At 39.9% G+C, this 72,089-nt stretch overlaps 3 protein-coding genes, 2 long non-coding RNA genes and 1 other non-coding gene across 6 annotated transcripts; 2 read left to right on the plus strand and 4 right to left on the minus strand.

Annotated features, from left to right (window-relative positions):
* Nucleotides 1-780: 780 nt before the first annotated feature.
* Nucleotides 781-2,478, minus strand: LOC138891779 (uncharacterized). The gene is made up of 2 exons (XR_011408102.1): nt 2,201-2,478; nt 781-1,072 (listed from the first exon to the last, which is right to left on the minus strand). It is a non-coding gene; the product is annotated as an uncharacterized lncRNA (long non-coding RNA).
* A 4,010-nt stretch (nt 2,479-6,488) lies between these two features.
* LOC138891497 (uncharacterized) lies at nt 6,489-9,185 on the minus strand. Its single transcript, XR_011407761.1, has 2 exons — nt 8,919-9,185; nt 6,489-6,668 (listed from the first exon to the last, which is right to left on the minus strand). It is a non-coding gene; the product is annotated as an uncharacterized lncRNA (long non-coding RNA).
* An 18,284-nt stretch (nt 9,186-27,469) lies between these two features.
* LOC138892173 (uncharacterized) lies at nt 27,470-28,150 on the minus strand. Its single transcript, XM_070175879.1, has 2 exons — nt 27,835-28,150; nt 27,470-27,726 (listed from the first exon to the last, which is right to left on the minus strand). Exons 1-2 carry the CDS (start codon nt 28,148-28,150, stop codon nt 27,470-27,472), a joined length of 573 nt encoding a protein of 190 aa, XP_070031980.1.
* Nucleotides 28,151-28,609: 459 nt separating this feature from the next.
* LOC138892174 (uncharacterized) lies at nt 28,610-29,128 on the minus strand. Its single transcript, XM_070175880.1, has 2 exons — nt 28,988-29,128; nt 28,610-28,900 (listed from the first exon to the last, which is right to left on the minus strand). The coding sequence occupies exons 1-2, from the start codon at nt 29,126-29,128 to the stop codon at nt 28,610-28,612; spliced, it is 432 nt and encodes a 143-aa protein (XP_070031981.1).
* Nucleotides 29,129-39,894: 10,766 nt separating this feature from the next.
* On the plus strand, nt 39,895-41,079 carry LOC138892175 (uncharacterized). Its single transcript, XM_070175881.1, has 2 exons — nt 39,895-40,071; nt 40,435-41,079. The coding sequence occupies exons 1-2, from the start codon at nt 39,895-39,897 to the stop codon at nt 41,077-41,079; spliced, it is 822 nt and encodes a 273-aa protein (XP_070031982.1).
* Nucleotides 41,080-58,944: 17,865 nt separating this feature from the next.
* Nucleotides 58,945-59,051, plus strand: LOC117280389 (small nucleolar RNA R71). The gene has a single exon (XR_004510928.1). It is a non-coding gene; the product is annotated as a small nucleolar RNA R71 (small nucleolar RNA).
* The last annotated feature ends 13,038 nt before the right edge of the window (nt 59,052-72,089 follow it).

The following is a 72,089-nucleotide window of genomic DNA, read 5'->3' on the forward strand; positions in this document are numbered from 1 at the left end:
TCCTCTCTAATTCTAAGTTGATAATAACCAAATTGAAGATTGATCTTTGAAAAGTGGACAGGACCCTGTAACTTATCTAACATGTCATCTATACGAGAAAAAGGATACTTATTGCGTATCGTTACCTTGTTCAACTTTCTGTAACCGATATACATTCTTATAGACCGGTCTTTCTTCTTTACGAAAACTATTGATTCAACCCATGGAGATACACTTGGTCTGACAAAACCCTTATCTAACAAGTCCTGCAATTATCGCTTTAGCTTTCCCGACTCTGCTGGTGCCACACGATATGGGAGTATCAATATGGGATGTGTGTCAGGTATCAAATCAATACCAATGTCTATTTCTTGTACTAGAGGTAGCCCTGGTAAATCTTTAGGAAATACATCAGAAAAGTCTCTCAGTACTTGTAAATTCTTCAAACTAATTGGTTCCTCCCGAATGTCCCTTACCATAGCTAAGAGACCCAAACAACGCTTCTTCAAAAATAGTTGAGCCTTCATAAAATATATAATGTTACTAATCTCTGTAACCTGACCCCATTTTAGGACAAAACTAGGTTCGTTTGGTATCTCAAGTGTAACTATGTTTGCATAAAAATCGACGATAGCATATCAAGAATATAACCAATCCATGCCCATCTTTCACGTTCCAAAATCCCATCAAAGACTGTGATGGCGACTAACCTGCTTGCTAGGCAAGCCAACACTCAACAATGATAACAAAAGCTAATTATTAAGCCATTAACAGAATTTTGTTATAAATAAGAAAGCAAAATTAGTCGCAAATAAACATCTTAAATACGTAAGTCAAGATAGGGTCTAAACGCGACCACAACTATCTCAAAACTCTCAAAACCCGGTGTCACATTATCACGGGCATCTAACAAGGGTAAACTCTCTCAGCTAAACAATATTTGTCTGGAAAGAAAGTAAATGGATTAAAATGGATAAATAAGGAAGGAGGAATCCATATACTGTAGATCAAATCAAATAGAGTAGTTCACCACGAAGTCTGCAAGCAAACTCCTAAACATCTTGATAGGAACCGCTAGTACCTGCCTTTGAATCTGCCCAAAAATATGCAGAAGTGTAGTATAAGTATAAAATCACGGTGCTCAATAAGTATCAAGTCTTTTCTCGAAGAAGTAGTAAAGAGGGATTGACACTGACACCTACTAACTGTCCAATAAACAAGTGAAAAGCATAAATTAAGAAAGAGATAAGATATAGTATCATCAAATAGGTACAAAGTAAAACTGGAATTTAGGCATGCTTTTCAGGCAAAAAGAGATAAACACAATGTCAAATACCTTAACTCTTTTCATAATCATGAAATGAATCAATCAACATTTATATAAAAGCTATTGCATGATTATAGGATCCAAATGCACGCTCATGATCCACTCTCAATACCTCACAACACCAATCCATGTGACTGACACCGGACAAGTGTCCAAACTAAGCACCAATCTGGGTACCTGCGTTCAAAGCAACATGGGTGTTCACCTGACTCTGGAGGGACGAATCCATATTCAAGTGTTGCTGTAACGTGCAACTCGATCCAATCATAATACCGTTAATGATCAGTAATCAATATCCACTCATAGTGTTCTTAGTGCCAAAATCCTCAACATTACTCAATATCCAACTCATGCATATGCATATGAGATGATACGATAAGGATGCGCCATGACATAATAATAAAATGCGGATGAATATTTATATGAATAAGAGATAGTTATGGCTAATTATGTAATTCAACTTTCATAACAGTTCACTATATTTATTTTAATATTCTTAAGTCCGATCATGACATCAAACACAAGCAAAATAAGCTAATAGCCACTAAATTATAAATCAAGTAAGGCTAAAATATGACTACGATCAATTATAGAGATCATCAAGGAAAAAGTCCCTTTACATTAAAATAATCAATTCATAATCCTAAGCATGATTTCTAATCAGTGTTAAGATTCATCACGTGGTCATAACATCAATAAAACATAGATAAAGCAATTCACATAGTCTAACTAAGGCATATTACAAGCATAACTCTACTCGAACATGGTCATAACCTAGCTAACACATATACAATCATCACCTCGCATATACATAGCTCCTAAATCAAAAAATAAGTAGCAAATAGATCACTTATGGGGAAAATTTTCTCTTACAAGGATAGACAATAGACTTACCTTCACCCTTGGAACACCTTCAACCTTCAAAAACTGCTTTGCCATTCAAATCAATATCCAAACGACTCGAATCTAGTCAAATATTACTTAAATGAGTCAATATAAGCTATAGTAATCAATCTCAACCATAAAGCTTCAATCTTTAATAAAATCCTACAAAGTCAATAAAATTCAACCCGGACCCACCTGGCCAAAATCCAACCAGATCTTGACTACCTATAACCTCATGAGTCCAAATATACAATTAGATTTCAAATCCAAGTCTAAATCGGTACTCAAAATAACCTCTCTTAGGTTGTAGACAAAAATCCCAAATTTTCACTTTGAAATTTCTTATTTTAGGTGTAGAAATCCATGGGGGGGATAAAGATATATAATTAAATCTAAGTAGAAATTACTTACCCTCAAAGTTGTAGTAAAATCTCCCCAAACATCGCCTCTTTCCGATCTCCAAAACTCAAAAATGATAAAAATGAGTCAAATCGAAATATAATACCCTGTCAGGCATTCTCGCATCCGCGAACACTTAGCTGTAGGTGCGAGCCCCGCATTAGTGCTACATGATGTGCATCTGCGAGCCTCCAGCGCTAGAACCACCTTCGCACTTCGATCTAATACTCCGCAAATGCGGATTCTTGGGTTCAATCAACACTGTCACATGTGCGACTTCCTCATGCCTAGATAACCTTCACATCTGCGACCCATCTTCCATATATGCGGATTCGTAGGTGCGACCAGAACCTCCACACATGCGACATCTCCGGGTCTGACCAACACCCGCAAGCTCAATATGGATGGTGCACAGGTGCGGTGCATCAGATACCAACAACACCTGCAACCTCAATGTGGTTTAAAATGGTCTGAACTCACTCCAAAACTCACCTTAGCCCCTCGTGCCCCCTTCTAATCATACCAGCAAGTCCAAGAACCCGCCAGAAATAATGGCAACCTCCTCTACCTCACTCCATTTTATTATTATTATTATTATTATAGGAGGGACCCACTAAGATCTGACATATAGCGCCGAATTTTGGCCGGAAGTTTGAACAAAATGGACTTTTCCGGCGACTCAAGCATTTTTCGACGACGACGCTCCGTCAATGAGCTAAGAGCTGTTACCTGATCATTTGGCCCCCCTGCCATCGTGACTCCACTTTTGAATAATGGCCATTGAGGCTTTCTTTTTGCCTCATTTTTCGGCTGGAATTGTTTCTGTTGCCTCTATTATCCTTGAGTTTCTTATTGTCTGCTTATTAATTTTTTATTTTTTAGTGCAGGTTCGCAATGTTTCAATGCTTGGTTATCTTTGTATTAGATATTGATAATTTCCATACGGATGTTACATTTTGAGCCAACTTGACCGTGTTATCCCTATTGCTATTCTCCTTGGTCGGAGACTCCTTTACCCGTACTTTGCTAGTTGTTTGTTTATAAATTTCGGCTGTCTTTGTGAAAACTAAAACTTTGGCACAATCTTGTTGGTTCCCAATATTGTTGGAATGCTACTGATAATGAATGAGATAGTACACTGTCCCTCATAACCGGGCCCGAAATATAAACGAGGCGATGACGAAAGCCAAAAATAAATAAAAAGATGAGGACGCGTCAATCCGCACTTTGGAAGGCAATATGGTTGGCCATCGAAGTTGTAACCAAGTTGGTGTTTGCGTTCTAATATCTATTTGCTATGGCATACACTATCCGAGCATAAAAAAAAATATTTCCAATCTATTTTAAAAAATATTTTGAAAAAAATTCATTTTCAAAAATATGTCACACTTTATTGGGTTTATTTTTTATGTTATATTATTTAACTAACATTTTGTAACGACCCGATCGATAGTTTTGAGTATTATATTCCCGTTCCTCTATTTATTATTATGTGACTTGCCCGAGGCGGTTGGATTGATTTTAGGGAGGTTTCAAAGTGAATTGGGACACTTAGTCCCAAGGTTAGAAGCATAAGTTGAAAGAATTGACCAGAGTTTGGCTTTTGTGTAGACAACTCCGGAATGAAGTTTTGACGTTTTTGATAGTTTCGCGTGGTGATTTTGGACTTAGGCGTATGTTCGAATATTGATTTGGAGGTCCGCAGGTTGGTTCAAGGCTTTTTGGCGAAAGTTGAAAAGTTGAAGGTTTGGAAGATAAATAGGTTTGACCGAGGGTTGACTTTATTGATAGTGGGCTCGGATTGTGATTCTGGGATTTGGTGTAGGTCCGTTGTGTCATTTGGGTCTTGCATGCAAAATTTGAGCTCATTCGGAGTTGGTTTGATATAATTCGGCGTTCGTTTTAGAAGTTGAATGTTCATTGGTTCAATAGGCTTGAATTGGGGTGTGATTCGTAGTTTTGTTGTTATCTGATGTGATTTAAGATCTCGAGTAAGTTCGTATTTGTTTATAAGACTTGATGGTATGTTTGGACAGGGCCCCGGAGGCCCCAGGTATGATTCAGATTGAATTCGGATTCACTTTGGACTTAGGAAGGCTGCTTAAGAAATCTAAGTTCTGGTGTCATCGCACCTGTGGTGGGCTTGGCCGCAGGTGCGGCTGGAGATCGTAGAAGCGAAGGGAAGCTGGCTAGGGGAACCTGGGCACAGGTGCGCACTCGCAGAAGCGGCGGCTGGTCCGCAGATGTGAAATTTGGGCGAGCATTGAGGGACCGGCGCATAAGCGCGTAGGGGTCCGCAGACGCGGAAGCGCAAATGCGACTTTTTTTCCCAGAAGCAAAAATTGATGAGCTTAAGTGGAAGCCGCATCTCTGATGGAATTTTTGCAGATGCGGAGTCGCAAATGCGATAGTAAGCCCGCAGAAGCAAAAATCACTCGGCAGAAAAGGATGGAATCGAGGGTTTTATTTCATTTTCCATATTTTGAATTAAAGAGCTTGGTTTTGGGCCATTTTGGAGAGACTTTTCAAGGATTAGATTGGGGTAAGTATTTTTTTACTCGGATTTATTTATTATTCATGATTCCATCGTTGTTTTATCATTAAATTAATAATTTGAGTTGGAAAAATTTGGAGATTTTTAAAAAACTTTCCTAAACTATAAATGCGGATTTGAAGGTCGATTTGAGGTCGGAATTGGATAATTTTGGTATGGCTAGACTCGTATCGGAACGTGTGTTCGAGTTTTGTATGTTTGGTCGGGTTTCAAGGTACGAGCCCGGGGTAGACTTTTTGAGTTGACTTTTTGATTTTCTTTAAAGATTGCAACTTTATTATTCGGAATTGCTTTCTAGGGCTTGTATTTATGGTTTGATTTGAGTTTTGTAATTATTTTTTCTAGATTCAAGCTGTCCAGAGTTGGATTTTTAGCTTGTTTGAGGTAAGTATCTTGCCTAACATTGTATCAGAGAACTACCCCTTAGGTCTTAGGTTGATTTGTGTTATTAGGATTATGTGAAAGACGTGTACACGAGGTAACGAGTGTGTACACGGGCTTATATGTGGTATTTTTACCGTCTTAGAGGTACCTATTTGTTTATTAGATAATTATCCTATTGGTCTACTAACAGGTAAGATTCGGGTAAGGGTTCTGATTCTTCTAAGGGGAAGGTGTTAGGCACCCCCTAAAATCTACCCGAGGTAGATCCTTAGGACTTAGACTAGGTTCAGAAAATTAAATGTCTATATTCTGCTAAATTAGTTCCTTAAGGTATGTAAGTGTTCTAAATCTAGTTTCAAATCCTACTTGTTTTTGAAAGAGAAGTTATACTTTGAAAAGTGGGCATAAGTTTTATAAAAGTTTTTCAATTTCTAAATAAGGTCTTTTGAAATGTTCATGTCTACAAAGTTGGAAAGATTTGCAAAAAAAGTGTAGCTATGTTTCAAATGTTTTTCTCTTTTGAAATAGCGTCTTGAATATACCTTAATGAATTGATTTCAATTTTGTAGCCATGTTTGGAGAAAACTCATTTGGGTTTGACAATCCCGACCATATTTGATTTTTGCTTATAGAAAGCTAACTTCTAAATCGTTCTTCAATTTCTAGCTTTTAAGAGAAGGGTTGCTTGCTTTTCAAATCTGTTTTAAAACTTCATAAAAGCTTTGTTTGAATGATTAGCATAAATAGGAATGAGATCTTGTGTTAGCAAATTATGTGATCAAAGTATCTATGTTTTATAGCTAATATAGTATAAACAACGATTCCGTTTTAATTACCTATGGGCCTTGGTTTGCCTAGGTTCCTAAAATAGTTAAAACATAATTAAAACATTCAATAACACTGTTAGTGTAATATAATATATATATATATATATATATATATATATATATATATATATATATATATATAAAATAGATAACAAGTTAAGTTTGTCTTATAACGAGGAAAGGAGACTGTACTCAGAGTTTGGGCCTAAAAGGATCGTAGACCCAGCAGACATTCGAACACAGCAGTAGCAGGCTTCAGCAGTACAGACTCTGGGCGGGAACTTGGGCCTGAGTTTTAGAGAACTCAGTAGGCCTAGTTCGATCATATATGCAAATGAAAAGAGAGACATTAGTGATGCTACTTGAGGACCAATAAACAATATCATACAAATGTGATTAAGAGTATAGTAGAGCCAATATGAGGCCCAATAAGATAAGATTGTAACAAACAGACACTATTAGAGTCAAAAAAACTTCTATTTGTATTAATCCTAAGAGGATTAATGCGAGTCAGTGATCAAGAGCTTAGGATAAGACGTTATTTATGGACAAGGTACCCTTGGAATCTCTAGCACTTCAGAGTTCACAAGGTTCTTAAGGACCACGAGCAATGCTTGTGTCAGAAAAGGGCACCTAACTCCAAACTAGGTCCCACCCCAAATACCCTTAATCACTCACACTTACTCTTCCCCAAAGGTCTAGATACAAAAGAGATATTCACTCAATAGCTGAAATGAGAGAAGCGGTAGGCTACAGAGAATAGAAGCAAAATGCAAAGACATGAACACTTTAGGAATTACAACATTGACCTTAAAATCAGAACACAACAGGGAAAGGTCATTACTGCAGGTACTAAAAATGTCCAAGGATATTCAGTATTCATTTAAAACATGTACTAGATCATTAATGGGGATTAATCATCAGATGTAGAACATGAAGAGTTCATGGCAACCATCAGTAAACTAGTCTAAGTCAAAAATCATGAGATAGGTGATCGAAGAGGTAGGGAAAACAGGCATGTTAACTTCATTAGTTCTACTAGCAGGTTTAATCTTTCAAGAATCCTTAACTATGTTTATAGCATTCCAACAGTCACTCACAATTGAGGTTCATTATACTAGATACTTATATTAACAGTCTTGATCAGATTCCATAGAAGTAGCAGCAATCAACAGAGGTATCTACATAGGCAGGAAAGTCAATTTTAAGCTATCTCTAATTTAATAATATGGTTCTTCAACCAATATCCAACCCTGTTTTTATAAGTAAAGATATCAACCAAGTGTAAGACAATGGGTAGGGGTGTTCATTCTAACAGGACAGGTAAGCATCAGGACTTGTTTAGGTCTATAAGTGACAATAGCAGACTTCCATTTCAGATCCCACACTGTTAAGTTGTTAAAGCTGGCATGGTTTAACTTCTGTTCTATAAGGAGATCTCAAGTTAAGAGTGCAATAGCTTAGGCAAGAGTCTTTCCTAAATGAGAGTAAATAGGAAGTTCACGAGCACAACTGGGCCAACAAAAGCATGGAAGTTCAATAGACTTCACTCAACTTATACACAAGGAAGTTTCTACAGGATTTCATAATTACAGGAAATATCAAATGAGCAGACAACATAATGGCTAAACTGATGAATTGATTACAGGGGTTCAAATCATGTAAGCTTTAAAATGTGTACAATAGGCATAGTTTTAGCAACAGATCACTCAGTCCAAGAAGACATGTTAAATGTGCATGACATGAATACTACGAAGGAGATCATTTTTAGACATATTAACAGATGGTATACCATTACTGACCCAAGAACTAACGTAGCACAGTTGTAACCGACCTCAACCCTCGACTGAACATTAAGAAGTGTCTAAGAGCTGAAATTGATCAAGCTAACTAAACATGGTATTATAGTTAACAAGCACACATAAAATCATCGGAGGATCCCTAAACGATGACCAAGGCACAGAAGAATTCATATCATTCACTACTAATAACTATTTATCCAGTTATGTCATGAGGTTCATTAACATAGATTAACAAACCATACTAACACAAATTATCAGGAAATGATTAACCCAAATAATAAGGATTACATATAGGAGCAAAACCTAACAATCAATCACAAACTACTAACATATATCATGAATGAAAGATAATCAACAGAAGAAGACATGGTAAGCACAGAACAACACGGATAATCGAAATAAAGGGAGGGTCAGTGTAAACTGACCTTCTGCTAGGCATCAAACAAAATGAGAGTGATTCAATATCTACTTAAAGATCCAATACTCAAGACCAGTATAACAATTGACCTCAGGACCGGAAACAAAAACAGTAAAGAGTGGGGAAACCTTAAATTTTACTTTTTCTTTTCTTTCTTTTTGTATTCAGATGGTATTCGATTGTCTGTTTGTTAAGGGCATTGAATACCAATTTTATAGTTGCATTCAATGCCTTAGGGTTTCACAGATTCAAAATGATAGTGGAGAGTGACAGAGAGTTGATGATGTGAGCAACATCGAGTGAAATCAGAGAGAATAGAGGTGAGAGCAGTGATAGTTTTTACTTGAGAGGAGAGAAGTCGATCGTTGAAGGCGAAGACCCATCAGGTGAAACTCTAAAATAAAGAGGTCACTGCGTTTGACCTCTGGGTAACAAATTCTCATGATGAAACTCTAAAAGAGCTCCATGCATGCTTCGATTTGATGGAGCATAAGAAGGATTGAACGATTTGAAGTTGCATTCTTTAGCTAGGGTTTTCGATTTTAAGCATTTTGAATCTAAGTGAGGAAATGGGGAAGAACCCAGCGGGATTCGCGGTTGGAGAGGACAAAAGAACTTGATAATTCAGGTATTAATGATTTTTTAAAAAGGCTTAATAAGGAAATATGGGAACCGTTGGATCTTTGGATTTCAACAGTGGAGATGCGATCTGGCAGGCATTAAAATTAAAGAAAAATCGAGATTAAATGTAGGCCGTTGATGAAGTGGATTAACATATTAGATGTTCGTGTGTTTCTTGTGTGAGTATTTGAGAACGGTGACGTGGCACAATTTTCTTGGCTAAGAGAGAGTGGCGCGGATTGCTAGCTTGGTCTGGAGGGGTTGTTTGGACTTGGTCAGATGAGAATTGGGCCTGTGTATTGGGCTGATTTCAGTTTAAAGGATGGCCAATATGTATTTGACTGAATTTTTGCAATTGTAGCCATTTAGTCTTTTAATCTTTTAAAATTAATTTAAGTTAAAATTAACTAATTCTAACTAAATGTGATAGAAAATATAATCATGAAATACACTGCTAATTAGTGCAATTAACTATTTATTTGTTAAACACTTTTTTTTTGAAATTATGAAATTACTTTTTGGATAAATTTAAATAATAAACGAGTTAATTAATTAAAAAATTCAAAGGTTAATTTGTTATATTAATTTTAAAACTCGTGTTTCAAAATATAGTGGTTATTTTAATTATTTCAAAATAGTAAGGTTAATATGTTTTATAAACATTTAGCACCGAATTATTAATTTAACACTATTGATTACCTATTTATGTTATATTTTTATAAAATAAGTATTATTGATTAGAAAATATTTTCAACACATTTATTGCAAATCATTAAATATAAATAATTTAGTTTTAAAAGGGAGGGTCAAAATTGGTCGTCAACAGTAATATCATGTTACACCTTCCATTGTTAAATTGCTCTTACACGCTTTACTTGATGTTGTTATCACATGATCTATCCCTTATTGTCAAACATGCTCTTATATGCCTTAATTGCCTTTGTTATCTCTCTTATTGTCATGTTACCTCCTTTATTGTCGAGTTATTCTTATTTGGAGTTGTTATTACAAGTTGTCAATTCATGAAAATACCTTAATTTTGAGTTATTGAAGTTAAAATTATGAAAGCTATTATCACATTGAGGTTGAAGTTGTTGATTGTTGAGATATCTTTCCTTGTTGAGTAATTCTCACTCATTTTGTTATTATTGAGATTCTTGTTCGCATTGTGATTGAGCCGTGGGATATATGTTGTGGTAACTTCGATAATGTTGATTTTTGGCAAGTTATGGCATATGGGTACTTGTGGTGCGAGTTGTTATTGTGTTGTGATATTGATGCACATTCGGCAGTATAAAGATAAGTGTTAATGTGCATGCAGAGACATAAAGTGGGAATTTAATGTGAGTGTTGCTAGTAAGGAAATTATTTGAAGCCACGCAGCGACATAAAGGGGCTAAAGTGCATGTAGCTATTTCAGGAAAAATATTTTCAAGTAAGGCTCACGTGGCGGTATAAGGAAAGGTTGTGATTATGAATTGTGAAATGAGGTTATGAGGCGAGGTATATGTCACCACCCGAAATCTAACTAGTCGTGATGGCACCTAACCCAACCCGTTAGGTAAGCCAGTTAACAATAAACCAGTTCCAATGATATTTATTAAGAGAATGAATGAAAATACAACTGAACTATTATACAAAGAATTCCCAAGGACTAGTAGTACAAATCATGAGCTTCTAAGATTATATTTTTACAAAACTGAATTGAAATAAGTACAATATCTGTTTGAAATATAATTGAACAGAGTTCGAGTCTAATGCTACCAAGAACAAGTGATAGCCATATCTTGAACGCAGGTACATCTTCAAATCCAGCTCCCGCCGTACGCAGCAACATCATCATCCAATATTTGCACGCAAGGTGCAGAAGTATAGTATGATTACAACTGACCCCATGTACTCAATAAGTAACAAACCTAACCATAGGTTGAAAGTAATGACAAGCTAGAACAAAGATCGGAGTCCCACACCAATAGCCAACAACAGTTCATAACATCATACTGAAAAAGCTAAAAGAAGTAACTTAGAGATATAGCACTTAGCTCGTTCAAAATTCTAGAAAAATAGGCATGCTTTTCAAGTATAACAGTAAAACCCAAATCTTTTACCGAAAGCTCTAAAACATGAGTAAGTTAGTAAAATCGTGATTTTCTTCCCAAAACTTTTCCATAGGTAAATGTTTTATTATCAAATGGCATGAGGAAATTACATCTCTATGCCTACAGGTCAATGTGTATGAGAAGTCATGAATAACATGATATGATACAACATGAGGAAAATGCATCTCTATGCCTGCATGTCAAGTGCGCATGTCGAATACGATACAACGTAGTGAACAACCATATGCATACTCTCATAGTATCAATCCACTCATTCCTTCCAGTCACTTAGTCCTCACAGACACTGAGTCCTCATAGACACTCAATCCTCATAGTCACTCAATCCTCCCAATCACTCGGCACTTGCGCTTGGCTCTCGCACTCGCACTCAATAGGTACGTGCGCTCACTGTGGATGTGGAGACTCCGGAGGGACTCCTTCAAACCAAGCGGTATAATAAGCCAATCATGGCATAAATCATAATAACATGCTACGGCGTGCATCCCGCTCCCATAAATATCACTCACAAATAGGCCCTTGGCCTCACTCAGTCATCAACCTCTCCAGTCTCTCGGGCTCACAATGTCATGAAAATCATCCCAAAAATGATGATATCCTGTATCAATAAATAGCAACAGAGACTGAGATATAATATGCAATTGAATGAGTATGACTGAGTATGTAACTGCAATTTAAGCAAATAACTCCATAGCAGATATGACCTTAGTGAGTCCTAACAGAATTAGCATATAGCCTAAACATAGTTTCTATCATGAATCACAGCTCAATTACTCTAACACGTTGAAATCTCATGGATAAAAACAAGATTAGGTAACTACACAGTACCACCGAAATAACTGAGTCATAATTCATACGGTGCATGCCCACACGTCCGTCACTTAACATGTACGTCACCTGAACACCTAAACACATATCACGTATATTCAGGGGTTCATACCCTCACACCAAGTTTTGAAGTGTTACTTACCTCGAACAAGCCAAATCCAATATCGAACAAGCCAAACGATGCTCCAAAATTCCATCTCGCACGTACCAATCTTCGAATGGCTCAAAACTAGCCCAAAGAAACTCAAATACATTAAATACTGCCAAAGGAAACAAACCCAATCGATAAAGGTCCAATCTTTAATCAAAAGCCCAAAATCAACCCAAAAGTCAACCTAGGCCGGCGCCTCAAAACTCGATGAAACTTATAAAATCCGACAACCCATTCAATTACTAGTCCAACTATACTAGTTTCATCCAAATTCGACTCTGAATTGATATTCAAAACTCAAAAACTCACTCTATGAAACTTTAGGCTAAAAACCCCAATTTCTCTTTAAAATTCATAATCCAATTCCCAAAAACGAAGATAGAATCACGAAATATAATCAAAATCGAGTACAAAAACACTTACCCCAATCCTTGTGATGAAATTTTCCTCCAAAATCGCTTTACCCCGAGCCCCAAATCTCAAAATATGATAAAAGAACCAAAACCCTCGATTTTATAGCTTCTGCCCAGAAATTCCGCATATGTGGTCACACTATGGCATCTACAACCCCCGCTTCTGCGGTAAAATGCTTCGCTTCTGCGAAAGCAGCTTAGCCCAGCACCCCTCACACCTGTTCTAGAAAGACATCGCTTCTGCGAACACCTTCGCGACTCGCTCCAATTTGTCACACCTGCACACTCGCATCTGCACCAAATTCTCTGCTTCTACGATCTTTCTCACCCAACCTCTTCTCGCTTCTGAGATGGACAGCCCGCATCTGCGAAGTCGCTTTTGCGACCAAGACTCCACAAATGCGGCACACCAGTACCAGCAAAATCTTCAGCACTGCAGCAAGATGAAAAATAAATGATCCGAACCACGTCCGAAACTCACCTGAGCCCCTCGGGACCCCGTCCGAATATACCAACAAGTTCCATGACATAACACGGACCTATTCGAGGCCTTATATCACACATAACAACATCGAAACGACGAATCGTACATCAAATCAAACTTAAATGAACTTTCAACTTTCAACTTCCAAAATTCGCGTCGAAACATAATAAATCAACTCGTAATGAACTCAAATTTTGCACACAAGTCCCAAATGAAATAACAAATCTATTCCAATTCCCGGAACCACAATCTGTGTCCGATATCCACAAAGTCAACTTCCGGTCAAACTTATAAACTTTTCAAACCTTCAAATTTCCAACTTTTGCCAATTAGTGCCGAATCCTTCTAGGAACATCCCAATGCATATACGACCATGCGCACGAGTTCAAAATAACCATTCGGACCTAACAGAACCATTAAAACTCCGTTCCGGGTCAAATTCACAAAAGTCAAACTTGGTTAACTCTTCCAACTTAATACTTCAACGATAAAATTCATTCTTCCAAATCGATTTCGAATAACCTGAAACCAAAACCGACGATTTACACAAGTCATAATACATCATATAGAGCTACTAATGCCCTCAAACTATCGAGCGAAGTGTAAAATCTCAAAACGACCGGTCGGGTCATTACATCCTCCCCCACTTAAACATACGTTCATCCTCGAATCACCGTGTAACCTTACCATGCACATACCCAGGGGTGATCCCACGTAACCCTAATCCATATAAGCCTGATGACATAACATAACTGAAGATCTTTAATTCAACCTTACCCCATAACCCTTGGAACCCAATTTCCAACTCGCATCTACACACGGTATAAGTCTGAACAAGCTGTATCAAGTCATATCCATAACCCAAGATGTAATCACATGATAGACCACACAACTCGGACGCTCACAACAATAAATTTTGACCACAGTAGCTACTCAAAACACACCCGGTGTCGGTAATAAACCTCATACCAAACAAAACCTTGTTCTAAAACCTTCGTACAATGCTGAGGACGAAATAAATATGCAGAAACTCATAACCACTAATCAGATCAACAAGTCACGGATCCCCCTCTCTTCTGACAAGAACCAAAGCCAAATCCAAAGCCGACTTCCGATATTATTCCTCCATTTATAATGTAATCAAATCCGATAGTACCCATTCTAGGTCCAATGACCTCATCTCATCAAACACAACCATTCTAGTGACATGCCACACTATTACAACCAAAAGCCACAAAACATGCAATCCGTGCACCAATAAGCAACAATTCAAATGCACCCAAAAATAGAAAATGACTTAAATGAGAGAGTTGTCCCGCAAGCTCAACAAGTACCACCACAACGCAATGATAAGAACCCATCACACACAGTAGAACTAAAACACACGAATCTATCACAAAGGATCATATCCCATCATAACCTAGTTGCAATATGTGACCCATCCAAACACCGATCCATATGAAATATATCGAGCCCCAATGCTCAAAATCAACAACCATAGGCAATTCGACACCAAGTACATAAGTGCATGACCGTAACCATGGAGAAGCAAACAACACAATATACCACAACCTGGAAAGACCATACCTAAGGCGCAATCAACCATTCCACACCCCAATCGCTATCTTGCTCAAATTTTGCTATAAAGCCCAAACAGAACCACACCATGTGTGCATATAACCAACGAATCACAACCCCTCATAGCATGGAAGAGTAACACATAGAACATATCAGATCACAAATAAGCTCAACTCTAATCGAATGGAACATCCCCCAATAATAGCAGTACGGAGTCGACTAATCCGACCCAGTGTAGAATACACATCCTCGTTGGGCCTACGATTGGGCCTCAAATCAACTCTGGTCATCCATAAATAGATAAATAATCATCCAAAAGTCCACAATGACCTAACCATATCATATATTATCATCTAGCTAGCTTTGGCCACATCTTTACAGTCCACAACCATAAAACAATCTACTTTTGAGAACTCCCGATCTTTAAATCCATATAACACACGAATCACCATATCTGATCCCAACTCCACCGCCCGAATGTATAACGCTATTTATAAAGATTGGCCATATGTGGCATGCATAGTATGTTTCTGGCTACGTGCAGGTTGGTTTTAACCTAGTGTACGAAGGATACTTTGGCAAAATTTTCCAAAGTCTCTAAGAGTAAACATTCGAGGACGAATGTTCCCAAGGGGGGAGTGATGTTACACCCTATATTTTCGTACGTAAAAATGCGTCGTAAGCAAACTAATGTAGGACCAAAAATGAGATAATATTTAAAAGTATATAAAGTAAGTTAATCATGTTACCTCTGAGGTTACAAATATTGAAGATCATGAACAACAAGTACAAAGAGGGTTGGACAGTTCAGAAGCTAAAGCAATTGAAGAAAATAATGTTTCGTCGAAAGTCGACAAGTTGGGAATGTTATAACATATACCTTTGGGGTGAGACTAGGGTGCTTAACATGATAAGGAGATTATGTTATGATTTATATTAGTCGTATGACATCCGTGTGTTATGTTTTGAAGTCAAGCGAGTTGTGGAACAAAAGTCGATGAAAGTCATCACAAGTTACATTCATAAGTTTTACTGAAACTTTGGGTCAAATGTAACTGCGATTTTCTCCCAATATACTTAGAGTTATGGGGTGTTCCACCCATAAAATTAAAGATCTATGAGTCTATTTTCCAACGCATTAAACCGTTTGTAAATATGACATTGGAGTAGAAAGATATGGGCATTTGTGCGATACTGCGCAAGCTGCTAGGCGACAAGTAGGTGTGTCACCTACTTGCTTAAATAAGAGCCCAAAAAAGGGGCCATTTCGGGTCGTCCAAAGAGGCCTTTTAAAGGACTATTTTCTTCATATATTAGACTTAAAATAGAGCATAATAACCAGACATAAGCTCTGCAAAAAAAATCCTCCCAAAAATTTCCCACAAACCCTAATTGATTTTCTCTCCCTTTCAAGTTCTAATTGGAGGTAAAACCTAGAGTTTGAAGAACCAAGATAGGAGCTGAGTTATACAACAAATAAGGTGAGTTTACTGCTCTCTTTCATCCAATTTTTCTTCTGTAAATTCATGGTAAGTCGTTCTATACTTGTAAGAACTCACGGGACGGTGATCGGAAGCCGTGAGTTCGAGTTATTCACTTGTAAAGGACTGTTTTGTGGACTGTTTTGTGTTGCTATTGGGCTGCGTGTTTTACTACTATTTTGTAGAGTTTTGGAGGAGGAAGGGGGTTTATAAACACCATATAAATGTAGGGTGGTTGGCTGGTCGTTCGTCATAACATTTTCGGGTCGTTTGACACTACTACGGTGGTCGTTTTGTGTATGAAGAGATTGGGGTGTGTTGGGCTGTTTTGTAGTATTTGATGGTGTATATAGGGCTGGAAAATGATGTATATATGTTGTTATTGTTCTGTTCTTGTATTGTTGGTGTTATCTTGAATTTGGAGGAAGTAAGGATTATAGGGGAGATGCTGCCCGTTTTAATACAAAATAAGTTTGTCGTTCGTTGTGCGATAGTTGTACCTTTCGTAACTTAACGATAGTATTATTATCATTCTTGTAGATTAAGGTGCGAAGAGGTGAGTTCAACTTGGTGATTGGAAAGATTGTGATAAGGTATGTTAAGGCTAAGCCCTTCCTTCATTTTGGCATGATCTCGTAGCTACATGTGTTAATAATGAGACATAAAGAGAAGTTTGTATTCATGAATTTATTCACATTATTCTAGTCTCATAAGTTACAATATTATTCCTTATCGGGACTTCATATTCAGTTTAGTTTTGTCTTTATTCAGTCAAGAGAGCAGAGGGTCTATATATATATATATATATATATATATATATATATATACAGTATTACACTATTTTCACCACCATCGAGCTATAATCAGTGGGCAGGCCCCTATTGGGCAACCTCTGATCAGATGGTAAGTTATATATACTGAGCCTACTGTGGCCGAGCGCCTATGAGCGAGCCCAGGATGGCCGAGATACCGAGCCCAGTATGGCCGAGCGCCTATGAGCGAGCCTACTACGGCTGAGAATTTACACGTACCGAGCCTTATAGGGCCGGACATTTATTTTACTTACTATATTGAAGGAGTTTAGTCACTATCAGCAGGTAAGTATATCTCCAGATCATCTTTGACTCCCAGTTACTTTCAGTTATTATATTATCAGTTCAGTTTCGAATTTCAGTTATGTTATTGCCTTACATACTCGGTACATTATTTCGTACTAACGTCCCTTTTCCGAGGACGCTGCATTTCATGCATGCAGGTTCAGATAGACAGACGAGTAGACCTCCTCAGTAGGTGTTTCCAGAGTTTAGCCTGATCGGTAAGCTCCATATCCTTCGGAGTTATCGGGTCTAGGTTTTTGTATGCATCTTATGTATGTATTTATATATATAATATGGGTAGGTCGGGGCCCTGTTCCGATCACAATATATCTATCAGTAGAGGCTTGTAGACATATCCTGTTGGTTAGTGCAGTATGTTGGGTTTGTAGGCCTGGTATGTATAATTTGGTGGTTTGTCAGCTGTAGTAGCTATGACGGCCTTTTCGGCCTAGCTTTATATTGATGTTTAGTTAGCGCTAGTTTCCATTCAGTTTTATATTTTGCTTCGCAAATTGTCTTGCAAGGTGGCCCCATGGCCAAAGTATGACATTATATGTTTAGAGTCGCTTAGTCGCAATTTGGTACGCCAGGTTAGGTGAGGCACCAGGTGCTTGTCTCGCTCCTAGGTTCGGGGTGTGACAGTTATAGCATTCATCTAGTCATCTGAAACCATCCATGTTGTCTAAGAATTTATGACCTTCCCTTCAAAACTAAACTGTGACCTTGTACAGGTAAATCTCAATCCCACACAACACACCACATCTATCATGCCATCATATGAAAAGTACAAGAATCTTATAATTAACTCTAAGTCACAAGCAACTACATGCTCAATTAGCTAGGAACTTTTCACATGATTCCATCCAGTAGAAAATCACAATACTCAACAGGCTCCTCACACCGGTAGGAAATATCTGTCTCAAACCGTGGTAGAAACCATCGAGAACACTTTGAAATCCATTTGCACAGAGCCAAGCTATCAGAACTGAATCCCTCTAACTCAACCAAGCCAAGCAGGTCGCTAAAGCAAAGAGTATTGCCACAAAACACCTCTAGAGTCTCACCTCATCATAAGAGCCAAAAGAACCGATCATATCCATTACCGTGCTGATCCAACCTACTACCAAGTTGTCCTATTTTCTTTGAGTTCCTTTTGAATTACCCTCAAGTTAACACTTCCCCTTGCAAGAACACCACGATCCTTACCCGAAGATCCCAGCATAAAACCACATAGCCCTAAGGGCCATAAGCCGCTGTATTCCCTCTTGGCACCCTAAAGTACCACAATCGAGACACCCACTCTGAAGAGACCTTATGTGAACCTAAAATTATTTCCTTTACCTTTCTGATACTGAAATGTAGAATCCATAGTGATACAGAAATACCGCGAGTCCCGACACCATCCGACGCAAATCTCAGATTCTATCCATATACAACTCCGAATAAATTCTCAATTGCTATATATAAATCTTGCATCCATTAGAACCTTCTCGAGAGTCATTTACTCTACTCAAGTGTCAATTTCACCACCCAAATGGGTCGAATGACCTGTGCCCCCTTAGCACGACAATACCGATAGAAGCAACCCCGCCTTAACGCAACCGAGCAAATTCCTACTCCATGCGCACTACATCTCCCACGAATAACAACTCAATTATTCCATGATTCCCATATACACATAAAGTGTAACATAACTCGTATCCAAAGATTCCTTTACTCGAGTCATCCTCGATCTCAACCTCTGTAAGTCAAACCGAAACTAGTACAACATATAACCATGCAATCAAATCGTCGATAGCAGACTCCCCCACTTGGCTCAAAGCCATAGGACAAAACACTCGATAAGTCAAAATGCCCATACTCTATTACTGCCATAATCTCGCACCGAAATTCAAATCAATCCTTCATAAGCTCATGTGACACAAACCATCTAATACTTCAAATCATCTTCAAATCTCGCATTTATCCTCGTGACAGTCAGGTCACACATCCAAACTCAAATCGCAACACCTATAACCCACTAGTAGAAAAGAAACCCTCATCACAACATCATAAGGATCACACATCCATAAATTACCCTGCAGGTGATAACCCACCTGCTTAGCCTCAAACTGACATATCTTTGTACCCTTTTACAGCACAACTACTACGCAATCACTTAATCTTCCTAAGTCTGAACTCATCAACAAGACATGAAAATCTACTTCGTTCCATAAATAAACAACATGAAAGATTCCACATTACGATCATAACTCGAGACTATACAACACATTAAGATAGAAATCATGCACCCAATAGTCCTTTTTACATCTCACATAAATTCTTCTCATCACGTTCAAACCATCTGAACACATCCCGCAGTCACATCATACTTTATCACATAGACATCCAATCACTCATCGAGCAACAAATTCCACTCATAGTGACACTACGGGACATATAAGTCCAAAAGCATATACTCACACAACTGAAACTACCGAGCCTAAGCTGCAGTCTAAACCTAACCTCAAGTCCTCCAGACTTGCCAATCACCAAAACACAGAAAATACATCTCGCACCTCATCCATGGGATCCACAAGTCGTCGATGCACAACTGATATCGAGCGCTCACATATGCATACGAGTGAGTGGAAGGAATTCAAAGATATACGCTTCAAGCTGAATCAATGGCACACGATAAGAAAAGAAAGATAGGAAGTTTATCCTAAATGCCCTGTAGCCTCTCAAAGATAAGTATGGACATCATCATACCGATCCTCAAGACTCTACTGGACAATTGCTCATGACTCGTAGAACCTATGAATCTAGAGCTCTAATACCAACTTGTCACGACTCAAAATCCAACTAGCTGTGACGGCACCTAACCCAACCTGCTAGGTAAGCCAGTTAACAATAAACCGGTTCCAATGATATTTATTAAGAGAATGAATGATAATACAACTTAACTATTATACAAAGAATGCCCAAGGACTGGTAGTACAAATCATGAGCTTCTAAGATTAGATTTTTACAAAACTTAATTGAAATAAGTACAACATATATTTGAAATATAATTGAACAGAGTTCTAGTCTAATGCTATCAAGGACAATTGATAGCCATAACTGGAACGTAGGTACATCTTCAAATCCAGCTCCCGCCGTACACAGCAACATCAGAATCCAACATCTGCACGCAAGGTGCAGAATTGTAGTATGAGTACAACCGACCCCATGTACTCAATAAGTAACAAACCTAACCTTAGGTTGAAAGTAGTGACGAGCTTGATCAAAGATCGGAGTCCCACACCAATAGCCAACAACAGTTCATAACATCATATCGAAAATGCTAAAAGAAGTAACTCGGAGATATAGTGCTCAGCTCGTTCAAAATTCCGGAAAAATAGGCATGCTTTTCAAGTATAACAGTAAAACCCAAATCTTTTATCGAAAGCTCTAAAACATGAGTAAGTTTGTAAAACCGTGATTTTCTTTCCAAAACTTTTCCACATGTAAATGTTTTATTATTAAATGGCATGAGTAAAGTACATCTCTATGCCTACATGTCAATGTGTGTGAGAAGTCATGAATGACGTGATATCGTATAACAAGAAGAAAATGCATCTTTATGCCTACATGTCAAGTGCACATGTCGAATGCGATACAACATAGTGAAAAACCATATGCATACTCTCACAGTATTAATCCACTAATTCCTCCTAGTCACTCAGTAATCACAGATACTCAGTCCTCACAATCACTCAATCCTCCCAATTGCTCGGCACTCTCACTAAATAGGTACTTGGGCTCACTATGGGTGTGTAGACTACGGAGGGGCTCCTTCAGCCCAAGCGCTATAATAAGCCAATCATGGCATAAACCATAATAATATGTTACGGCGTACAACCCGCTCCCTTAAATATCACTAACAAACAGGCGGTCGGCCTCACTCAGTCATCAATCTCTCCAGTCTCTCGGGCTCAAAATGTCATGAAAATCAGCCCAAAAATGATGATATGATGTATCAATAAATAGCAACAGAGACTGAGATATGATATGCAAATGAATGAGTATGATTGAGTATGTAACTGCAATTTAAGCAAATAACTCCACAGTAGATATATGACCTCAGTGGGTCCCAACAGAATCAGCATATACCCTAAACATGGTTTCTATCATGAATCACAACTCAATTACTATAATACGTAGAAATCTCATGGATATAAACAAAATTAGGTAATTACACAGTACCACATAAATAATCGAGTCGTAATTCATACGTTGCACGCTCACATGCCCATCACCTAACATATGCGTCACCTCAACACCTAAAGACATATCACGTATATTTAAGGGTTCATACCCTCAGCACCAAGTTTAGAAGTGTCACTTACCTCGAATAAGCCAAATGATGCTCCAAAATTCCATCTCGCGCATACCAACCTTTGAATGGCTCGAAACTCGCCCAAAGAAACTCAAATACATCAAATACTGCCAAAGGAACCAAACCTAATCGATAGAGGTTGAATCTTTAATCAAAAGCCCAAAATCAACCCAAACGTCCAACCCCGGCCTGCACCTTGGAACTCGACAAAACATATAAATACCACAAGCCATTCAATTACGAGTCCAACCATACTAGTTTCAACCAAATCCAACTCCGAATTGATGATCAAAACTCATAAACTTAGCCTATCAAACTTTAGGCTAAAACCCCCAATTTCTCTTTAAAATTCAAAATTCAATTACCAAAAACGAAGATAGAATCATGAAATATAATCAAAATCGAATACAAAAAATTACCCCAATCCTTGTGATGAAATTTGCCTCCAAAATCGCTTCACCCCGAGCCCCAAATTTCAAAATATGATAAAAGAATCAAAACCCTCGATTTTATAGCTTCTGCCCAGAAATTCCGTATATGCGGTCACACTGTCGCATCTGCGACCCCCGCTTCTACGGTAAAATGGTTCCTTCTGTGAAAGCAGCTTAATCCAGGACCCCTTGCACCTGCAGTAGTATGACTCCACTTAAGAAAACTCCTTCGTGCCTGCGCTCCAATTCGTCGCACCTGCGCACTCGGCTCTGTGCCAAATTCTCCGCTTCCGTGAACACCTTTGCACCTGCGCTCCTATTCATCTCACATGCGCACTCACATCTGTACCAAATCCTCTTCTTTTGCGAACACCTTCGCGCCTGCGCTCCAATTTTTCACACCTGCGCACTCGCATCTGTGCCAAATTCTCCGCTTCTGTGATCTTCCTCACCCAACCTCTTCTTGCTTCTGCGATGGAAATCCCGCATCTGTGAAGTTGCTTCTGCGACCAAGGCTTCGCAGATGCGGCACACCAGTACAAGAAAAATCTTCAACAATGCAACAAGATGAAAAAAATGATCTGAACCACGTCTGAAATGCACCCGAGCCCCTCGGGACCCGGTCCGAATATACCAACAAGTTCCATGACATAAAAAGGACCTACTAGAGGCCTCCAATCACTCATAAGAACACTGAAACAAATAATCACACCTCAAATCAAACTTAAATGAACTTTCAACTTTCAACTTTCAAAACTCGCGTCCAAACATAACAAATCAACTCGGAATGAACTCAAAATTTGCACACAAGTCCCAAATGACATAACGAAGCTATTCCAAATGCAGGAACCACAAACCGAATCCGATATCCACAAAGTTAACTTCCGGTCAAACTTAGGAACTTTCCAAACCTTCAAATTTCTAACTTTCGCCAATTAGTGCTGAATACTTCTAGGAACATCCAAATGCAAATACGGGAATACACCCGTGTCCAAAATCACCACCCGGACCTAACGGAACCATCATAACTCCGTTCCGGGTCAAATTCACAAAAGTTAAACTTGATCAACTCTTCCAACTTAAAGCTTGAACGGTAAAATTCATTCTTCCAAATCGATTCCGAATTACCTGAAAACCAAAACCGATGATTCACACAAGTCATAATACATCATCTGGAGCTACTCATGCCCTCAAACTACTGAGCAAAGTGCAAAAGCTTAAAACGACCGGTCGGGTCGTTACAATATCTCGATTGTGATTCTTGTTGTACATTCTATGTTAAAAAGATTTATTGTTTGAATCGTTCTTGTTGTTTCCTTCTTTTTATTACTTGTATTAGTCCGTATTTGACTATTTATTTTTCTCATCATGTGTTCTCTTCTAGTTGCTTTTGCCACCTTAATTTCCGTTCTTAGCTTACCTTATCGTATTGCTTTATTATCATTATTTCCCCCCTTTCATTATTAGACTATTCGATACCTTGTTCAGTTTTTCTTATCCTAGTAGGTGTCTTGACCTGGCCTCGTCACTACTATATCGAGGTTAGGCTTGATACCTATTGGGTACCGTTATGGTATACTCATACTAGCTTCTGCATATTTTTGTGCAGATCCAGATACATATGCTCGTGCCGGACACTAGTGATTATTCAGCTATCTCTAGAGACTTCAAGGTATACCTGCTTAGCGTCCGCAGGCCTCGGAGTCACCTTCCGTCATCATCTCATTAATTAATATCCTTTTATCAGACAGTGTTATATTAGAGCTTTTAGAGCATTCTATAGAGCTTATGACTCAGTTCCACCGACTTTGGGGGTTATGTTGTTGATGTTCTATTTTGGAGTTATAATGACCTTTATCGGTTTATTTTATTATCTCGGTTTTATTATTTCTGTTAAGCTATAAACGAATGTCAGGCTTACCTAGTCTTAGAGACTAGGTGCCATCACAACATCCTAAGATGGAAAATTGGGGTCGTAACACATTGTCTTCTCTTGTTTTGCGAGGTATTCTTCTGGAATCATTTCAAAAGGACAACACTTAAAGACGAAATACAAATCCCCTCATCAAATCCCTCAACTCCGTACTTCCCGTTCTTGGATGTACAAAACATACAAATATAGTAAAATAGTAGCTAGAATATTTTATATAATTACTTATTTTCTTGTTTGATATATTCTTTAGTTGCACAATTTTATTTAGAATATTATTGTCACGACCCCAAAATTCCACCTTAGGAATCGTGATGGTACGTAGTCTCTAAGACTAGGTAAGCCTAACACATGATGAGAATTTAAACTGATAAATGATATAATAAAACCAAAATAGAACAACAGTCATACAATCCCAAAACCGGCGATACAGATTCATAAGCTTTAGTGAAATATACTAAGAATCACTAATATAATATTTTTCAGAAATAAAAGAAACAATAGCATAAGATCACTAGAAGGTGACTTCGAGGCCTGCAAGCATCAAGCAGGTATACCTTGAAGTCTCTGCAATGTCTGAATCAACTCACTAGCGTCCGACACAGGCAGAAGTACTTGGATCTGTATAAAAATGTACAAAAGCATAACATGAGTACACCACAAAGGTACCCAGTAAGCATCAAGCCTAACCTCGGTGGAGTAGTGATGAGGTAATGTCAAGATACCTACTAGACATAGAAACCTGTGCTGAATATGAATATAATCTAACAGCGAGAAGTAAAAGCAACAAATGACAACAAAACAGAATAATAGTATAAGGCTAACAACGGGAGTAAGAGCAATGAATGACAACAAAGAGTCAATATATGATAAAAACAACAAATGATCAAATACAGTTAAAATACAAGTGAAATGAACTAATGAAAAACAATAGCCGTACAATTCAACAAGCCATTCCAACATAGAATATGCAACGAAAACCATACTGGGTACCATAACTCATATTCATATTTCATAAGTCACAATCACAATCTTCTGTATATCACTGTGTGAGCCTTGCATTTATTTTAAAAATATTTTTTTCCGAAATAGCATTACGCACTTTAGCCCCCTTATCTTGCCGTGTGGCTTCAAGTAATTTCCCTTACTAGAAACACGCGCATAAATTCTACTTTATCTCGCTGCATGCGCATCAATACACCACCCATATACCGCTGCATGCACATTAATACCACAACATAACAGTCAACTCGCACCACGCGTGTCCATATGACACAACATTGCCAAAATCAATAATACTAATGTCACCATAACACATAGCCCACGGCTCAACCACAATGTGCACAAGAATCTCAATAACAACAAAATAAATCGGTAAACAATTGAACAATAAAGGATATCCCATAAAACAATAACTTCAATTTGAACATGTTTATAACTCTCAATAACTACAACTTCAACTCAATGCATAAGAATAATCTCAACAATAATAGGTATGACATGTAACAACAACCTCAATTAAATGCATATAAGAGCAAACTTGATAGTGAAAGGTAAAACATATGTTAACAACTTCAATTAAGACATATAAGAGTAAACTTTACAAGGAAGGATAGAACATATAATAACAACTACAATTAAAGCATATAAGAATGAACTCAACAACGAAATATGTAACAAGTAATAACAACTTAAATTAAATGCATATAAGTAACATAACAGTCAAAACCTATCAATTTCCATATATAAGGTCGTGTACACACTCGTTACCTCGTGTACATGTCTTCCAAGTAATTCAAATAGTAAAATTTAACCAAATCGTACGGGGTAGTTCCCCACAGAAAGTTAGGCAAGACACTTACCTCAAACAAACTAAATTAGTCCACTTACAAACTCTTCCCGCGTAAATCTAGCTTCGAATGGCTCGAATCTAGCAAAAATAACTTAATATCATAAATTAAGGACATAGGAAGCAATTCCGAATAATAAAGATTCAATATTTAATGAAAACCAAAAAGTCAACCCAAAATGTCAACCTCAGGCCCTCAACTCGGAACCCGACCAAACTTACAAATTCGGAACACACATTCTGATACGAGTCCAACCATACTAAAATCATTCAATTTTGACCTCAAATCAGCCCTCAAATCATCAATTTATATTTCAGAAAAGGTTTTACAAAGTTCCCCAATTTCTACAATTCCAATCAGTAATCAAACACTAAAATCGATGTTGGAATCATAAAATAAGAATAAATCCAAGTCAAAAACACTTCAATCCAAATCATGAAAATCTCCTCCAAAATCGAGTTCTCTAACTCAAAGTGTGATAAATGAAATAAAACCATCATCCAAGCTTTATTCTGGTTAGCCTTTTCGCTTCTGCGGCCTAGCAGTCGCATCTACGACTCCACATCTGCAGAAAATGCATCACAGATGAGGTCTCCACTTAAGACCATAAAATCTGCTTTGGTAGAACAAAGCGCACTTATGCCCACGCTTTTGCAGACATAGCACCACAATTGCAGTCCCCGTTCAACCACCTCAGATCCGCTTATGCGGAGTATTTTCGCTTCTGCGGAGTATCTCCACTTCTGTGATCGCACTTCTGAGGACCCAGCTCCCCTATCCGAATGATGAAGTTGTGGCCAACTAGCCACTTCTGCGGCGCCGCACCTGCGGCTCAAGCAACGCAGGTGCGAAAGCACTAGATCTCAGCTAATATCAGCAATGCAACCATGTCTCAAAATAAATCAAAACTAGTCCGGAACACACCCGAGACCCCGTCCAAGCATCCCATCTAGTCCAAAAACATAACACGAACTTATTCGAGGCCTCAAATCACATCAAACAACTTCAAAACTATGAATCGCACCTCAATACAAGCCTATTGAACTAATGAACATTTCCAAATTTAAAACTTGCGCCGAACAAGCCTAAACAACTCTGCATGACCTCAAATTTTGTATGCAAGTTCCAAATGACACAGTAGACCTATACCAACTTCCGGAATCACAATCTGAGTGTGATATCAATAATGTCAACCCTCCAGTCAAACCTATTAACCTTCCAAAATTTCAACATTCCAACTTTCACCAATTCAAATCAAAACAACCTACGGACCTCCAAATTCACATCCGGACATACGCCTGAGTCCCAAATTTCCGTATGAAGCTATTGGAACCATAAAAATACCTTTCCGGAGTCGTTGACATAAAAGGTAAACTCCAATCAACTCTTACAATTAAGGGCTTTAACCAAGGGACTAAGTGTCCTAATTCAATCCAAAACGCTCCCGAAATCACACCAAATAACCCCACAAGTCGCATAACCATAAATACACATATCTATAGCATCAAATAGGGGAGTCGAGGATAAAATACTCAAAATGACTGGTTGGGTCGTTACATTCTTCCCCTCTTAAACAAACGTTCATCCTGGAACGAGTATAGAGACATACCTGAAGTGCCGAAAAGGTGAGGATAACGACTATGCATGTCATGATCGGTCTCCCAAGTCGCCTCCTCAACTAGTTGACCTCTCCATTGAACCTTTACTAAAGCAATACTCTTTGACCTCAACTTCCGGACCTGCCTATCCAAGATAGCCACCGACTCCTCAACATGAGTCAAATCCTTGTCCAATTGGACAGAGCTAAAATCTAATACATGAGACGGAACACCAAAATACTTTCAGAGCATGGAACCATGAAATACTGGGTGAACTCCCGATAAGCTGGGGGGCAATAGAAGTCTGTAGGCCACCTCACCCACTATGTCAAGAATCTCAAAAGTGCCAATATACCGAGGCCTAAACATTTCCTTCTTCCTGAACCTTATCACACCCTTCATGGGTGAAACTCTAAGTAAAATCCTCTCTCCCACCATGAATGCTTCATCACGAGCCCTCCGATCAGCATAACGCTTCTGCCTGGATTGTGTTATACGAACCCGATCCCGAATCAACTTGACTCCCTCCAAGGCATCCCGAACCAAATCAGTGCCCAGCAACCTAGCCTCCCCCAACTTATACCAACCAACTGGATAATGACACTGCCTCCTATATAAGGCCTCATAAGGATTCATCTTAATACTCGATTGGTAGATGTTGTTGTAGGAAAACTCTGCGAGCACTAGGAACTAATCCCATGAACCCCCCGAAATCCATAACATAGGCACGTAGCTTGTCTTCCAAGATCTGAATGGTGCTCTTGGACTGCCCGTCTGTCTGGGATGAATTGTCGTGCTCAGCTCGAACTACGTGCCTAACTCACGCTGCATAGCTCTCCAAAAATACGATGTGAATTGTGTGCCACGATAGGAGATAACAGACACCGACACACCATGAAGATGAACAAACTCACGAAAATATATCTGAGCCAGCTGCTCTAAAGAGTAGGTAGTCACAACCAGAATGAAGTGTGAAGACTTGGTCAGTCTATCCACAATGACCCACACTGCATCAAATATCGTCAAGGTCCATGGAAGTCCAACTATAAAATCCATAGTGATACGCTCCCACTTCCACTCTGGAATATCAAGTCTCTAAAGCAAACTGCTTGGTCTCTGATGCTGGTACTTTACCTGGTGATGGTTCAAGCACCAAGCCACATAATCCAGAATATCTTTCTTCATTATTCTCCACCAGTAGTGTTGTCTCAAGTCCTGGTGCATCTTTGCAGCACCCGGATGAATGTAATACCACGAACTATGGGCATCCTCAAGAATTAACTCATGCAACCCATCCACATTCGAAATATAGATCCGGCCTTGCATCCTCAACACCCCATCATCTCCAATAGAAACTTCCTTGGCATCACCGTGTTTCACCGTGTCCTTAAGGACAAGCAAATGAGGATCATCATACTGATGCGCCTTGATGCACTCATACAAAGAAGATCGAGAAACCACACAAGCAAGAACCCAGCTAGGATCCGAAACATCCAACCTCATAAACCAATTTGCCAAAGCCTGAACATATAATGCTAATGGTCTCTCACAAACCGGAATATAAACAAGTCTCCCCATGCTCTCTGCCTTCCTACTCAAGGCATTGGCCACCATATTGGACTTCCCATGATAATAAAGAATGGTGATATCATAGCCCTTTAATAGCTCCAATAACCTCTGTTGCCTCAAGTTCAGATTCTTTTGTTTAAACAAGTGTTGTAGACTTCTGTGGTATGTGAATATCTCACAAGACACGCCGTAGAGATAGTTCCTCCAAATCTTCAATGCGTGAACAATGGATGCCAAATCTAAATCATGTACTGGGTAGTTCTTCTCATGGGGATTCAACTGACGCGAAGAATAAGAAATCACTCTACCCTCCTATATTAACGCGCACCCAATGACAATTTTTGAGGCATCACAATAAACTATATAAGAACCCGAGGCTGAAGGAAAAAATCAAAACTGAAGCTGTGATCAAGGCTGTATTGAGCTTCTAAATCTCCTCACACTCGTCGGACCACCTGAATGGGGCACCCTTTTGAGTCAATTTGGTCAAAGGAGTTGTGATGGATGAAACACCCTCCACAAAATGGAGATAATAACCTGCCAAACCCAAGAAGCTCCAAATCTCTGTAGCTAAAGACGGTATGTGCCAACTCTGAACCGCCTCAATCTTCTTTGGATCCACCTTGATCCCCTCACTAGACACCACGTGACCCAAGAATGCCACCGAATCAAGACAAATCTTGCACTTGAAGAATTTAACGTATAGCTTCTTCTCCGTCAAAGTTTTGAGCACGATCCTCAAGTGTTGCGCATGATCCTCCCAGCTGCAAGAATACGCCAATATGTCGTCAATGAACACTATGACGAAATAATAAGATATGGCTAGGGCATTGGTCAGCCCGAATGACATCACCAAAAACTCATAGTGACCAAGCGAGTCCTGAAGGCTATCTTCGGGATGTCTGAATCCTGAATCTTCAGGTGATGATATCCCAATCTCAAATAAATCTTCGAGAATACCCGAGCACCCTGAAGCTGGTCGAACAAATCATTAATGCACGGTAGTGGGTACCTGTTCTTGATTGTAACTTTGTCCAGTTGCCTGTAATATATACGCATCTTCATTGAGCCATCATTCTTCTTCACAAATAGAACTGGAGCACCCCAAGGCAAGACACTTGGTTAGATGAAACCCTTATTAAACAACTCATAAAGTTGTTCGTTTAATTCTTTCAACTCCACTGGTGCCATAGGATATGGTAGAATAGAAATGAGCTGAGTGCCCGACACCAGGTCAATACCTTAATCGATATCCCTATTGGATGGCGTGCCTCGTAGGTTTGTTGGAACTGAATCAACGGTAGGAATATCAGCACTGACATCCCTCACTCAGCCTAGTTGGTCTGCTAGAAACACATATGGGAAATCTCTCACTACCGGAACTGACTCAGAGGTAGGAGTATCAACACTAACATCCCTTATGAAGGCCAAATATGCCTCGCACCCTTTCTCAACTATCTGATGTGCCTTCAGAAAGGACACAACCTTATTAGGAATATAATCCAATGTACCTCTCCACTCCAACTGCGGTAACCCTGACATAGACAATGTCACGGTCTTCGCGTGAAAATCCAGAATATCGCGACAACCAATCCATGCCCAATATCACATCTAAGTCCACCATACTGAGTAGCAAAAGGTCAACTCTGATCTCAAAACCCCCGATAGTGACCAAACACGACCGATAGACACATTCTATAACAATAGAATCTCCCACAGGCATATACACATAAAAAGTCGTACTCAAGGAATCATGAGATATATCCAGATATAAATCAAAGTGTGATGACACATACGAATATGTAAAACTCAAATCAAATAAAATTGAGTCATCCCTATGACAGACTGAAACAATACCTGTGATGACAACATCTAATATGACCACCTCCATCCTATAAAGAAAAGCATAGAAACGTGTCTAGCCTCCCCCTCTAGGACCACCTCTACCCTCTTGATCTCCATTCCTAGATGGCGGTGCAGGTTGAGAAGAAACTCGAGTAGCAACCATATCTTATGGACCCTGAGGAATCCGTGGAGTCTGTAAAGTCTGTGTTGGTGTACCCCTCCTAAGTCTGGGGCAGTCCCTTACCATATGTGTGGTATCACCATACTTTAAAAAACCTCTCTTCGGGAGTGGCTGCTAAAATTAAGTCTGACCCACTCGGCTAGACTGACCGCTGAAGGCACCCCGTGTAGGAGGTTCACTAGAAAGTGGTTGAGCATAATGGGCGACCTGAGACCTCGGAATAGCCGGAGTAGTGTGAGTAGCTGGAAGTGCCGAATAAACTGGTAGACCCACATAACCTCTGTCATGATGAGTTGAAACTGCAGTGCGGGAGCCACTAAACCCTCTAGAATCTTGAGGCCTCTTGGCCTCCTTGTCCTCCCTTTCTTGGCCTTGCATACGCTCCAGTCTACGACCGATCTCTACCACCTGCTAAAATTAAGTATCAATCTCCAACTCCCGTGCCATAATAAATCTAAGACCATAACTAAGCCGTCGATGAATCTGCGAACATGATCTCTGACTGTAGAAACCAAAGCAGGTGTATAGTGGGACAACTCACTAAACCTCATGGCATACTCTAATAATGTCATAGTCCCCTGACGTAGCTATTCGAACTCTATGTGCCAAGCATCCCAAATGGTCTGTGGGACGAACTCCAAAAATATATCCGAAAACTGAGTCTAAGTGAGTGGCATTGCATTAGCTGGACTACCCTCCTCGTACGTCTGCCACCACCTATATGCTGCCCCTGATAGCTGAAATGTAGTAAAAGTGACTCTGCTCACCTCCACAATGCCCATAGTTCAAAGAATACAGTGACACTTGTCTAGAAAACCATATGCATCCTCACTATGTGCGCCACTGTAAGTAGGAGGGTCATACTTCTTGAACCTCTTAAGTCTCCTCTACTTCTCCTTTGATTCTTCTGACCTGACCTCAAGCTGAACTGGGATAATGGCCTGTGCTGGCATAACTCCGGGAACCTTCTCAACATGGACTCACTGCCTAGAGTATGGGCCGCGGGAGTATGAGATCATCCCCTAGCCTATGATGTAACTGGTGCAACCAGGATCAATCTCGCCTGATCTAAGGTGTTAAAAATACTCAAAACATATGCCTGCATCTCCTGGAGTCCAGGGGTGGTAGAAACAAGCGCCTCGAGTGCCTCTCCCCCAACTGAGGCTACTAGTGGCTCCTTTGTCGCTGCTCTGGCAGGTGCCCTAGCTGTGGTACATGTCCCCTCTCGGCCTCTACCTCGGCCCCGGTCTCTCATGGTTCTAACAGGGGGTGCAAGTGTCTGCTTAGTTAATCCAGTAATGCGTGTCCTCACCATCTGTGAGAGAATAGAAAGACAAAGGCTCAGATTGCGAAATAAAACATATTCGCACGAAAATGAATCAAAGAAGTGGAATTTCCTAATAGTTTCGTAGCCTCTCAAAAATAAGTATAGACATCTCCGTACCGATCTGCAAGACTCTACTAAACCTGCTTATGACTCGTAGCACCTATGAAACTAGAGCTCTGATACCAACTTATCACGACCCCAAAATCCTACCTTAGGAATCGTGATGGCACCTAGTCTCTAAGACTGGGTAAGCTTAACACATCATGAGAATTTAACATAAATAATGACTAAGTTATTGATTTAAACTGCGAAATGATATAATAAAACCTTAACAGAACAAAAGTTATACAATCCCAAAACTGGCGGTACAGAGTCATAAGGTCTACTGAAATACACTAAGAATCTATAATACAATATTGTTAAGAAATAAAAGAAAGAGTAGCATAAGATCACTAGAAGGTGACTCCGAGGCCTGCGAGCATCAAGAAGATATACCTTGAAATCTTCGCGATGTCTGAGTCAACTCACTAGCGGCTAGCATGGGAAGAAGTACCAGGTTTCGCACAAAAATGTGTAGAAGCATAGCATGAGTACACCACAATGGTACCCATTAATTATCAAGCCTAACCTCGATGGAGTAGTGATAAAGTCAGGTCAAGATACCTACTAGACATAGAAACCTATGCAATATATGAATATAATCTAACAGCGGGAAGTAAAAGCAACAAATGACAACAAAACAAAATAATAGTATAAGGCTAACAACAGGAGTAAGAGAAATGAATGAAAACAAAGAGTAAACATATAATAAAAACAACAAATGATCAAATACATTTAAAATACAAGTGAAATGAACTAAAGAAAAACAATAACCGTTCAATTCAACAAGGCGTTCCAACATAAAATGTGCAACAAAAATCACACCGAGGTATCACACCTCATATTCATATTTCACAAGTCGCAATCATAATCTTACTTATATTGTCGCGTGAGCCTTGTATTTATTTTAAAAATATTTTTCACGAAATAGCTTCACGCGGTTTAGCCCCCTTATCTCGCCGTGTGGGTTCAAGAAATTTTCCTTACTAGCAACATGCGCATAAATCCCACCTTATCTCGCCGCATGCGCAGCAATAGACCACCCTTATACCACCGCACGCGCATCAATACCACAACACAACAAGTAACTCGCACTACACGTGCCCATATGGCACAACATTTCCAAAATCAATAATACCAATATCACCATAACACATCGCCCACGGCTCAACCACAATGTGAACAAGAATCTCAATAACAACAAAATAAATCGGGAAATAATTCAACAATTAAGGATATCACATAAAACAACAACTTCAATTATAACATGTTAATAGCTCTCAATAAATACAACTTCAACTCAATGCATAAGAATAATATCAACAATGAGAGGTATGACATGTATCAACAACCTCAATTAAATGCATATAAGATCAAAATCGACAATGAAAGGCAGAACATTTGTTAACAACTTCAATTAAGACATCTAAGAGTAAACTCGACAAGGAAGGATAGAACATGTAATAACAACTACAATTAAAGTATATAAGAATGAACTCAACAACGAAATACGTAACAAGTGATAACAACTTTAATTAAATGCATATAAGTAACCTAAGAGTCAAAACCGGTTAATTTCAATATATAAGGCCGTGTACACACTCGTTATCTCATGTACATGTCTTTCACGTAATTCAAATAGTTCAATTTAACCAAATCTTATGGGGTAGTTCCCCCACATAAAGTTAGGAAAGACAGTTACCTCTAACGGCTTGAATCTAGTCAAAATAACTTAATATCATAAATAAAAGCCATCGGAAGTAATTTCGGATATTAAAGATTCGTTCTTTAATGAAAACCAAAAAGTCAACCCTGGGTTTGCACCTCTAAACCCGACCAAACTCACAAATTCTGAACACCCATTCCGATACTGCCCAACCATACGAAAATCATCCAATTCAGACCTAAAATCGACCCTCAAATCACCAATTTATGTTATGGAGAAGTTTTTACAAAAATCCCCAATTTCTCCAATTCAAATCACTAATCAAACACTAAAATTGAGGTTGGAATCATGAAAAAATAACAAATATGAGTCAAAAATAGTTACCCCAATCCAAATCGTGAAAACCTCCTCTAAAAACGCCCAAAACCGAGCTCTCTCACTCAAAGTGTGATAAATAAAATAAAACACTCGTCCTAGCTTTATTATGCCCTGGATATTCGCATCTGTGGCCCAGCAGTCGCATCTAGACCAGAATATCCACTTCTGCGGAACAAAATACGCAACTACACTGCCGCTTCTACGGACAAAGCACCGCACCTACTGTCCCTGTTCAACCGCCTTAGATCCGCTTTTGCGGAGTATTTTTACTTCTGTGATCGTGCATCTGCGCATCCTCGTCTGCACATGCGGACCCAGCTCTACTAGACAAATGATGCATCTTCGGCGAGCTAGCCGCTTCTGCGACGCCGCACTGTGGCTCAAGCAATGCAGGTGTGAAAGCACCATATCTCAGTAGATCAACAATGCAACCAAGTCTCAAAACAAGCCAAAACCAATCTGGAACACACCCGAGGCCCCCGGGACCCTGTCCAAGCATCCAATCAACTAATAAAATATAACACGAACTTACCCGAGACCTTAAATCACATCAAACAACACCAAAACTATGAAAAGCACCTCAATTCAAGCCTAATGAACACTTCCAAATTCAAAACTTGCGCCGAACAAGCCTAAACAATTCTGAATGACCTCAAATTTTTCATGTAACTCCTAAATGACACCTGAGCCTGATATCAATAAAGTCAACCCTCAGTCAAACCTATCAACCTTTCAAACTTTCAACTTTCCAACTTTTGCCAATTCAAGCCAAAATAACCTACAGACCTACAAATTCAGATTCGGACATACGCCTAAGTGTAAAATCACCATACGAACCTATCATTAATCCTCCGGTCAACTCTTATAGCTAAGGTCTTCAACGAAGGGACTAAATGTCTCAATTCAATGCAAAACTCCCCTAAAATCACACAAAATAACCCCGCAAGTTGCATAACCATAAATACACATATGAAAAGTATCAAATAGGGTAGTCGGGGTTAAAATACTGGAAACGACCGGCCGACTCGTTACAATTAGACTTAGTCAATCACTTGATGCGATACCAGTTAATCATAACTTGTTCAATACTTAGAAAATTGCGATCATATACTTTACTAATTAAATTATTTATCTTACTTTAAATAAATGTATACTTGAAAAGTGAACCTAATGTGGCTTAGAATAATTTCGTGAAAATACTAGGTTTTTCTTTTACAAATTATTTTATCTCATTCTTACATTGCTATACGCAAGGTAATTAATTTATAAACAATTTTGTTAACTAGTACATTCGTGATCATGAATAAAATTGATCAATCCTTTTTTTATTAATCTAGAGTAAATCGGTGTAGTATACATCCCTTTTAATCGTTTTTTGTATTTATTAAAAATAGGTTTTAAATACACCACATTTGTTTTAGACAATTATTTTCTATATCTATTCACTAGTCAAATTCTTTTAAGATAATTGTAAAATCACCTTGTACATCTTTCAGCTTATCTCTTGTCACGACTCAAAATCCTACCAAGTCGTGATGATATCTAACCCAACCCACCAGGTAAGCCAAACATTATAAGTGACAAGTATAATGAGGAATCATCAATATTAAAAATAAAGACTGCAAAGAAATTCAATACAACTATCCCGAGAAGTAGTAGTACAAGTCATGAGCCACTATAATTTGGATTTATAAAACTGATATGAAGAATAAATACAATATTTGTTTGAAGTTTACATAAATAGCATTAAAGTCCTAAACTACCTTGAACAAGAGGTAGCTTGAATATGGAACTCTGGTACGTCTTCAATTGTCACGACCCAAAATCTCAACCTGTCATGATGGCACCTAATACACTTGCTAGTCAAGCCGACAATCACATCACAACCAAACATTTGAATAAAATATTTTTTAATAAACTTTACAGCGAAAATCTCATGAACATCTGATACAAATAACTGAAATTCTACTAAAACCACCCAAAAATATGGTGTCAACTAGTACATGAGCACTACTAAGTATCAACATAAACCAAAACTCTTGTACAACTGTCTGAGTAATAGAACAGTACTGAAGAAAATAAAAGGAAAGATAGTTAAGGTATGCAGACGTCATAGAATCTACCTCAATGTCTCCGAGCAAGTGCTAGCATAGATCTAGCAATCACCACGTCCAGATATGCCTGGATCTACACACCTAGTGCATAGTGTAGTATGAGTATGTAACGACCCAGTCGGTTGTTTTGAGAGTTGTAGACTCGTTCCCCCATTTACTGCTCATTTTATGCTTAATAATTGTTATGTGACTTATTGGGATAGTTGGTTTGGTTCCGGGAATGTTTCGGAATAGGTTGAGGCACCTAGTCTCAATGTTTGAAAGCTTAAGTTGAAAAGGGTGACCGGATATGAATTATATATAAATGGCTCCTGAATGGAGTTTTGATGGTTCTAATAGCCTCGTTGGGTGATTTTGGACTTAGGAGTATGTCCGAATAGTGATTTGGAGGTTCGTAGTTGAATTAGGCTTGAAATGGCGAAAGTTAGAAAATTAGAGGTTTTGGAAGTTTAGAAGTTTGACTGAGAGTTGACTATGTGGTTACTAGGCTCGGATTGTGGTTCTGGAAGTTGGAATAGGTCTGTTGTGTCATTTATGGCTTGTGTGTAAAATTTAAGGTCTATCCGACTTGATTTTATATGTTTCGGCATCGATTGCAGAAGTTGGAATTCCTTAGTTTTCATTAGGTTTGAATTGGGATGCGATTCGTGTTTTTGATGTGGTTTAAGGGCTCGACTAAGTTCTTATCGTGTTTTAGGACTGTTTGGTGTGCTTGGTTGAGGTCCCGGAGGGCTTAGGTGGAGTTGGGATAGTTAACGGATCAAGTTTGGATTTTGAAAGACTGCTGAAGCTCACCAGGTCTGGTGCAATCGCACTTGCGGAGTTTCAATCGCAGGTGCAAGTAGGGGAGCATAGATGCAGACTGGAGAGGAGTGTGCAGTGGTCATAGGTGCGAGGGAATCTCCGCACCTGCGAGGACGCAGATGCAGAGGAAGGAGCGCAGAAGCGGGCTCAGAGAGGAAGTTGGGGGCGCAGATGCGAACTCGCACCTGCGCGTGTGGGATCATAGAAGCGATGGCAGAGATCCCAGGCTTGGTCGCTCAAGCAGAGAAATGTCTGCACATACATGACCGCAGATGCGGTTAAGTGGGTCGCATGTGCGAAAGCACTGCAGTGTTATATCCGAAAGGGTTTCGTGATTTTTCTTATTTTGGACTTTGCAAACTCGGATTGGGGAAATTTTTGAGAGGGATTTCGCGGGGTTTCTTGAGATAAGTCACTTGTGATCATTTGTATTCAATAATTTTGGTTCCCCATTGAATTTCCCACCTAGTTTGTGTGTTTTTGAGGTGTAATTTTTTGAGTTGAGGCTAGGGATTTGGAGAGTTTAATTTGGGGATTTGAGTGGTGATTTGGTATTGAAATTTGGTAAACTTGGTATGGTTGGACTCATGGTTGAATGGGCTTCTGGATTTCATGACTTTTATTAGATTATGAGACATGAGCCCGGGGGTCAACTTTGAGTTGACTTTTTATTAAGAATTTAGTATTTTCTTATAGAATTGATTCCTATTCCTTGAGTTGATCGTATCAAATTTTTTGTGGCTAGTTCGAGGAATTCGGAGGCTGATTCGTGAGGCAAGGGCTTGTTGGAGTAGAGTTTTCACAGTTTGAGGAACATAACACTTCTAAACTTGGTTTTGAGGGTATAAAACCCTGAATTTCATGTTATATGATTGGTTTTGAGGTGATGCACATGCAAGGTGACGGGCGTGTGGGCGTGCACCGTAAGAATTGTAACTTGGTAGATTCCATGGGACTGTATAGTTGAACAATCTTTTTGATACCCATATTTTCACCATGTGCTAGAACAATTAAGCTATCAGTCATGTTGGGACCCACAGAGGTCGTGTTACATGTTGAACTATTTGCTTAACTTGCCTTTTTATACTCAGTCACAGTTATTATTTGCATATCATATCTCAATCTCCGTTGTCCTTTATTGATACATCATATCATCATTGTTTGGACTGATTATCATGATTCTTGTGAACCTGAGAGACTGGAGAAACTAATTACTGAGTAAGGTTGAGGGTCTATTGTGAGTGATATTCATGGGATCGAGCTGCACGCCATAGCAGGCTTATTTGATTCATGTCGGGATTTGGCTTAATATTTCGCTTGGGCTGGATCGGCCCCTCTGGAGTCTGCACATCCACAATAGGCGTAGTTGCTAGCAATTTATTTACATTTAGGCTGGATCTGTCCTGGTTTTAGTTGCATTTGGGCGAGATCTGCCCTGGGTTGGATCTGTCCTAATCTGTGTTGAATTTTATTGCCAAACCTGAAAGCATGTCTAAATTTTTGTACCGTTACTTGTAGATTATGAATTTCTGAGATATCACTGTCATATTTTTCTATAACTTATCGTACTGTTAATGTTGTATGTTGACTGTAATACTTGAACGCGTCACTACTTTCAGTCCAAAAGTCAGATTTGTTACTTATTGAGTTGGTTGTACTCATGCTACACCCTACACCTCGTGTGCATATCCAGGTATTTTCGGTCAGGACGGTTGTTGATTCACAGAGTTCAGACATTCAGAGATCATCGAGGTAGCTGCTTTGGGCATCCACAATCCTTGACTCTCCTCCCCTATCCTTTAGTTTATTTATTTGGATATACTTTCCAGACAGTGTACCAGACTATGTCATTATGTAGATGCTCATATACTCAGTGATACCCAGATTTTAGGAAAACTTATGTGTTGATTTATGATATTTTATTCCGTTTTATGAGATTTTTATTTATTTAAATCATTTTAGTATATTTCAAAATTGAAGATGTTGGAAATGTCTAAGTAGTCGACTTGCCTAGTACCATGATAGACGACATCATGACATGTTCGAGTTTTGGGCCATGACAAATTGGTATCATAGCCTAGGTTACATAGGTATCACGAGTCATGAGCAGGTTTAGTAGAGCCTTGCAAAACCATTAGGATAACTTCACATTCTTGTATTATTGTTGTTCAAATTTGTTGATTTCGGCAACTAAACTTCTGTTATTCTATTCTCTCACAGATTGTGAGAAAGCATGCTACAGGGTAGGATATACAACCACCGGTACAACCGACTAGGGCCACGAGAGGCCGGGGTCGTGGTAGGGGAAGAGGTGCAGCTCGTACAGTAGCTAGAGCAGCACCTGCAAATCCACCAGCCGCCCCAGTTCAGAAGCAGGTTCCAGATGTGGTTGAGCCAATGGGTCCAGCTCAGGCACCAGCTGTGCCCATTGTGATTCCAGGCCTTCAGGAGGCTATAGCTCAGATATTGACTGTTTGTACTAGCCTTGCTCAGGCAGTTTCTGTTCAGACTGCACCAGCCACTTCTCAGGCCGAAGGAGGTACTCAAACTCCCACTGCCCGTACTCTAGAGCAGGTGATGCAGGGACTTCAGACCCCAGGTTTACTACCAGCTCACCCGGTTACAGTTGCTCAGGCCTAGGTGGGTCCCGTTATGACTAATGATGAGCAGAGGAGACTAGAGAGATTTGGGAGGATCCAGCCTCCATCATTCAGTAGGGCTGAGTCAAAGGATGCCCATAACTTCTTAGATAGGTGCCAGCGGATTCGTCGCACGGCAGGTATTCTGGAGACCAGTGGGGTCTCATTCACTACTTTTCAGTTTACTCGGGCTCCCATCAGATGATGGGAGGCCTATGTGAGGCGCAGGCCAGTCGGTGCAGCAGCACTTACATGGCATGAGTTCTCCGTTCTCTTCTTGGAGAAGTTTGTGCCACAGACCTGTAGGGCGAAGCTACACAGGCGGTTTGAGAAGCTATGTCAGGATGACATGTCTGTGACCCAGTATGAGATGAGGTTTTTAGAGTTGGCTCGTCATGCTATTTGGTTGGTTCCCATTGATAGGGAGAGGATTAGGACTTTCATTGATGGACTCTACTATCAGTACCCTTTTGTTATGACTCGGGAGAGTGTATCGGGTGCTACGTTCGATGAGTTGGTTGATATTGTTTGGCGACTAGAGATGGTTCATAGTCATGAGCGTGAGGAGAGAAAGGCCAAGATGCCTCGTGGTTCGGGTGGTTTCAGTGGTGTTCCTTCTAAGGGACAGTCCTACCACAGCAGGGGTCGTCCTTATAGGCCAACTCAGATAGCTCGTCTAGCTCATCGTGGTGTATCATCCAGCCATGGTTTGTACAGTGCTAGATCGGGTCAGTCATCTCTTAGTGCTTTCCCAGCTCAAAGTTCATCTCATGCCCCTTCAGTTCAGGGTTCATCTGCACCAGGTTCCTCTGGCAGTTATTCTGGTTCACGGATTACACCTCAGTATTTGCCACCATTTTTTGAGAGGGGATGTTTCGAATGTAGAGAGTTGGGTCATGTGAAGAAGTTTTGTCCCCACCTTATGGGAGGTCCAGCTCACTAGAGGAGTCAGGCCACAACTTCAGCACCAATTACTTCACCACCTGCCCAGCCAGCTCGGGGTGGGGCTCAAGCAGCTAGAGGTCGCCCTAGAGGTGGATGCCGGTTAGGTGGCGGTCAGGCCTGATTCTACGCTATTCCTGCTAGGCCATATGCCATTGCTTCAGACACAATGATCAAAGGTATTGTCTTAGTATGCCACAGGGATGCTTCTGTATTATTTGACCACGATTCCACTTATTCATATATATCATCATATTTTTCTCGTTATCTGGATATGCCCCGTGAGTCCTTAGCTTCATATGTTCATGTATCTACGCTAGTGGGCGATACTATTATTATGGACCATGTATATCGGTCATGTGTAGTGACTATTGGGGGATTGGAGGCTAGAGTTGATCTCTTATTACTTAGTAGGGTTGATTTTGATGTGATCTTGGGTATGGATTGGTTGTCTCCATGTCATGCTATTCTGGATTGTCAAGCTAAGACCGTGATATTGGCGATGTCGAGTTTGCTAAGGATAGAGAGGAGAGCTTCTCTAGATTATGTTCCCAGCAGGGTAATTTCATATTTGAAGGCCCAACGGATGGTTGAGAAGGGTGTTTGTCTTATTTGGACTTTTTGAGGTATGTTGTTGCTGATACTACTACTATTGACATTGTTCTGGTGGTGCGAGACTTTCCAAATGTGTTTTCTGCAGACCTGTCGGGCATGCCGCTCGACAGGGATACTGACTTTGGTATTGACTTGGTGCCGGGCATTCCGCCCATTTCTATTCCTCCGTATCGAATGACATCAGCTGAGTTGAAGGAATGGAAAGAACAGCTTTAGGAACTTCTTGATAAGGGGTTTATTAGGCAAGTGTGTCACCTTGGGGTGCACCGGTTCTGTTTGTGAAGAAGAAGGATGGTACTATGCAGATGTGCATCGAATATAGGCAGTTAAACAAAGTTACAATCAAGAACAAGTATCCTTTGCCACGTATTGAAGATCTATTTGACCAGCTTTAAGGAGAGAGGGTGTTCTCTAAGATTGATGTGCGGTCTGGATATCACTAGTTGAAGATTCAAGACTCGGATATTCTAAAGACGGCATTCAGGACTCATTATGGTCACTATGACTTCCTTGTGATGTCTTTTGGGCTGACCAATGCCCCAGCCACATTCATGCATCTGATGAACAGTGTATTTCAGCCTTATCTCGACTCGTTTGTCATAGTATTCATTTATGATATCCTAGTGTACTCACATAGCCAGGAGGAGCATGGCCATCATTTGAAGATTGTACTAAGCTAGCTAAGGGAGGAGAAGCTTTATGACAAGTTCTCCAAGTGTAAGTTTTGACTTAATTTGGTGGCGTTCTTGGGGCACGTGGTGTCTAGTGAGGGGATTAAGGTGGATCCAAAGAAGATAGATGCGGTTTAGAGTTGGCCCAAACGGTCCTCATCTACGGAGATTCGGAGATTTCTCGGCTTGGCCAATTATTATCGTCGCTTCGTGAAGGGTTTCTTGTCTATCGCATAGCCTTTGACCAAATTGACCTAGAAGGGTGCTCCTTTCAAAAGCTCAAGACTGCCTTGACCACAGCTCCAGTTCTAGTTTTGCCTTCAGCGTCAGGCTCTTATAAAGTGTATTGTGATGCTTCTCAGATTGGTATTGGGTATGTCTTGATGCTGGGGGGTAGAGTAATTGCTTATGCTTCACGTCAATTGAAGCCTCATGAGAAGAACAACAATGTCCATGATTTGGAGTTGGCTTCCTCGCTCATGCATTGAAGAATTAGAGACATTATCTCTACGGTGTGTCTTATGACGTATTTACGGATCACCAGAGTCTTCAGCATTTGTTCAAACAAAAGGATCAAAATTTGAGGCAGTAGAGATTGTTGGAGCTACAAAAGGACTATGATATCACCATTTTGTATCATCCTGGGAAGGCCAATGTGGTGGCCGATGCCTTGAGTAGAAAGGCGGTGAGTATGGGTAACCATGTATTTATTCCTGTCATTGCGAGACCTCTTGTAGTTGATGTCCAGGCCTTGGCCAACCAATTCATGAGATGTTTCAGAACCTAGTCGGGTTCTAGCTTGGGTGGTTTCTCGGTCTTCCTTAAATGATCGCATCAGAGAGTGCCAGTATGATGATCCTCATTCGCTTGTCCTTAAGGACACGGTTCAGCAGGGTGATGCCAGGGATGTTACTATTGGGGACGATGGGGTGTTGAGGATGTAGGGTCAAATTTGTGTGCCTAATGTAGATGGGTTACGTGAGTTGATTCTTGAGGAGGCCCACAGTTCGCGGTATTCCATTCATCCAGGTGGAGCGAATATGTACCAGGACTTGAGGCAGCACTATTGGTGGAGGGGGATGAAGAAGGATATAGTGGGGTTTGTAGGTTGGTGCCTTAACTACCCACAGATGAAGTATGAGCATCAGAGACCGCGCGAATTGCTTCAGAGGCTTGAGAATCCGGAGTGGAAATACGAGCGTATCACCATGGATTTTGTAGTTGGACTCCCACGGACTTCGAGGAAGTTTGATGCTATTTGGGTGATTGTGGATCGGCGGACCAAGTTCGTGCATTTCATCCCAGTTGGGACTACTTATTCTTTGGAGCGTTTCGCAGAGATTTACATCCGCAAGATTGTTGGCTTTCACGGTGTGCCAGTATCTATCATTTCAGATCGGGGCACGCAGTTTACATCGTAGTTTTGGAGAGCCGTGCAGTGAGAGTTAGGCACACAGGTTGAGTTGAGTACAATATTTCACCCTCAGACGGACGGGTAGTCCGAGCATTCTATTCAGATATTGGAGGATATGCTACGCTCTTGTGTCATAGATTTTGGGGGTTCATGGGATCAGTTTCTGTCGCATGTAGAGTTTGCCTACAACAACAGCTACTAATCGAGCATTCAGATGGCTTCGTATAAGGCTTTGTATGGGAGATGGTGTCGGTCTCCGGTGGGATGGTTTGAGTCAGGTGAGGCTAGGCTATTGGGTACTGACTTGGTTCAGGATGCTTTGGACAATGCTAAATTGATTCAGGATTGGCTTCGCATGGCGCAGTCTAGACAGAAGAGTTACGCCGATCGGAAGGTTCGTGATGTTGCTTACATGGTTGGGGATAAGGTACTGCTCAAGGTTTCACCCATAAAGGGTGTTATGAGGTTCGGGAAGAGGGGCAAGTTGAGCCCTTAGTATATTGGGTCGTTTAAGGTGCTTCAGAGGATTAGGGAGGTGGCTTACAAGCTTGCCTTTCCGCCTAGTTTGTCGAGTGTTCATCCAGTATTTCATATTTCTATGCTCTGGATGCATGTCGGCGATCCGTCTCATGTTCTGGATTTCAGCATGGTTCAGCTGGATGGTGATTTGACTTATGATATGGAGCCGGTGGCCATTTTGGATCGGCGGGTTCGAAAGTTAAGGTCAAAATACATGGTTTCAGTGAAGGTGCAGTGGATAGGTTAGCTAGTTGAGGAGGCTACTTGGGAGATCGAGCGGGAGATGCGGAGTAGATATCCATGCCTATTTGAGACTCTAAGTACGTTTCTAGACCCGTTGGAGGACGAACGTTTGTTTAAGATGGGGAGGATGTAATGACCCGGCCGGTCGTTTTGAGAGTTATAGCCTCGTTCCCCCATTTACTATTCATTTTATGCTTAATAATTCTTATGCTCAAGGTTTGAAAGTTTAAGTTGAAAAGGGTGAACGGATGTGAAATATGTGTAAATGGCTCCAGAATAGAGTTTTGATAATTCTGATAGCTTCGTTGGGTGATTTTGAACTTAAGAGTATGTCCGAATAGTGAGTTGGAGGTTCGTAGTTGAATTAGGCTTGAAATGATGAAAGTTGGAAAATTAGAGGCTTTGGAAGTTTAGAAGTTTGACCGAGAGTTGACTATGTGGTTACCGGGCTCGGATTGTGGTTTTGGGAGTTGGAGTAGTTCTGTTGTATCATTTATGACTTGTGTGCAAAATTTGAGGTCAATCAGACTTGATTTGATAGGTTTCGGCATCGATTATAGAAGTTGGAATTCCTTAGTTTTCATTAGGCTTGAATTGAGGTGCGATTCGTGTTTTTTATGTTGTTTGATGTGATTCGAGGGCTCGACTGAGTTTGTATCGTGTTTTAGGACTGGTTGGTGTGCTTGGTTGAGGTCCCGGGGGCCTAGGTTGGAGTTCGGATGGTTAACTGATCAAGTTTGGATTTTGAAAGACTGTTGAAGCTCACCAGGTCTGGTGCAATCGCACCTGTGCAGTTTTCATCGAAGGTGCGAGCAGGGGACCGCAGATGCGGCTTGGAGATGAGTGTGCAGTGGTCGCTGATGCGGAGTAAGGAACACAGAAGCGATCTCAGAGAGGAAGTTATGGAGCACAAATGCGAAGGGAGTTCTACATATGCGGACTCGCACCTGTACTTGTGGGATCGCCGAAGCGAAGGCAGAGATGCTAGGCTTGGTCGCAGAAGCGGAGAAATGTCCGCACCTCCGGAACCGCAGATGCGGTTAAGTGGGTCGCATGTGCGAAAGAACTGGCAGTGTTATAATCGAAGGGGTTTCGAGAATTTTCTCATTTTGGACTTTGCAAACTAGGATTGGGGCGATTTTTAAGAGGGATTTTGAGGGGTTCTTGAGGTAAGTCACTTGTAATCATTTTTGTTCAATAAGTTTGGTTCCCATTGAATTTCCCACCTAGTTTGTGTGTTTTTGAGGTGTAATTTTGGGAGATAAGGCTAGGGATTTGGAGAGATTAATTTGGGGATTTGAGTGGTGATTTGTATCAGAATTTGGTAAACTTGGTACGGTTGGACTCGTGGTTGAATGGGCGTCCGGATTTTGTGACTTTTATTGGATTCTGAGACGTGGGCTCGGGGGTCTGCTTTGAGATGACTTTTTGACTTTTCATTAAGAATTTTGTATTTTCTTATGGAATTGATTCCTATAGCTTGAGTTGATCGTATCGAATTGTTTGTGGCTAGATTGGAGGCATTCGGAGGCCGATTCGCGAGTCAAGGGCTTGATGGAGTAGAGTTTTGCACAGTTTTAGGTAAGTAACACTTCTAAACTTGGTTTAGAGGGCATGAAATCCCGAATTTCGTGCTAAGGTGACGCACATGTTAGGTAACGGGCGTGTGTGCGTGCATCATAAGAATTGTTACTTGGTCGATTCCATGGGACTGTATAGTTGAATAATCTTATTGATACCCGTATTTTTACCATGTGTTAGAACAATTGAGCTATCAGTCATGTTAGAAATCCTGCTTAGGCTACGTGTTGGTACTTTTGGGACCCACAGAGGTCGTGTTACATGTTGAACTATTTTTTTAACTTGCCCTTTTAAACTCAGTCGCAATTATTATTTGCATATCATATCTCAGTCTCTGTTGTCCTTTATTGATACATCATATCATCATTGTTTGGGTTGATTATTATGATTCTTCTGAGCCCGAGATATTGGAGAGATTAATGACTGAGTGAGGCTGAGGGTCTATTGTGAGTGATATTCATGAGATCGGGTTACACGCTGCAGTAGGCCTATTTGATTCGTGCCAAGATTTGGCTTATTATAAAGCTTGGGCTGGATCGGCCCCTCCGGAGTCTGCACATCCACAATGGATGTAGTTGCTAGCAATTTAGTTACATTTGGACTGGATTTGCCCTGGTTTTATTTGCATTCTGGCTGGATCTGCCCTGTTCTATGTTGAATTTTATTGCAAAACCTGAAAGCATGTCTAAATTCTTGTAATGTTACTTGTAAATTATGAATTTCTTAGATATCACTGTTATATTTTTCTGCAACTTTCCGTACTGTTAATGTTGTATGTGGACTGTAATAATTGATCCCATCAGTACTTTTAGTCCAAAGGTTAGATTTATTACTTATTGAGTTGGTTGTACACACACTACACCCTACACCTTGTGTGCAGATCCAGGTGTTTCCGGTAATGGCGGTTACTTATTCACAGAGTTCAGACATTCGGAGATCATCGAGGTAGCTGCTTTGGGCGTCCGCAGTCCTTGACTCTCCTCCCCTATCCTTCAGTTTATTTATTTGGTTCTACTTTCCAGACAGTGTACCAGACTATATCATTATATAGATGCTCATGTATTCAGTGACACCCTGGTTTTGATAAAACTTATATGTTAAGTTATGGTATTCTATTCCGTTTTATGAGATATTTATTTATTTAAATCGTTTTAGTATATTTCAAAGTTGAAAGTGTTGGAAATGTCTGAGTAGTCGGCTTGCCTAGTACCATGATAGGTGCCATTACGACAGGTTAGATTTTGGGTCGTGACAGAGTACGCCGACCCCATGTACTCAATAAGTAACAGAACTAACCTTGGGCTGAAAGCAGTGACTAGCTCAGAAGAAGACAATCAGAGTCCAATATAATGACAACACAGGTTAAATGATGACAGAAACAATAAGCAACTTAGAGAAATTATAATCATCAGCTCGTTCATGTTACAAAAATTTAGATATCCTTTCAAGTTCATTAATTAAAGCCCAACACTGATAGGAATATGTCAGTTACAGCTAGCATGAGGAATGGTACATCGCTATGCTTACATGTCAGATATGCATGCAAAATGAATGATTTCACGGTCATATCCCCAAGTACTCACACTCTCAGAAATACTCAATTTGTCTGCCAAATGCCCACACACAATCACTCATCACTATATGGGTGCCTGGCATCAATGCCCCTTGCCAATATATATATATATATATATATATATATATATATATATATATATATATATATATATATATATATATATATATATATATATATATATATATATATATATGTGGCTCGATGCGCCGTGCAACCCGATCCACATAATAGTCGTCAAGCCAATATGGCCTGATGCGCCGTGCAGCCTGATCCATAATAACACTTAGAACTCAGCTTGCAGGCCCACCTCAGTAATCAATCTCTCAAGTCTCAAGGGCTCACAATAATAACATGTGAGGTAATAGTGAATGATAATAGAGACTGGGATATGATATGTAAATTAAGAATCGTGACTAAGTATATAATTACATATAAAGCAGATAACTCAAAACAGTAGAAATCAACCCGGATTACCACGGTGCACGCCCACACCTCACCTAGCATGTACATCACCCCAATACAACACAAATAACATGTTTTCCAGGGATCAATACCCTCAATTTCAAGTTTAGAAATGTTACTTACCTCAAAGCGTGCAACTCAATGATCCAACAAACCCTTGACATGCAAATCGGCCTCCGAGCGACTCGAATCTAGCTAAATAATTCCATCAATAATAGCCTTAGGAAACAATTCCAAAAGATAAAAATAAGGTCCAAAACCAAAATTAAAAAGTCAACCCCAAAAGTAAACCTCGGGCCAGTTCTCGGAACCCAACAAAATTCAAGAATTCCGAACAACCATTCGATAACGAGTCCAACCATACTAAAATCATCCAATTCTAATCACAAATCGACCCTCAAATCCCTAAATCTCACTCTCCAATACATAGTCCAAAATTTCCCAAATTTTACCTCAAACACACATAATCTAGGTGCAAAAATCAATGGGTAAACAATATTTATCAATAAAAGTGATGAATCTTCACTTGCCTCTGAAATTTAAGCCAAAAGTCTCTCAAAACCCGCTCCTAGCCGAGCTCCACAAGTCCAAAATGAGAGAAAAAATCGAAACCCTTTGTTTATAACTTGTACTAGTCAATTCGCACATGCGGCTCACTTAACTGCATCTGCGGTTCTGCAAGTGCGGCCAAACTCCACATCTACGATCCATCAGTGGACTCAGACCTTCTACATCTGCACGTCTGCTTCTGCAGACAAACATCGCACCTGCGCTTCCGCATATGCGACTCCCCATCCGCATTTGCGAGCATGACCTTTGCCCAACTCAACTTTGCTTATGTAGAAAATATAAAGCATCAGCGGGCTCGCAGATGCAGCACATTCCTCGCACCTGCGATCAATCAGCAGCCTAGCCAAACATGCACCTGTGATCCCAAGGCCGCTTCTACGGCATCGGACCTTCGGAATATCCCTCGCAGGTGCGATTGCACCAGAACTAAAACTTTAGCATTTTTCCTAAGTCCAAATCTCTATCCAATTTCGATACGAATCACATCTGAGGCCCTCGGGACCCCATCTAAACGTACCAACATGTCCTAAAACATGATATGAACTTAGTTGAAGCCTCAAATCACATCAAACAACATCAAAATCACGAATCGCGCCCTAATTCAAGCCTAATGAACTTCCAACTTCTAAAAGTAATATCGAATCATATCAAACCAACTTTGATTGACCTCACATTTTGAAAAATAGTCATAAATGACATAATGGACCTAATCCAACTTTCGAAACCAAAATCCAAACCCGGTATCAACAAAGTTAACTCTCGATCAAACTTCTCAACCTTCCAAACCAACCTACAGACCTCCAAATCAATATCCATACATACACCTAAGTCTAAAATAACCCTACAAAGCTATTAGAATCATCGAAACTCCATTCCGGAGTCGTCTACACAAAAGTCAAACTCCGGTCAACTCTTTCAACTTAAGCTTCCAACCTTAGAATTAAGTGTCGCAATTCACTCCGAGACCACCGCGAAACCAATCCAACCACCCCAGCAAGTCACATGACCACAAATGAACATAGAGGAAGCGGTAAATGGGGGAACAGGGCTACAATTCACAACACAACCGGCCGTGTTGTTACATTCTCCCTCTCTTAAACAAACGTTCGTCCTCGAACAGGTCTAGAATCATACCTAGAGTATCAAATAGGTGTGGATAACTGCTCCATATCTCCCGTTCGGTCTGCCAAGTAGCCTCCACGAATAGTTGGACCTTCTACAGAACTTTCACTAAAGCTATATTCTTTGATCTCAATTTTCGAACTTGCCGATCCAAAATGGCCACCGGCTCCACATCATAAGTCAAAACCCCATCTAACTGAACCGTGCTGAAATCCAAAACATGTGACGGATCACCATAATACTTTCGGAGCATAAAAACATAAAACACTAGGTGAACACCCGATAGACTAGGTGCCAATGCAATCTTGTAGGCCACCTCTCCAATCCTCTTAAGCACCTCAAAAGGGCCGATATACTGAGTGCTCAATGTGCCCTTCTTCTCGAACCTCATCACACCCTTAATGGGCGAAACTATGAGCAATACCTTCTCTCCCACCATATATGAAACATCACGAACCTTCCAATCAGCATAACTTTTCTGTCTAGATTTTCTATACGAAGCCAATACTGAATCTACTTGACTTTTTCAAAGGCATCGCGAACCAGATTAATGCCCAGCAACCTAGCCTCCCCCGGCTCAAACCAACCAACTGGAGATCGACATGACCTCCCAGATAAGGCCTCATAAGGAGCCATCTGAATACTCGATTGGTAGTTATTGTTGTAGGCAAACTCTACAAACGGTAGAAACTGATCCCAAGAACCCCTGAAATCTAATAATACAGGCGCGTAGAATATCCTCCAAAATCTAAATGTTGCACTCAGACTGTCCGTTCGTCCAGGATTGGAATGTTGTACTCAACTCAACACATGTTCCCAACTCTCACTGCACTTCTCTCCAAAATGATGATGTGTACTATGTTTCTCGGTCGGAAATAATGAAAACCAGCACACCACGAAGATGAACAATCTCATGAATATAGCTCTGAGCCAGCCGCTCCAAAGAATATGTAGTCATAACCGAAATTAAATGCGCAGACATAGTTGACCGGTCCACAATTACCCAAACTACATTAAATTTCTTCAAAGTTTGTGGGAGCCCAACAACGAACTCCATGATAACATGCTCCCATTTCCACTCAGGAATCTGAAGTCTCTGAAGCAAATCGCCTGGCCTCTGATGCTCGTACTTCACTTGCTTTCAGTTCAAACACCGAGCCACATACTCCACTATATATTTCTTTATTCTTCTCTACCAATAGTGTTGCCTAAAGTCCTGATACATCTTGGCGGCACCCGGATGAATGGAATACCGCGAACAGTGGGCCTTCTCAAGAATCAACTCATGCAGCCCATCCACATTGGGCACACAAATTAGACCTTGCATCCGCAATACCCCATCATCTCCAATAGAAACCTCCTTAGCATCAACGTGCTGCACCATGTCCTTAAGGACAAGCAAATGGGAGTCGTCATACTGACGTGCTCTGATGCGCTCAAACAAAGAAGACAGAGAAGCCACACAAGTAAGAACCCGGTTAGGCCCCAAAATATCTAAGCTCACAAACTGATTGGCCAAAGCCCGAGCATCTGATGCTAGAGGTCTCTCACCAACTAGAATATATGCAAGGCTACCCATACTCACAACCTTTTTACTCAAGGCATCGGCCACCACATTGGCCTTCCCAAGATAATACAGAATGATGATATCAAAGTCTTTTAACAACTCCAACCACCTATGTTGCCTCAAGTTTAGATCATTTTGCTTAAACAAGTGCTACAGACTCCAATGAACTGTGAATAACTCACAAGACACGCCATAGATATAGTTCCTCCAAATCTTTAATGCATGAACAATAGCTGCCAACTCAAGATCATGAACATGGTAGTTCTTCTCATGAGGCTTCAGCTATCGCGAAGCATAAGCAATCACTCTACCCTCCTTTATCAAGACACACTCAATGCCAATCCGCGAAGCATCACAATAAACTATATATGAACTCGATGCGGACGACAAAACTAGAATTGGAGTTGTGGTCAAAACAGTCTTGAGTTTCTGAAAGCCCTTCTCACACTCATCATATCACCTGAACGGGTCACCCTTCTGGGTCAATCTAGTCAATGGTGCATCAATGGACAAGAAACCCTCTACAAAATAGCGATAATAACCGGACAAGCCAAGAAAACTCCGAATCTGAGTAGCTGAAGACTGTCTGGTCCAACTCTGACATGCCTCAATCTTCTTCAGATCTACCTTGATCCCCTCACTGGATACCACGTGACCCAAGAACGCTACAGAATCAAGCCAAAACTCACAGTTGGAGAATTTAGCATGTAGCTTCTTCTCCCTCAATATCTGGAGTACAATCCTCTGATGTTACTCATGATCCTCCTGTCTACGTGAATACACCATTATATCATTAATGAATACTATGACAAAAGAATCAAGATATGGCTAGAATACATTATTCATCATATGCATAAATGATGCTACGGCATTGGTCAGGTCCTGAATGTTGTCTTCAAAATATTAGAATCCCGAATCTTCAACTGATGATACCCAAACCTCAAATCAATCTTCAAAAACACTCTAGCTCCCTGAAGCTAGTCAAATAAGTCATCAATGTGCGGTAGTTGGTACTTCTTCTTAATTGTAACTTTATTCAACTGCCTATAATCAATGCACATCTACATGGTACCATCCCTCTTCTTCACAAATAGAACCAGTGCACCCAAGGCGACACACTAGGCCTGATAAAACCCTTATCAAGTAGCTCCTGAAGTTGTTCTTTCGATTCCTTCAACTCTGCTGGTGCCATTCGATATGGAGGAATATAGATGGGCTGAGTGCCCGGCACCACGTCAATACCAAAATCAATATCCCTGTTGGGTGGCATGCCTGGCAGGTCTACAGGAAACATATTTGGAAAGTCTCACACTACCAAAACGGACTCAATAGTAGGAGTATCCTCATCAACATCCCTCACAAAGGCCACATATGCCAACCATCCCTTCTCAATCATCCGTTGAGCCTTTAAGTATGAAATCACTATACTGGGAACATAATCCGGGGAACCTCTCCACTCAACCCTAGGCAATCCCGGTATTGCCAACGTGATGGTCTTAGCATGACAATCCAGAATAGCGTGACATGGTGACAACCAATCCATGTCTCAAATCATGTCAAAATCAACCATGCTAAGTAATAAAAGATCAACTCTTGTCTACAATCCCCTAATAGTTAGCACACACGACCGATACACATGGTCCACAACAGTATAATCACCCACTAGCTTAGATACATGAACATGCATAACTAAAGAATCATGGGACATGCCCAAATAATGAGCAAAGTATGATGATACATATGAATAAGTGGAACCAGGGTCAAATAATACTGAGGAATCCATGTGGCACACTGAAACAATACCTGTGATCAATGCGACTGAAGCGACTGCATCTAGCTTGGCGGGAAAAGTATAGCATCGAGCCTGACCACCACCTGATCAACCTACCCCTCTAGGGACATCTTAAACATCCTGAGTCCTACCCCAAGCTGGCTTAGCGGGTGGTGAAGTAACTGGTGCGAAAGTCATAGCCTATCCTCCCTGCTGAATTGGACCTCCCATAAGACGTGGGCAATACCTCCTCATATGTCCCAATGCTCCACGATCGAAACAACCTCGATCAAGAGATGGCAGCAGGGCCTGAACCAGACCTCAAGAATCAAAATAGCTACAAGAAGAACCTGGTACTGATGAACCCTAAATTGTTGGAGCACGAGATGAAATCTGAGTTGGGAGGGCGCTGAAAGATAACTGACCCAGACGAGCACTGTATGAACCATGACTAGCTGATGCACCACAATGAACCGGGCGAGCCATTTGAGCACGCCTATAAGGATGACCCCTGCTGTGATGTGACTGACCTCCAGATGAAGAACCACTGAAACCACCTAAAAAACATATCCGCTTTCCCTCCTACTCCTTACGCTCAAGCCTGCAAACCAACTCCAAGTGCCTAGATATCTCAACCCCCATTTGTCTCGGCCTCTCGAGCCAAACTGAAGCGTAAGCTGAAGTTGAGGCCATCAATGAACCTCCTAATCCACTCTCTCGCTCTCTCTGTAGGAACCAACCAAACTATATGACGGGCTAGATCTGCGAACCTCATCTCATACTGAGTTACTATTATACCGTCCTGGCATAGCTGCTCAAACTACTTACGCAACTCCTTTCTTCGAGTCAAGAGAATAAACTTCTTGACGAGCTCGAAGCACATACTTAAATTACGCTCGATAATTAAATATAGTATAGTATATTATTGTATCCACAGGGATTGGATTTAAATAATATTCTCGTAGTTTCTAGCTTGATTGCTATCCAAGATGATCAATAATTGAGATTTATATGATTTCTAACTAAAATTAACTAAGAGTCTAAAGCTATTGACTAATGACAATCGAAACAAAGAATAAGGAAAGAAAGATATCAGCGGGAGAATATAGGATTTTGATAGGATAGGTGCAAGATAATTGTTTGGGACCTAACTCTAGATAATTCACTTCTAATGTTCAAATGAGTCTATCAAATTCACTCAATTATTAGTTCAAACTTTCAGCAAAAACTCCTCTCTCGATTAAGTTTTAACCTCCCAAGATGAACCAATTTAAGCACGTGAAGATATGCAAGAATGCGTAATGGATTGGTCTTTAGGAGAACCTCTCTCGATTATCCTCCTAACTAGGTTTAATCAATGATTCAACTAGCCTCTTTCGATTACTAAGAAGAATTAATAAACTCAACCAACAGTATAATGCAAAGATATCACAAGTTATGCCTCTCTCAATTACATGATCTAGTGAATATAGATGCAACAATTAAATCATCCAAAAATGCTTCAATACATAAAACTAGAGTTATAATCTACAAACAATCATCAATACATCAAATCCATCAAACCCTAAAGAGAACTACTCCATAGATATGGAGACATTCATCACAAATAAAATTAAAGTATAGGAAAACATAAATTCAATCCAAACTCGGGTCTAGAGTGAGGAAGGAATGACGAAATCCTTATGCTCGTGTTCTTCCAACTCCTCCTTAACCTCCTTAGGTCGAATATGTATCCAAAACAATCCAGAAATAACATTTTTTCATGTATTTATACCAAGTAGGGTCGGGCCCAAACGAAATCACCCTTTCCTAGCCGAAATAGGAAAACCTGCAAACATAATGCTTTTCATGTGTTACTATGCTATGCCCAGTGCGTAGCATTAGTGCAATTTTCTCGGTCGTAAACTCTCTGAACTTAGATTGTCTGATAGAATTTTGTACTGATGCCACGCACTATGCCTAGCATTTGTGTATTTTTCTGTCAGACCCAAAAATTACAAGTCTCTGAACTTCTCAAATTTCTGACGCACATTTGCATTGATGCGTCGCACAGTGCTACGCATGGTGCGTCGCATTAGTGAATTTCCTCATAGTGTTGCTTCTTCCTTGATTTTTGACGTCCAGAAGTGATCCTCAAACCTCGAACATGATCTCGGCTTGATCCCTTGGGCTTTTACTCAGATTTCAAATCTCCAATTATTTGATTTAGCTCTACAACATCTACATAACTCGGAATCATTTCTACAAGGCATAAAATATGCAATAAGTGCAAAATACTATCAATTAAAGCTCAAAACAAGTAAAGTGCAGTAAATTAGAATGCAATAAGCTACTAAAACACGAGATTATAGCCTACCATCAATACCCCTCACTTAAACCATTGCTCGTCCTCGAGAAATCAGACTACACTCCATATAGATATGACATTTTTAAACAACTCTCCTAACTCATTATACCAAGAATATTTAAAATAGATTAAGCACAATACAGTAACATCCTCGCCTCAAGATTTGACTCACAAGCACCACGCATTATTTATAACCCTCTCACTTACTCTAACATAGAGGTCAACGACATTACCTTTCCTTCGTAAATCAAGTGCCCTCACATAACAATGGAGAGTAGTTACACACACAATATAATTTAAGAACAATTAGGAACTCAAGATAGAAAGAATTCGCTCACTCTCAGAAACAACATTCATGTGCCACAAAAGACGTACCATAAGCTTGTCCGTAGTGTAATACTATACTAATTGAGCTCATTCAGTCAAGGATCAAGTACGACTTTAATTGGTTGAAATGTAGGCTGCGGGACGGGTAGGATACATTTATATATAAGAGTTACTACACCTCCCTAAGCACTTTAATACATACAATTAACCATTCAAAACCCCACACTTATGTCAAACCATAACTCCACCTTCACATCAACATACATTAACTCCCTACTTCTTTAAGCACAAATACATCAAGTGTTACTACTATCAAGGAATATTCAATTCAAGTGGCTCTTACTTTGTTTTAAAATAGTGCACATTTCTCTTTATTTCATTAGTTCCACTCAAAAGCAAATCCAACCACCCCACACTTCAACTTTTGCAAAGTTCATATCAAATTCAAGTGCTCACGAGAGCTAAAAGGTTCAAATAGATGGTCAATTCAAACAAATAGGTAGGGCTTGTAATGTGGTTGCCAAAGAAACAGGATTATAGGCTCAATGGGGTTAACTAAGATACATAACAATTAGGTGGATAAAAGCATATGATTGGCTCAACAAAGAAATGCCTATATCACTTCCAAGACTAAATAAAACTACTATTTCGCTTTGCAAACACACGGGGCAAGTTCTAGACATCAAATGCAATGCATAGAATAACATAAAACCTCACACCCACATGGCACATAACTCACTCAGGATCGGATTATCAAGACACTCTAGTCAAAGCAGTTAAGCAAAGTTAAGATCATACAATTTAAGGTACTTATACAAGAGTCAAAAACTAAGCCTAAGCGTCACAACTAAAGCACTTACTTTTCTCAAGGCATAATAGAGTCAAGAGATATAGTTTTCCATTCAAATCATAGCACAATGTTTAATACTTTACTACAAAACATAAACTAACTACACCCGGTTCAAATAAAACCCTTGGAAAAGAATTGCCGCCCAAAGAAAAACCAAGGGGGAATGAATACACTACCTAACAAATGAAAATATTTTTGTCTTTTTTCTTCAACTTTAATCCCTCAAGAAACATGTCAAATGATATCTATCATCGGGAAAAATCAAAAACAATTCAAATTTTTATGGTTTTTTTTTCTATCTCTAACTACTACAACTAGCAAAAAGAAAACTAAAATACATACATACATACAAATATCCCCCACCCCACACTTTAAGTTGCGGCATGTCCCCATGACACACAATTAAAAAGCATAAGGTAGAGGAAACTTCCCTGAATATCTAGTCGGGGTCTGAGTCGAAATCGGGATCCATTCCTCGCCTTCGAACTAATGCGCACATCCATGCAGACAACTTCTTCTCGGCCTTTTTGGGGTACACCCCACACGTATCTTTCTTGCTCACTGTAGCCTTTTCCTTTGAGCCCTTCACTTTCCACTCAACACTCGTAGCTGGTTTTTTCTTTTTTACCCTCTTTTCTACATTCATATCAAACGTCATCGTCTCCTTACCCACTCTAAGAATGAGTTTCCTCTCGTGTATATCTAGTATAGCTCTTTCCGTCTCTAAGAATGGTCTTCCTCGGATGAGTGAGACCTCTTTGTTCTCCTCCATATTAACCACTATAAAATCTACATGAAATATAAACTTATCCACCCGAACTAACACATCTTCCACTATCCCCTCGGGTATTAAGGTCGTTTCATCTGCTAGCTGCAAAGATATTAGCACCGACCTTATCTCTCTAATCTCCTTCTCTAGTTTCCTGTAAATAGATAGAGACATTAAGTTAATTGATGCACCAGAATCAAATAAAGACTTATCAAAATTTATAGTCCCTAAAGAGCAAGGTATAGTAAAACTCCCTGGATTTTCACACTTTTATGGGAGTTTATTTTGCAATATAGCACTGCAATTCTCTGTAAGCTTGACCACTGAGGTCTCCTCTATTTTCCTCTTCTTTGTCAGGATCTCCTTCATAAATTTGGCAGAAGCAGGAATTTGTGAGAGCACTTCTGTAAATGGTAAGTTTACATGGACTTGTTTTAGCACATCCAGAAATCTCTCAAACTGCTTGTCCAACTTTTCTCTATATAGATTTTAAGGGAAAGGTAAAGCAGGCATATGCTCGCTCCTCTCAGGTTCCTCCCTTCATGATTTTTCTTACTTCTTCTTCTTCTCATTTTTCATTGGTCCTTTCTTTTTCTTGTCATCATCACTTTTCAGCTGCTCCCCACTTTCATTTGCAATTATCACATCTTTTTGGATTGGGATGGGATGCTTCAACACTTGCCCACTTCTCAAGGTCACAGCATTCACTGTGTCTTTGGGATTTCTCTCAGTATCAGTGGGGAGAGTTCCTGGAATCTTCTCAGAAAATAGAGTGGCTAGCTGCCCAACCTGTCTTTCCAAGTTTCAAAAACCAGTTGCTATTTCTTTGATCGCTGCTCTATGTTCCCGTATAGCTGTGCTATGAGTTTCAAGCCTCTCATCAGTTTTCAAAATTAAGACTTTCATGAGATCTTCTATGCCTGACTGAATGGGCTGTTGAGGCTGAAATTGCGGCCTCTGCTAATTTTAGAATGCTGGAGCTCCTTGTCCCTGGGGTCTAGAGTTATTTTGTTGCCATGCATTCCCGTTACCCCCAGGTGAACTCCATGAAAAACCGAGGTGCCTCTGACCCATTGCATTAAAATTATAGTTTTCCACAGCATTCACTTCCTCAGTTGAGGGTTGACACTCATGAGTAGGGTATCCTTTTCCACATATATCACAAGATGCATGAGGTTCACTCTGTATTGTAGCCAAGGTCAGCTTCCTTATTTCTTTAGCCATTACATCAAGTTGTACCTGCACAGATATATTAGCATCAACTTGGTTAACACTATTTGATTTTCTTCTTTCAGCACTCTCACAGGGCCACTGATTAGCATCTTCAGATAACTCATCAAGAATTGTAACTATCTCCTCTGGAGTCTTCTTCATCAACGGCCCTCCAGCTGTATTGCTCAATGTTCTACGTGAGGCCGGTGTCAATCTATCCCAAAAGTCCTGGAGTAACATCCAGAGTTCTATTCCGCTATGTTGACACTTTCTAACAATCTCCTTAAACCTCTCCCATGCTCCAAAAATGGTTTCATTTTCTTTCTGACAGAAGTTATGGATTTCTCTTCTAAACTTGCCCGTCTTAGCTGAGGAGAAATATTTATCAAGGAATTTTCTTGTTATCTCCTCCCATGTTCTAATTGATCCCATGGGTAAGCTTCGAAGCCACTACTTTGCATCATCTTTAAGAGAAAAGGGGAATGCCCTTAGACACACTACATCTTGTGATACACCATTGTATTGAAATATGTTCATAATCTCCTCGAAATCCATTAGATGTGTGTTTGGATCTTCGTTTGGCTTCCCTTTGAAGACATAGCAATTCTGAAGGGTTCGAAGAAACCCTAACTAGAAATTGTTTGCTGCAATTGGAGGTGGTCTAACACTTGATAAACCTTGATTGTAATCCGGTCTAGCATAATCGTCAAGTGGTCTCCCAGAAAAGGGTTGATGTTGATTAAGTCTGAGACCCCTCTCTTCTTCATAGATGGTCTGCACATCTCTAATAGTTGCTTCCTCAGCATCCCGTGCAGCTTGTTCTCTTTGTTGGGCTGCTTCTCTGCAGCCAAATCCACATTATCTTCACTATTTCCAGCCATAAGTTCTTTGGTTAAGGACTGTCCAACCTTTTCTGTTTTCTCGGTGAGATTTCTTTCCTTCTGCAGCTATCGCAGTTGTTTTCCAATTTCTGGCACATATGGTAGCACTTCCTTCGTATAAGTTCTAGTCATGCACCACTCTAAACCAGTAACCTGCACACAGTCATAGAACACCAACCGTAAAAAGGAAAAAATAAAATAAAATAAAAATAGAAATTTCTGAATTAACACTACAAACTATTTCAAACACTATTGATTGCCAATCCCCAGCAACGGCGCCAAACTTTGACGAGCTCGAAACACATACTTAAATTATGCTCCCTAATCAAATATAGTATAGTATAATATCGTATCCATAGAGATTGGATTTAAATAGTATTCTCATAGTTTCTAGGTTGATTGTTATCCAAGATGATCAACAATTGAGATTTATATGATTTCTAACTAAAATAAACTAAGAGTCTAAAGATATTGACTAATGACAATTGAAACAAGGAAAAAACAAAAAATGATATTAGTGGGAGAATATAGAGTTTTGATAGGATAGGTACAAGATAATTGTTTGGGATCTAACTCTAGATAATTCACTTCTAATGTTCAAGTAAGTCTCTCAAATTCACTCAATTATTAGTTCAAACGTTCAACAAAATCTCCTCTCTCGATTAAGTTTTAACCTTCCAAGATGAACCAATTTAAGCACGTGAAGATATGCAAGAATGTGTAGTGGATTGGTCTTTAGGAGAACCTCTCTTGATTATCCTTCTAACTAGGTTTAATCAAAGATTCAACTAGCCTCTTTCGATTACTAAGAAGAATTAATGAACTCAACCAACAATATAATACAAATATATCACAAGGTATGCCTCTCTCAATTACATGAACTAGTGAATATAGATGCAACAATAAGGTCATCCAAAGACGCTTCAATACATAAAAAGAGTTATAATCCACAAACAATCATCAATATACCAAATCCATCAAACCCTATAGAGAACTACTCCATAGATATAGAGAAATTCATCACAAATAAAATTAAAGTAAAGGAAAACATAAATTCAATCCAAACTCGGGTCTTGAATGGGGAAGGAATGATGAAATCCTTGTGCCCGTGTTCTTCCAACTCCTCCTTAGCCTCCGTAGGTCGAATATGTGTCCAACAAAATCCAAAAAATAATATTTTACCATATATTTATACCAAGTAGGGTCGGGCCCAAACGAAATCACCCTTTCCTAGCCGATATAGGAAAACTTGCAAACATAATGCTTTTCATGCGTTACTATGCTACGCCCAGTGCGTCGCATTAGTGCAATTTTCTCAGTCGTAAACTCTCTGAACTTAGCTTGTCTGATAGAATTTTGTACTGATTGCATGCACTATGCCACGCACTATGCCTAACATTAGTGTATTTTTCTATCAGGACCAAAACTTACAAGTCTCTGAACTTCTCAAATTTCGGACGCACATTTACATTGATGCGTCGCACAGTGCTACGCGTGGTGCGTCGCATTAGTGCATTTCCTCATAGTTTTGCTTCTTCCTTGATTTTTGACATCTAGAAGTGATCCTCGACCCCCGAACATGATCCCGGTTTAATCCCTTGATATTTTATTTAGACTTCAAAGCTCCATTTATTTGATTTAGCTCCACAATATCTACATAATTCGGAATCATTCCTACAAGGCATAAAATATGCAATAAGTGCAAAATACTACCAATTAAAGCTCAAAAGTCAAAACAAGTAAAGTGTAGTAAATTAGAGTGCAATAAGCGACTAAAATACGAGATTATAGCCTACCATCACTTCTCTAAGATGAGAACTGAGAACTCATACCACGTAAGTGGTGTTGCGCCGACTGACCGGCTCAACCTATAAGCCTGCCACCATTTGTAGGCTGCCCCTGTTAGCTGAAATGTAGTGAATGCAACCCCATTGGTCTCCAAGATACCCGTTGTGCGAAGTATCCACTGACACCTGTCTATAAAATCCTGAGCATCCCCTGACTCTGACCCATTGAACTCTGGAGGCTTGAGCCTCCCAAATCGCTCTAGTCTCTTCCCCTCCTCATGATTCATAGGTGGCTCAACCTCGGCCCTAGCAGCAGCAACCGGCTGGGCTGATAGTACCCCTGGTGCCTGGAGTCCTTGAGCTATCTGCTCTGGAGTACAGGTGGCGGGAGTCTGGGCACCTCCCCCGGCCTGTAAAGTAACTGGTGCAGCTGGAATTAAAACTGCCTTAGCAAGGCTCGTGCATATAGTAAAAATTTGGGCCAAAGCCTCCTAAAGGCCTGGGATCACAATGGGCACTGCTAGTGCCAGAGCTGGTCCCAGCGGCTCAACAAGATCTGGTATCTACTCCTCAGCTGGAGCAAATGGTGGCTCCATAGGTGCTGCACTACCTGTAGTACGAGCCACACCACAACCTCTACCGCGGCCCTAGCTGGTGGTACTGGTGGCCGTCCACCTGATCCTGTCGTACGTGTCCTCACCATCTGTGACAGAATAGAAGAGTAGAAGTTTCGATCAAGGAATTACAAAATCTGCACAATAAGAATGCATGAAAGTGAAGTTCACTAATGGTCAGGTAGCCTCTCGAAGATAAGTACATACGTCTCTGTACCGATCCGCCAAGACTCTACTAAACCTGCTCACAACTCATGAGACCTAAGCAACCTAGTGCTCTGATACCAACTTGTCATGATCCAAAATCCTAACTTGTCGTGATGGCACGTAACACACTTGTTAGGCAAGCCAACAATCACATAACATCTAAACATTTGAATAAAACATGTTTTAATAAACTCAACAGTAGAAATCTCATGAATATCTTAAACAAATAACTGAAATACTACTACAACCACCCCAAAATCGGGTGTCAACGAGTGCATGAGCACTACAAAGTATCAACATAAACCAAAACTCTAGTATAACTATCTGAGTAATAGAAGAGTACTGAAGAAAATAAAAGGAAAGAGAATCAAGGTCTGCGGAAGTCATAGCAGCTACCTCAAAGTCTCAAAGCAGGTACTAGCATATACCTAGCAATCACCACGTCCAGATGTACCTGGATCTGCATACGAAGTATAGAGTGTAGTATGAGTACAAACGACATCATGTACTCAATAAGTAACAGAACTAACCTTGGCCTGAAAGCAATGATGAGCTCAGAAGAAAACAAGTAGAGTCAAATATAATGACAACACTGGTTAAATGATGACAGAAACAATAAGCAACTCAGAAAAATTATAATAATAGGCTCATTCATGTTACGAAAATTTAGACATGCTTTCAAGTTCAACAATTAAAGTCCAACACTGATAGGAACATGTCAATTACAGCTAGCATGAGGAATGGTATATCTCTATGCCTACATGTCAGATATGCATGTCAAATGAATGATTTCACGGTATTATCCCCAAGTACTCACACTCTCGGAAATACTCAATCTGCCTACCAAATTCCCACACACAATCACTCAGCACTGTACGGGTGCCTAGCATCAATGCCCATCACCAAAGAACGTGTGTGTGTGTGTGTGTGTGTGTGTGTGTGTGTGTATATATATATATATATATATATATATGTGGGGGGGTTGCGCTCACTGCTGGTATGTCAGACTCTGGAGGGGCGAATCCTGCCCAAGCGCTAATATAAAGCATATAAGGGCTATTGTTGCGTGCAACCCGATCCACATATTAGTCATAAAGCCATATGGCCTGCTACAGCGTGCAGCTCGATCCACAATAACACTCACAACTCGTCTCTCAGGCCCACCTCAGACATCAATGACTTAAGTCTCAAGGGCTCACAATCTCATATCACTCGGCCCAAATAATAATAACATGGGATGTAATAGTGAATGATAATAGAGACTAAGATATGATATGCAAATTAATAATCATGATTGAGTATATAATTATAGTTAAAGCAAATAACTCAAAATAACAGAAATAACCTCATTAAGTCTCAACCAAATAAGCACATAGCCTAAACATGATTTTTAACATGAATCACAGCTCAGTTACTCTAACAAGTAGGGTTTGCGCGGATAAAAAAATACTTGATAGAAACTATGTAAACAAATCAACCTAGATCATGATTACCACGGTGCACACCCACACACCCATCACCTAGCATGTGTGTCACCCCAATACAATACAAATAACACATTTTTCAGGGATAAATACCCTCAATTCCAAGTTTAGAAATGTTACTTACCTCAAAGCGCGTAACTCAATGCTGCAACAAACCCATGCCAGGCGAATCTACCTCTGAGCGACTTGAATCTAGCCAAAGCAACTTAATTCCATCAATAATAGCTATAGGAAATGATTCAAAAAGATAAACCTATGGTCATTAGCCAAAAGCAAAACGTCAACCCCAAAAGTCAACCCCGGGCTCACACCTCGAAACCCGAAAAAATTCATAAATTTCGAACACTCATTCGATAACGAGTCCAACCATACCAAAATCATCCAATTCCAACCACAAATCGACCCTCAAATCCCCAAAATCCTACTCTCCAATACATAGTCCTAAATTCCCCAAATTTCACCTCAAACACACATAATCTATGTGTAGAAATCAATGAGTAAATAATATTTATCAATAAAAGTGATGAATCTTCACTTACCTCTTAAATTTAAGCCAAAGCCCTCTCAAAAATCGCTCCTAGCCGAGCTCCACAAGTCCAAAATGAGAGAAAAACTCAAAACCCTTCGTTTATAAGTTCTAACCAGGCAATCCGCACCTGCGGCTCACTTAATAGCATCTGTGGTTCCGCAGGTGCGGCCAAATCACGCATCTACGATCCATCACTGGCCTCCGACCTTCTGCATCTGCGACCACGACCTTTACCCAGCTCAACTTCGCTTCTGCAAAAAATAAAACACATATGCGGGCTCGCATATATGGCATATTCCTCGCACCTGGGACCCATGAGCAGCTCAGCCAAACATGCACCTACGATCCTAGGGCCGCTTCCGCGATGTCACGCCTGCGGAATATCCCTCTCAGGTGCGATTGCACCAGAACTGAAACTTCAGCATTTTGCCTAAGTCCAAATCGCAATCCGATTTTGATCTGAATCATACCCAAGGCCCCCAGTACCCCATACATATATACAAACATGTCCTAAAATACGATACAAACTTAGTCGAGGCCTCAAATCACATCAAACAACGTCAAAATTACGAATCGCACCCCAATTCAAGCCTAATTATACTAATGAACTTCCAACTTCTAAAAGTAATGCCGAATCATATCAAACCAACTCCAATCGATCTCAAATTTTAGAGACAAGTCATAAATAACACAACAGACCTACTCTAACTCCCGGAACCGAAATAAGAACCCAATATCAACAAAGTCAACTCACGGTCAAACTTCTCAACCTTCCAAACCTTCAACTTTCTATCCTTCTCCAAAAATCCTCAAACTAACCTACGGACCTCCAAATCAGTATACGGACATACACCTAAGTCCAAAATTACCCTACAAAGCTATTAGAATAATCAAAACTCCATTCCGGAGTCATCTACTCAAAAGTCAAACTCTGGTTAACGCTTCCAACTTAAGCTTCCAACCTTGGAGCTAAGTGTTCCAATTCACTTCGAGATCTCCCCGAAACCAATCCAACCACCCCGGCAAGTTACATGACCACAAATGAACATAGAAAAAGTGATAAATGGGAGCACGGGGCTACAATACACAAAGCGACTGGTCGGGTCGTACATTAATATAAGGCTTTGTCTTCCACAGCTACTCAGCTCCAAGATCTGCACACAAGGTACAGAAGTATATTATGAGTACAATTGACCTCATGTACTCAGTAAGTATCTTGACTAACCTCGTTGAAGTAGTGACAATATTTTTAAGTTAAAAGAAACTCACTATACATAACCTGTGTAGCTCAATAATATATATAATACAGGGAAATATTTCATAAAAAGATGATTTTAAAATAAAGTATATGAGTAGTAAAGGTGCAAAACTGGGGTAGGGGTAACAAACAAACTCTTCCAATTAAACAGTTCAAGCAAACACAACTTGTACCAACCCTGCTCACAAAGAGACATGCACCAAATAATGTCTAAGTTCAAATACTCACGCATGATTGTAATCATGTGCCCAACATAATCTGATTTTTGTATTAATTTCCAAATAACATGTTGAGGAGAACTTTACAAGAACCCAATATATCGATGCATGATGACAACTTTCTTTTTACATGAATCTGATACACCACCGATAACTCAACAAACATGAGATATCAACTCAACATAGGTGAATTTATCCTGAAAACCAAATCGTTAAATAATAACAGAGGCTAGGATATCATGTTAGATGCAATGAAAACACCATGTAAAATGCATGACATGGCATAAAGAATTCACTTACATAAGCAAAAATGCCACCCTCATACTTCATATTTCATCAACAAGAATGTCACCCTTATTCTGCCATATGTTCATAATCAAAAATAGTCACCCTTATTCCGCCACATGTTCATAATTAAGAATCACAACCGCACAAAAAATATCTCGTGCCACAATATTATCACAACCACATAGCAAAACCCCATGCCAACTCCCAATCCATCCGCTTAACATGTCCACATATGCCATAATCCAAGCAATGTAACATTCCAAATTACCATCAAAAGACATGCTCATAATTTGTCAACAAAGTGCACATGGACATGGTAATAATAATAATAATAATAATAATAATAATAATAATAATAATAATATACGGATGAGGCTTCAACATATAAAGCATGACTATGCGCAAATAAATTTAGCAGTGATTCCACTAGTGCCCATCTTAGATAATTAGGAAATAATAATCCTAAAACATGATCTCTAGCATGAAAGGATAACTCGCAATAGTCATACAAAGGATGGCACATGTATCACAGAGAGGACTCGTTCAAATCAAGCCACAACACAAGAACAACAAGTACGGGTGTGTGATTTTAGCATACATGTGACTATGTTCGAGGCAAGTATAGTTAATCTCAAGATTAGTTCAACATGTTCAAAATAAAGTGCCACTAGCCACACATTACCTTTAGCATGATTTATTGTGCTCACGTAGTCAATAAATCGAATAAAACATATAATCAAGTAGAACACACAACCAAGCAAGGCATAGAGTAATCTAGGATCCATCCTGATCATGAATATACATGGCACATGTATATACGTTCGTCACCTCATATATACATCACCCCCGCATATAGCAAACAACATCAATTAATAGGAAAGATTTCCTTAACCAAATCTAGGCAAGACACTTACCCCATCCGGGTTAGTCAAAAGCTATAAAGTTGCATTTCATTGAGATATCGCCTCTAGCAGGCTCAAATCTAGATGAACATCATCTAAGGAAGTCAACCAATGCTATAAGAATCGATTCCAATCCATAAAGCTTCAATCTTTGAAGAATCTCCAAAAAATTAACAAAAGTTAACCCGGGCCCACATATCTGAAATCCAAAACCAATACCAAAATCTATGATCCATAACCTTCTGAGTCCAGATACGTAATTAGTTTCCAAAATCAGGTCAAAATCGGTACTCAAATCTCTAAAATAGACTCTCTTAAAGTGTAACGACCCGACCAATCATTTTGAGTATTTTTATTCCATTCGATGGTTCGAGAATATGAGTAGCTTCGTATGATATATTATGACTTGCATGTATCGTCGGTTTTAGTTTTTGGGTTATTCAGAATTGATTTGGAAGAATAATTCTCAACTAGGAAGCTTTAAGTTGGAAGAGTTGACCAAGTTTGACTTTTGTGTATTTTACCTCGGATCAGAGTTTTGATGGTTCTGTTAGGTTCGAACTGTGATTTCAGACTTGGCCGTATGCCCAGATTTCTATTTGGATATTCCTAGAAAGTTTTGGCACTATTTGGTGAAAGTTGGCAATTTGAAGGTTTGGAAGATTTATAAGTTTAATCAGGAGTTGCCTTAGATATTATCGGGTACATATTATTGTTCTGGAAGTTGTAATAAATTCGTCATGTTATTTGGAACTTGTGTGCAAAATTTGAGGTCATTCGGAGTTGATTTGATATGGTTCGACAAGAGTTTTGGAAGTTAAAAGTTCATTAAGTTCGATTTGATGTGTGATTCATTGTTTTGATATTATTATGCTTTATTTGAGGCCTTGCATAGGTTCGCATTATATTTTGGGACTTGTTGGTATGTCTGGACGGGATCCTGAGGGGCTCAGGTGAGTTTCAGACGTGGTTCGGATCATTTGGGAACATGTTGGTTGATGATGGTTTGGGCAGAGATCTGGTGTGACCGCACCTGCGGAACCTTGGGCGCAGGTGCGGAGCCGCAAATATTGCACTGGTAATGCAAAACCATAATCTGGAGCTGGGGGTAGGAGTCCACAAATGCGGAGATATGAGCGCATCTACGATAACACAGAAGCGATTATTTTATGCAGAAGCGAGTGGGGCGCAGATGCGGTGCTGTCCTTGCACCTGCGATGTCGAAAAAGCGGAGCTACTTCCACAGATGTAGGAGGTCGGGATTATGTATGTTAACCGCAGAAGCGAGGTTCGGGTCACAAAAGCAATGCCACAGGTGCGGTCTTCTTGTCCGCAAATGCGGATGTGCTGGGCAATATATATATCGAGGTTTTGGTTCTTTTTATCATATTTTGAGATTTGGAGATCGATTTTTGGGTGATTGTGGAGAGGATTTTCACCACATGGATTGGGGTATGTATTTTCTACTTGGTTTTGATTATATCCCATGATTCTATCTTCGATTTTGGCATTTGATTAATGATTTCCAAAGAGAAGTTCGAGGGTTTTGTATAAACTTTCCTAAGGTGAATTATTGAGTTTTGAACATCGATTCGGAGTTGGATTTGGGTGAAATTGATATGGTTGGACTCGTAATTAAATGGGTTATCGGAATTTGTGAGCTTTGTCGGGTTTCGAGGTGCGGGCACAGGTTTGATTTTTTGTTTGACTTTGAGTTTTTGATTAAAGATTCAACTTTTTTTGTTTGGGTTTGTATCCTATGGCCTTATTTGATATTTTTGAGTTACTTTTGACTAGTTTCGGGACGTTCAGAGGTGGATTCGCGCGGGATGGCATTTCTTGAGTATTGTTTTACTTGCTCGGCATTTGATTGGCTTGCTTGAGGTAAGTATCTTGCCTAAAATTGGTTGAGGCACTAGTTACTTGAATTATTTGTGATAGCTACGTACTATGGGTGCACATATGTGTGGGGTTTGAACCTCTGTGCGGGCACTGGGGTATTTATCTATGTTCGGGGTAGTGCTTAGGCTATCATATGCCTGGAATTGACTGTTAAGCTTTAAGCTACGATGTTTCTCATAGTGTAACCTTGTTGTGAACTATTTGATCCATGTCAGAGGTTGCATACAGGCTTATTCCCTGAATGAACTTGATAATTTCTATTTGTGTGATGAAATTTCCGATTTGATCTATGATAGCACACTTGCACATGCCTATACTTTAGCATGTCACTAAACCACTCCTGGAGCTTGAAATTTTATATTCATTCATCATATACATGTATACTTTTATATTTGCTTTTGTGTGATGTGATTTGGACTAGATGCATGTGAACACACCGGGCGGGATGTGTTGTTATTCATGCGATCACGCCAGGCAGATTGTTATTATTGGCATGTGAGTTATTCGTGCAGCACGTGAGTTGTCCATGCGGATCTAGATGTTGATATTATTAGCACGTGGGTTGTCCGTGCAGCACGTGAGTTGTCCGTCCAACACGTGAGTTGTCCATGCATCGTGTGGATATAGATCCATCCCCCTAGGGTCACCCTCTCTTGTTTCTCTCTTGATGGTCTACACGCGAATTGTGAGAAACCGATGGGTTTCTGGTTGATGTGGGCTCTAGGAGAACTGGTTATTGGTTTGGTTTGGTTACTGAGATTCTGATGTGGGCCTGAGAGCCGTGATGTGATTTCTATTTGGTTCGGGTTGCATCCCGCAACGAATTGATATTTGGTTATTGCATTTAATCTTTACTTGCAATTTCCTTGACTGCCTACTTGATTTACTTGCATATCTTCCTTATATTCTAAATTGTTGACTGAGCAGAATGTTTTAAAAAGAATTGTGAGTATCAAGGTGGTTTTACATGTGTTTTCCTGATTTGATCATATACATGTTCTATACTTGTCGAATTTATGAATTGTACCAGTGATAGAGAGTATCATTTAAAATTCTTGCTTCTATTACCTCGCCGGGGTTAGTTACGATGCTTATTGAGTACATGGGGTCGGTTGTACTCAAAATACACTTCTGCACCTTGCGTGTAGATTTTGGGAGCTGATGTTGTTGTGTATGACGGGAGCTGATATTGAAGATGTACCTCCCTTCCGGACATAGCTACCACTTGTCCTTAGTAGTTTTAGTTTTGAATTTTGTTCATGTATATTTCAAACAAATATTGTATTTAGTTTATACCAACTTTATAAATCTAAGTCTTAGTGGCTCATGACTTGTGCTACCAGTCCTTGGGTTATTGTATAAGAATTCAATAATTCATCATTTATTACCTAGTTATTCTCATTTGGATTGTGTTTACAATTAATTGTCTTACCTAGCGGGTTGGGTTAGGTGTCATCACGGCTAGTTGGATTTTGGGTCGTGACATAAAGTGTAGGCAAAAATCCCAAATTTTCTTTTAAAATTTCATGTTTTAGGTGTAGAAGTCCATGGATAATTAATATATAAAACCAAATTCAAGTGAAAATCACTTACCTCCAAGGTAGTAGTGAATTTCCCTTCAAAATCACTTCTTCTCGAAGTATATGGCTCAAATGAAATAACGGGTAAAATCCCAAAAATGGCAACTTAAATATACTATCAAGCAGTACACTACGCGAACGCGAACGCAACCTCAACCCGCGTTGGCGAAGAATCAAAATCCATCGCCTGAAAAACCTTCATCGCGAATGCGACATGCACCATGCTAACGCAAAGGCCAACTGGCCTCTCAGCTACGCGAATGGGAGAGACCAAATGCAAACTCGAAAGGTTGCTGACAAACCTTCACCACCACTTCGTGGATGCAAAGCCATGCATATGAACGCGATAGCCATCATCCACAATACTCTGCGAAGGTGAACACTTCATCGTGAACGCGATGAACAAATTACCAGTCAGTCGAAACACTCTACGCGAACGTGACACACTGATCACGAACGCGAAGCACATCAGAACACCAGAAGATCAGTTGTATAAAACTCAAACGAAATTGTTCAGAACCACCCTGAATCACACTCACCCCCCCCCCCCCCGGGACCCCATCTAACATACCAATAAGTTAAAATACATTAACCAAACTTATCCAAAATCTCAAAACACTGTAATTAACATCAAAACCAATAAATCAAAGGTCAAATTCATTCTCTTGACTTTCAAACCTTCAAACTTCACTGAACGCGCCACACTTAGATATTCCTGATCACAACCAAACTTTTCATACCTATGAAAGGTTCCAAAGCCACAATAGGAGTCCGATAATATAGAAGTCAACTCCTCGTCAAACCTATGAACTCCAATTCTTTAAATTTCTAACTTTCGACAAATACAGCCAAATCCTCCTACGAACATCAAAATTCAAATTTGAACATGTGCCCAAGTCAAAAATCATCATGCGAATATATAGAAACCATCAAATCCCGATTCCGAGATTGTTTACTCAAAGGTCAAACCTTGGTCAATTCTTCCAGCTTAAAGCTTCCGAATTGAGAATCACTCTAACAAATCAATCCCAAACTACTCGACAATCAAAACTAACCATGCACGCAAGTCATAATACATTATATGAAGTTGCTCGAAATCTCAAACCATAAAATATAATGCTAGAACTCAAAACAACTGGTTGGGTCGTTACATTCTCCTCCATTTAAATATATGTTCGTCCTCGAACATGCTAAGAGTCGTTCCCAAGCCATCAAATCATTGTATATGCTCGCCATACACATACCCATGGGTAATCGCATGCCACCTCAATCCATATAAGTACATATACAATGCGACTGAAGATTCTTCCTTCGACCTTACTCAACAAGCCTTAGAACTAGATTCCAACATCCAAAATTCTCTATAAGATCTAATCCTTGTACATATATACTGCACTAGTCCCCACAAACCGCATCAGTCATAAACATAATCCCAAGATGTAATGATGTACCATATAACCCATATACTCATAGCATTATCTTCCAACCACGATAATTGTTCATCACCAAATACGGTACTGGTAATATACTTCATATCAAATAAAACCTTATTCCAAAACTTTGCAACACTACTAATGATGAAAGAAACACATAGAAAGTCATAATCACTCTTCAAATCAACATGTCGTGAAGCTCTCTCGCCTGACAAGAACTATCGCCAAATTCTAAACTGACTAATTACATTCTTCTCCCAAAAATACCTTATCCAAATCCGATTGCTCTAATTCCAGGTCCAACAACTTCAA

The sequence above is a fragment of the Nicotiana tomentosiformis genome, chromosome 5 (assembly GCF_000390325.3).
Source record: "Nicotiana tomentosiformis chromosome 5, ASM39032v3, whole genome shotgun sequence".
In the NCBI taxonomy this organism is placed as follows: Eukaryota; Viridiplantae; Streptophyta; class Magnoliopsida; order Solanales; family Solanaceae; genus Nicotiana; species Nicotiana tomentosiformis.

Bases quoted from the DNA above. Each gene is read 5' to 3' on its own strand.
- LOC138892174 (XM_070175880.1), bottom strand. From the start codon at position 29,128: ATGGTGGCCAATGCCTTGAGTAGGAAGGCAGAGAGCATGGGGAGACTT. The intron at 28,901-28,987 runs GTTCTTGCTTGT...CTTGTCCTTAAG, and splicing joins ATGTTTCGGATCCTAGCTGG to GACACGGTGAAACACGGTGA.
- LOC138892175 (XM_070175881.1), top strand. From the start codon at position 39,895: ATGGGTCCAGCTCAGGCACCAGCTGTGCCCATTGTGATTCCAGGCCTT. The intron at 40,072-40,434 runs GTGATGCAGGGA...TTTGTGCCACAG, and splicing joins CTGCCCGTACTCTAGAGCAG to ACCTGTAGGGCGAAGCTACA.
- LOC138892173 (XM_070175879.1), bottom strand. From the start codon at position 28,150: ATGAATCCTTATGAGGCCTTATATAGGAGGCAGTGTCATTATCCAGTT. The intron at 27,727-27,834 runs GTGAGGTGGCCT...CTCATGTATTAG, and splicing joins TGAGATTCTTGACATAGTGG to ATTTTAGCTCTGTCCAATTG.